Raw genomic sequence first — 65000 nt, forward strand, 5'->3', positions numbered from 1 at the left:
GGGGTTTTTTTGCTTTTTTACTTGGGTTCCACACAGCCCTTGAAGGCCCCACCTCCACAGTCCACACTGGTAATATGAGCCCTGAGCTACTATGGGGTTTCATGTTCCAGAGTGCAGGGGCCGTCTGTTTTCCCTCTCCAGTACCTCTCTCCTCTCCCTTCCATCTTGTCTCACGCACTTCTCTCTCTCTCTCACTCTCTACCTCTACTCTCTGCCTGGCAAGTTCTGTTGCAAGGCAACATAAACTAAGCACGCAGCAACTAATAAATAAGCGGCAAATGAAACACTCGCCTTCTGCAGTCGAGGAAAAATTAGTTTATTTGTGGCCATTGTTGTACTGGATGGTAGATAGTACACGACTGCTCCGTATCATCTTGTCTCTTCGGCCGTTTCCCCTCGGTAGGTTCACCTCTGACCTCCCTCATTCCATTCCCGCCCTGAATTACTACGCTGCGTTTCCAGCGACACAGAGAAATGCAGCGCATACTCCCCCCTGTAAGTGCACATACCGGGGGCCAAAACACGGCCCACGCCCGGGAAAGGATTCCGCGAGGAGTCGAGATCTTAAAGGTTAGATTCTTCTCCCGCGGATGTACGCGTTCCCATTCGGCCCATTTTGTTTCTTTAAGTGCGCATGCCTCCCATAACTCCCGGCCTGCCGAGCGGCCTCAGTCGGCTCGCTCTCTGCGTTATCGCTGCCTTTGCTGGAATTCCGCAGTTCTGGTTTGGTTTTCGCATGTTACCAGAAAACTTCCGAGTGATGATCGCCTTCCCCCGTACACTCCTCTCTAACCTAAATGTGTGTTAACGACCGAAACGAAAAGGGAAATAGAAAGGGTCCCGGACGAGTGCCCCGTGGAGTCTCTCGGCATCGTCTCCACTGATAGGGCCGTGCAGAGTGCTCGGGGTGTGGGTGGGTGTGTGTGTGTGTGGTTTTTTTTTTGTGTGTGTGTGTGGTGTCGGTGGTGAATGTGGCGTGGGTTGTCTGAGGGTGTAGAGATCCCTCCAAGCCGCTCTCTTTCTGAGACAGTTATGCTGGCCATTAAATCCTGGCCTTCCAGCAAAGCCGTAAAATACGGCAGAACACGGGGAAAATTCCGCCCCCCGAAGGGCCGGACGGCCATGGCGACATAAAAAAATACTAATCGGCAAAAATTTTGCAACCATAACCGACACATTCCAATGGTGGAAAGCAGCGTAGTGAAGGTGCTTTGTTATTGTACTTCAGTTCAGGTTGCGAGATTTGGCTTTTACTGCACTTCAAAGCAAATACATCAAGTTTTTACCCTCTGACATTACTAGCACAGTCACGTTACTTCCGTTTCTTTTCAAATCCAAACTGCCGATTCAGGATTGCTCAAGGATGCATTCGGTCTGGATCCTTGATAAATTACTATGAAACCGCGTCGGCAACTTATTTTCTGTGAACTGAAATCAGGATCTGCGTGAGCACTCGTTCGCTGATCGTAGGCTCCGTTATGTCAGGAGTACTTTTTACCTTTGATACTTCGACCGCATTTAAGGGCAAGGACTTAAATACTTTTTACTTCAGTGTATTACTTTCACTGTCGTTGGCGTCATTTTGGGTCAGCGCTATATCTGTAGTGCACATCGCAGAACAAAACAAAAGAAAGAGAAATTCCACGACAGGAACCTGCATTCTGTTTATTTCTGTTCAGCACCCACTTGGCGTTGGTGCAGCTGGTAAGCCCCCCCCCGCCTCGCTTCTCCACCTCCCCCCGGACCGAGACCCCCCTCCCCTCGCACCCTCCCACCCTCCTCCGCCTCACTCTTTTCCAGATGTGTGGCTCCTTCGCTCCAGATGTTCGGCGCATGCGCACTGCGCCCCGAGCTTCCTACGGGGGCTCGGCCTCCACACCGGGACCTTGTGTGGCGGAACAATGTCCCCCTCCCTCTCCCTCTCGCTCTCTCTCTCTCGCTCTCCTTCCCTCTCTCGCTCTCTTTCTGCAACTGCTTGTACAAGGGAAAAGGAAGAAAGAAAAAAAAAAAGGAAAACACTGCCCATGAACAAATACAATGTCCACAGAGCGAGAGGGAGAGAGAGGGAGGGAGAGAGAGAGAGAGAGAGAGAGGGAGGGAGGGAGGGAGAGAGAGAGCGAGGGAGGGAGGGCAAGGGAGGAAGGAAAAAGTACGAGCGAGTGTGAGGACAAGGAAGAAATAAAAGGCAGAGGTGGAAGGGCTTTCTGGGCTGGAACACAGTGTTGCTGTTGGCACGGACCTGTCGCATTGTTCTCGTGGGTGGCTGCAGTTCGGGGTTTTTAACTCTGACGTGACAAGACCCGGCCGGGGAATTTAAAGTACGAGAGTCCCAAACTGGTGGAAAAGACCCCGTGACTCCATGTGTTGTTCTTCCCGTCCTGCGTGCACGTTATTTTTCACATAACTGTGTTCCAGCGCGCGGGGCCGCGTCCGGACGCCAGTCTGTCAGCAGTGGAGGGGTCAGCCTTCAGCACTGTTGTAACTCCTGTGATGATGATGATGATGATGATGATGATGATGATGGTGATGGTGATGATGGTGATGTGGTTGAAGTTACTCGTTGCTCAAGTTACAGTCCTCTTCCAGCCCCGCTCCACAGGATGGGTGAGTCATGTGTTCAAGGACTCGGGCGATTCGCCGTTGTGGGAACATTTCCATTTTCTGATTTCCATGAGAGCACAGAACAAACTAAAATGGCCGTCGCCGTGATTCAACATTTTGGTAACGGCGCTCGCTCGCTCGCTCGCTCACGGGATCATGTGAAGGCTGGAGCCACTGGAAATAATGACACATCTGGCACGCGCTTCATTCTTAGTCCACGTCTCCTCCACGTGTGGTTATGTGCGTATCTAAAACAGGAAGGAAAATGCCAGAATGTTCGATTCGGGAGGAAAAACAGAATCAAAAGTGAAATGGATGCACCAAGAAATTATAGTTAAAATCAATGCACAAAAAACCCTCTTAAGTTAAAGTGATACATTAAAAGTTAAATCATTGTACATTAAAAGAAAAAAAAACAGTCCCATTCAGTGCACAAAAACATTCATATTCAGTGCTTATTCTATGGTTTGTTTTAGATCAAGTACTACGCAACGTGCACTATTTACACAGTATCAGTCACCAGACAAAGGAATTGGGCGGGGCAGCGGCAGCGGCTGCGCCTGTCTGCCAGGTGTGTGAGAAAACTGCGATGACAAACAAAATCTGACACAATAAAAGTCTGAGTTTCTCGCACAAACGGGCATGAACGGTCTGGTCCCGGAGCCACCTCACAGCCCGGCGTCAGCAATGGATGAGGGCCTTGAGCACTTCCGGTTCGGCCTATTTCCCCTCCAATCCTCGAAATAAAAGGAATGAATGACAAAAAAAAAAAAAAAGGGACTTTTCAGGCCCCGGCGAAGCGTCGCTTCCTCTTACGAAGAAGCGCTGGACGCGCAAACGGCCTCCGATGAGCGCCCCTCATGCTTCAACATTCAAATCCAGAACTACTGGGCGTCCGTGCAGGTTAGCGAGCTTCAACACGGGTGTGGTCACACCACAGGTTGGGTTGGGTCTTGAAGCGGATTCTTTGACTCATTTTTTTTGTCTCTGCCACATGCGCGTATGAGTCAGCTCATGGAGTTTGCAGCGTAAGGAGGACTCCCAGCATCCCACCCAACGGGGTTATGTCAGCTTCTTTAATCATGTGTCTGTTGAACACTTCTTTCATCCAAATATGACTTTTTACTTTCTACATTAAACACATCGGCGTGTGAGCCTGTGTATGAAATGCACTATCAAGTTAGTATTGCATTTCAATATCCAAATAACTTTCAATTGTCACAATAAAATGTTTTACGCTCACTGGTTAAGCGCTTTTAATTTCTTACAAAAAAAAAAAAAAGTGGAGTACAACATACTTGAACGGGAACTCCGAGCTCACAGCAGTGGAGCCGCCCCTGGAAAGCACCGGGCCCTGTTTATCCTCTTAAAAATACTGCGCCATCAAGTCAAAACTTGGCTCCGAGGCGCTCCCCAGCCAGTGTTGGGGTTCCCTCTGCTGGTGCAGTAGCGGCATGAGCGTCGACAACAGAACGCAGCCTTATTTGGTCTTCACTCAAGCGCAGCTGCCATTTTAGTTGGTGAAGCTTCCTGACGTTACGCAACGCCGCTCTGGGAATTTGCCAAGGATTTGTCCAGAGGGTAGGTGGGATGAAAACAAACACTTGGCAAATAAGGTGGAGTTGCATGTCGCCGATATTTATTGATACAGTTCAACGCATGAGGCCAGTCGACTCGAAAGGTTAGAGGATGGGTTTTGTGTTCAAATTCATGACTGTACGAGACGGGACACCTTTATGACGAGGACAGGTAAACGCAAGGCACATGAAAGAAAAAAAAAAAAGAAAAAGAAAAATAGCAACCCTTTAAAGTCACATTTAGAACTGCAAACAGACAAATTAAACCCCATAATGGAATTGGGAAAAAAAGAGCTTTATTTCTCAGCTGAAATCAACCATTTTTGGGCTCCATTGCAAAACAATCCACTCATGACTGGAACCACAGCAGCTCCAAGTCAGTATTTTCTTTTTTCCTCTCAGTTGAATAAGTACACGGTGTATAATGTCCATCTTTCCTGTGCAGCCGGCAGAAGCCCACGGTGCCGCTCTCACTTGAAGACCTTGCCCTGGTTGACGGCTTTGCCCACGTGCTTGAACTCCCCCTCCCAGGCGAAGTACTCCTTCACCATGGTCTTACACTCCTCGCTGTCCACGTCCAGCTTGCGCCAGTTGTACGACTCGTAGTCGATCTGCCAGTCGCTGGAAAGCTGCGGAGGCAGGAGAACAGCGTCGCTTCAGGTCAGGCTCCGGGCTCGATGCGCTCAACAGGCAACTCATTCAACTGCTGCTCGAAACAGAACGACTTCAACAGCAATATGTGAGACTTATCACCGAAGCTGATCTTTATTACTTCACCCAAAAGCATCACTGATTTTAAACTAGGGATGGACGATTTATCATACTATGATATTTCACCTTTATTGCATATAGGTGTTATTCACATACTATAGTATATAGTAGTAGTATATACTTATTCTATTGAATTACTGTACGTATGTACGAACGATTATACATTTTTATTTGCTTCATATTGTATGTCTAAACCCTTCCCGCATTTATATTCAATTTTTTTGGGGGGGGGGGGGGGGGGGGAACAGTAACTAGAGTTTGGTGGACGATATTCGACCCCCCCAAACAGCTCAAATACTCACAGTGAAAGCCAGATCCTGGCCTCTGAAGACCCAGATCCCAGAGATGGTGCTGTCGTTGTTGCCGCCAAACAGGAGGACACTGGCGAAGGCGTTTTTTCTGAGCTTGTCCAGGCGCTGGAACATACCTGCGAGAAAATGCAAAAAAAAGGAGGGGAGTGAGACAGCTGGAATCTACATACCATCAGCCAGTTTGGCAAGTATTTTCAAATGTAATAAAATGGAACTTAAGAAACATTTCCCGGATCACAAGGAAAGTTCCGATTCACTGTGAATCTACTGGCCGCTTCAAGTGGAAATCCATAACATGCAATTCAATTTACGGAATGAGCCTCCACTTCACTCCAAAATGGTCCCTTTCTTGCATCTAAAGTAAGCTATTTCTGATCAGTTTGGTGGTGGATATTTGACAGCCTCAGAAAATTCACCGCGGCTGCCTTTCACTTCCTGCACATGCCAATCTTTGCATTCATTCCGCCTTAAGCATTGTGTAACTGAACAACAACCTGAGGAACATGTGCCCATAGCATGAAACAGCCTGTTCTCACCAGATACGAGCTGGCTGGGATGAATATGGACGAGTCACTCTTCCCCTGCCAGATATAAGACTAGGTGCCATAAATGGACACCGCCTTGCCCAATGACAGGGGGTATTACACTCTTTCAATGTCAATAAATATTAAAAGAAAAAATGTCAAGTTGTAGTGAATACTTCATAAAGCTTTTTAGTGAGATGTGAAAATGGGAAATGCACTCAAGCTGCCTAGGCAGCCGTTACAGCCGTCTGCAGTCATTCAGTTTGAGTGACATGGTTTATGCCCGATCTTTGTATTCCTGCTGGGAAAGGCGGACCCTGCCACAGCAATGTAAACAGCATATATAGAGTAGAGGTGTTGATGGGACTACCTGAACCAGACCAAAGGATTGGGGACAGAATTTTGGGACAAATCAATGCCTCTGATATAGAGGTAAACCGGCACAACACAAATGCATTGAATGGCTCTTTATTATTTTTTTAAATAAACAAAATAATGTTGAAGGTTAATCTTCAGAGTTTCTGAATGACATCTCCGTCTAGATTGCGTGACAATGCTAAAGGCAGTCAGTGATCTGTACCGCTTCCGCCTGGTACTAATGTGATAAATCAAAACTCCCACAATGCTTTGAGAGGCCACTGCCAGGTCCTTACCGGTGATAAGGTTGCAGCTCATGAAGGTCATGGTCAGCTCCTTGGGGTAGTTGTACTCGCTGTACCAGATGGAGTATCCCTGGCGGTCAAAGTTCTCCCAGAAGTGGGGGACGGCTACGGTCAGAGTGTCCTCGTTGGAGTACTTCCTCTTGAAGTCATCCAACACAAACGAGCTGCAGCAAAAAAAAAACAAAAAAAAACAAAACAGAAGGGAATCACTCATTTTACTGAACCTTTCAGGAAGTTCATTGTCTGGTTAGCTGGGTTCCGTCCAAGTCTGCTCACCAAAAACTCTCAGACATTGGAGTTAAGGGAGGACTGTGTGTTCTACTTATTTCCTTCGGGTCAGTATTCAACCATAAATTGATACCTTTCTCAATGTTTTTCTTTAACAAGCACTGAATTGCAAGCGCTCCATATGCAGAGGTAAAATTATAACTGGTGAAACATATGACAATTCAAATCGAGGGAAATCAATGAAGGATGAATAAACTCAATATTTGCCCCTGCAGTGTCCTATATTTCTCCCAAGCCAGAGACTGTCTCAAAGTAAATCTCAGTGGTGAACTGTAAATCCGTTCCGACTGGTTTACAGACGCCAACACCTGAGAATCTTCGACAGTGCTCCTCCAATAAAGTATTAACAGTTGGCTGCCACCAGGATTTTACAGGTGGCTGGGGTGAGGCATTACACTGGTTTGAGCTCACAGAAATGTGGGAGGTTTTTAAAGTACTGTCATCAAGTATATTTAATTATGTATACGTGTACTACTCCTGTAATTTGTCCTGACCAGTGATACTGTAAGATGTTATTGACTCAGTGGTATGAAAGACAATGTTTCGGCCATGTTGCTTAGGCCTCGCTGATATTAAATAAGTACCAAGTCACCGAGCCTGAAGAATCTGTGCCCATAGCATGAAACAGCCTATTCTCACCAGATACGAGCTGGCTGGGATGAATATGGACAAATCACTCTTCCCCTGCCAGATATAAGACTAGGTGCCACAAACGGACACCGCCTTGCCCAATGACAGGGGGTGGGGGTAGAGCTCAAGGGTAATAGAGAACAGTCAATTATATTCAGATTATTGTGATGACTTTCAATATAATAAAAAGGCGTAAAATTTGAAACCCCATTACAACCGTTCAACCTCTGGAAGGTGCGTGAGATTTGCAAAAACAAAATAGTATTGGTTAATCTTTGAACACTAAGGTTATTCGTAAAGTAAGTACCAAAATCCGCACCTACTGGACAATGCCAATATAGGTGGTGCCATCATTGTAGAAACAAAATATAATAACATAAAAACATAATGACTACACAAGCAGAGACTAAATTCAAAGCAGATGTTCATTCTTGGAAAAACACTTTTTTTTAAACTTTCTTGCCAATTTGTATAACAAAAGCCAGAGGAACACAGGGATAGGAATGCGCTGCGTCGTACCTTTTGGGCAGGTGGGCAAAAGGGTCCTTGGTTTTGGGCTCAGCAGCAAGAGCGGCTTCACACTCGTCCAGCTCCTCAGCGGGAGGGGCGGCGGGTTTCTTCTCTTCCTTCTTCTTCTCCTTGGGTTTGGCTGCCTCCTTCACTCCCTTCTCCTTCTTCTGAGGAGTCTCTTTTTTGGGCTGCATCTCAGCAAACTTCTTGGCTACAGACACAATAAAACATGAGTTTTCTGTTAAAATAAGGCAGAACATTTAGCAAGAGCCCTAGGGAAACATGATGTCGCAAAACCAACAAGCTGTGGGAGAGATTTATATAAAACAAGTTTAAAAACACAACCGTGAACACAATTAGTTAACATGCCAACATGACAATGTGTTTTAGATAATAGAGTCCAAGGCTAAGCCCATAAGCCAAGAGATTGCATGCAAAGTTTTCCGAGAACCAAGAGCTGCTGAATGATTAGCATTCTGTATGGGGGGGGGGGGGGGGTTAAATATTAAAACTTGTAAATGAAAGCAACATGGGAAGCTTCGAATTAGGAGTTAGGGATCCAGTTATTTTTTAAATAAATGTTCTGGCAGCTGACAGGTCCCTCATTGGGTGTGGGCCTCCGTCCAGCAATGTAGCTGCCAGACACTCACCATCAAACTGAGCCATCTTGTCACACAGCTTGACCACCCCGAGGACGGCTTTGAACTGTGGCTGGTTGACGCAGGTGACGAACCAACGGGTCACATTGGCGTATGGCTGACGGAATGAAGGCTCAAGCACCTAGCAGGTTCAACCAAAATTATAAATAAATGGTAAGTTTAAATCCCTTCGCCACATTGACAAACAACCATTTTATTCCCCCACTAAATAGTAAGTGCTAGACTAGCTGTAGATGGTGAAAATGTAAATGACAAATTTCTGTACATGGTACATCTTTTTCAGCAGGTTTCTGACCTGTTTGTAGAGCCAGAGCATGGAGCAGACCACGCTGACATCAGCCAGGCTGACCCTCTCTCCCACCAGGAAGGTGCGAGTGTTCAGATGTTGGTTGAGCACAGCCAGGATCTTCTTCACCTCCTCCTTGGCCTGTTCTGTAGCCTGGAGTCACATGGGCAGAAAGCAATGAGCATGGAGTTTTTATAGGATATAAAATAGTGTCATGCCAAATTCAGCCTTCTTGTGGCGCCACCCCTTACGGCCGTCTTCTCTCGATTACGCACATTTTAGTATTTTTAGAGCTTATTGTGTGCGATCATCGTGTCATGACATTTAACAGCATATACATACGGTCATAAATATATGTATGTGACAAAATAATCTTTTGAACTCGAACTTAGGCGTTCCGTAACTACATGAGATCCTGAGGAATTTGTGCCCATAGCATGAAACAGCCTATTCTCATCAGATACGAGCTGGCTGGGATGAATATGGACAAATCACTCTTCCCCTGCCAGATATAAGACCAGGTGCCATAAATGGACACCGCCTTGCCCAATGACAGGGGGTATTTTACACTTTCAATGTTAATGTTAAAAAATAAATTAAAATGTCAAGTTGTAATGCAGCTCTGCCCTACTAGCCCCTTCATTTAAAACTCGAGCAGAAACCCCGAAGGGCACCACACCTGTTTGTTGAACTGCATGATTCCCAGGGTGGGAAAGACCCAGGCGCTGGCGGGGGGGATGATCTCTGCATCAGCGAAGCTCACCCACTGCAGCACTTGGGCTGCATCCTGTGGAGAGGCGCCACGCAGGGCATCATTGCTCACTGTGGAGGGGAAAAAACGGTGGTAGGATGGACAAAGAGCTTAGTTCAAGAGAAAAATCACTCAAGAACTTTTCTGGCAATAAACACAGTTTTGAATCATCAATCAAAATCTGGGTTCAGATAGTGAAATTCCACTGTGAGATTTTGTCAATCAAGTGTATTCACCAATTGGCAAAGAAGTGAAATAAGCTGGATCAGTGCATGGGTGGAGCAAAAATATGGCACAAGTTTTAATTTGAGCCTGGAATATGTACCTCCGGCAAAAGAACTAAACAATACACAATCCAGCTACCATACAATGATATGATTTTCATGAAGTCAACATGGACAAAAAGTATAGTTTTTTTTTAATATTGCTTCATTTAAAGGTGCAAGGTGTTGAATTTAGTGGCATCTAGCGGTGAGATTGCAGATTGCAACCAACTGAATACCCCTCCCCATGGCAGTGCAACATGGCAAGCCTCTGTGGAAGAGACTAGAAACTCACAGAAGTCACTCTCTAGAGCCAGTGTTTGGTTTGTCCGCTCTGGGCTACTGTATTCAACATGGCGGTCTCCACGGAAGCGTACCTGCTCCCTATGTAGATAAAACAGCTCACTCTAAGATAACAAAAACAAGGATTCCTATTTTCATGGGATTATACACTAATAAAAAACATGAATATTATATTCCTTTTATGCCAAAACTGGTCGGTAAATTCTACACACTGCACCTTTAACATCATTTATCAAAAGTTGTGGTATCAATTCTAGTCCATATCGCCCAGCACTATTAAAAAATAACAGTCTAGAACAAAGAACAATTTGCCAATTAATCATCTACACTTACAGTAGTGAGCAATGGCGTTACTCTCAAACAGACAGAAGCCGTCATCTCCCTGGTAGGCGGGTACCTGTAAAATGAACAAACAGAGCAAATGTCATCAACAATCAGGCAACATTGCGATTTTTGACAACTGGAGTAGCCCTCCCGGCCCCCTCCATCAGATGGGATGTCAGTCACACTGACCTTGCCCAGAGGAAAGTTGTTGAGGAAGGCAGGAGTACGGTTCGTCTGTCCGAAGGTGAAGGCAGGGGCGGCGCTGGACACCTTGAGGCGAGCACCGCTGTACTGGGCCGCAATCTGAGCCTTGAAGGCCCTCCAGTTCTCTGGGTACGTGTACAGAGTCTGTGGGAGACAAAACTTGTTATCGTAAAACTGTAAAACATCTCATCTCACGGAATTTGCCATCTCTTTAAACATCAAACAGCTGGTCACTAAAGCCGTTGTGACTTGTACCAACAAAATGTTAAGTTGTCGTAAATGGTAAAACAGGGGGATGCTGTAACGCTCATCTTTCTGCAATAGTGCATTTTTTTTTTTATGCCCTTTTTGTTATCCAGCCTGGTAGAACACAATAGATGCACACATTTAAATGTTAAATGTGTATGCAGACTTGCACAACTGACTATTGTTGACAGTGCGGATTGTTGATAAGACAAGTTTATTGTTAATCATTCGCGTTATTGACAACTATACCGATGTTTATTCTTATGACTGATAATGCTGCATATTGATTTGTGAGCTGCTTTGACACCGACATTTCGCTTCGGGGATGAGATAAGTAACTATATCTAGTATCCGCCCTCAATCTAAAAACGCCGAGCTCAGTGTTGGCCATTCATGTGTTTATTAGCCTGCTTGATGAGCCAGCTGGCTGTTAGCACCAGAACAATATGCCGTCCGCTCATTTGCACACCTGAGACAATAACCACAAAACATTACAAGTTAGATGGAAACAATGAGCGTAAAGAAAAGGCCCAACACCCAACAGTGTAAAGACTGCTTCGACATGGTAACTTAGTTTAAACGTGGCACAAGCCCCTGCTGCCAGCGCGTCACTCCAGTCCGCAAGCTACGCCGGGGATGGACCGGCTAATACGGACGCAGGGTTGAAATATCCCGCAAATATCCCCGTCAGTGACTCTGTGACACAGGCGCGAAAGTGTCCGTCGGCAAATCTGTGGAATTCGACGACCGATTGGTCTGATTGCCAGCGGATTGGCGTGCAAACGGCGGCGTAAAGGGAGGTCCGGCGCTCACTCCATCTTACTCACCCCTGCCGCCATCTTCAGGACGAGAGAAAGGAAGAGCGACGGCGCAGCCTGATGACGTATTTACGCGCTGATGACGTATTTAAAGCCTCGGAGCAGGAGGTCCGCGTGCGCTCTTCAAAGGTTTTAATTCCCTGAATATATCTTTTTGAACCTTAAAGTTATTTTAAATGTTGCCCGATTTAAAATATACACATTAATTTAGCTTTTTTTTTTTTCAATTTATTTTTAATCCCACTTAAAACATGGAAATTAAAATAGATCAAAATATCTAGCTGTTCATTCATGACCAGCTCAAGTGTCACAATGACTGAGTAGGTCATCATCATCATCATCATCAGCATAATAATCAGTTCTATGTGTGATGTTTTATGACCTTTTAAATTTGTTTCCGAGATAGTGGAGTGCTCTGGGAATATCTCATTCTAAAAGGCGTGCCATGGCGGGGAAAAAAGGGTTGGGGAAACACTGCCCTCATTTCTAAACTTTAAATTAAGGAAACAAAAGCATGTTTTACTATTTGTATTTTTCTAAAGTCGATCCTATCACCACCTTTTTTTTTTCCGGTGCGTGCGCCTGAGGGAGTGTTCTGAACGCATTGTGACATCGGTATTTATGACATCGGACAGTTTTAAACGTCCACATTTATTTTTACTTTTTTTTTGTTTTGCACACGTTACAAAAAAACTGTATGAACATAAAGTATTATGACATCAGTAGCTAGAGGGCTCCAGTATTTGAAACCCTGACAATCAAATAAACATAGAAAAATATTTATTTTCACATAGACATGAACAGTTCTTCCCACACCAACTGCCCCACAGGAAATGTTCTCTCCTCAAAGAAGAATTAGCTGACAAGACCTAGAGAGACAGACAAAGAAGCATGTTTAGGCTGCAGGCTGGTTGAAGAAAATACAACTGCAACAGAAATCAATTAAACTAGAAATACATGAGCAATTATACTATAATAAACTGCATATTCTCTTTTATAACATAACATGGAAAGGAATTAAATAAAAACATTCAACCCATGTTTGTGGTAAGTTGCACTGAAAATGGAAATAATAAAAATTTATATATATATATAAACAAAAATGCGACCCATGTTTTATACTTACCAAGATAATCATCCATCAGAGATCCAATAGCAAACTATATTTAAAAAAAAAAAAGGGAAAAAAGTTAAATTGTGCTTTTTTTGCTCAGGTTATATACACAACAGATGAATACAATGACATTATCCGTACTGCAGTAATGAAATTTTTTGAGCTAGAGGTATGGCTGGCTGGTAAAAACTGACAAGTACACTTACAATGTCATTCTTATCCACTCTCGTCCCGACAATTTTAAGACGGATCTCATCTTCTTGCTGGATTACAATGTCCTAAGTGGGAAAAACAGATGTTATTAAACGTGAGAATCGGCAGCAATCAACAACGTTTTATAGCAAAAATAGATTTTACTATTTGGGGTGGAACAGTGGTTTCAATACTATACTATACAAAACATCTCATGACCTTGAAATATGTATGTTGTAAAATAAAATCTGACACAAAATAATAAATGTTTGGTAAAATAGGAGGCAAAAAATTTCTTACCTCATCGACCGTCTTGTAACAAGGAGGATTTGAGTTGGGGTCAAACTCCATCTCTGAGGGAATGGACTACAAAACAGGAAATGTATAGTTAGTCTTGAGAGAAAAAAAAAACAATATTATGGACGTGAGAATTACAGATGCATTAATGTTTTGATGACTCACATGACGAGAGATGAAACAAGACATTGGCCCGATTTCCGTGAACAGTCCAACCTGCAGCCGAAAAATGGGGGAAGGCATTGAGATAAAACTACCATACAGACAAACCCAATTTAAACACCAACCAACCCAACACGAATGGTTTTCAGTTTGTATCCATGTTTGATCTGAACAGCAGCCACGTAGAGTCTTCTGATGGGCTTTATGAACTTGCTTTATAAAACATAATACAGTAAGGTGTACCCCAAACGCCCAACTCCTTGAAACTGATCGACAGGAATGACAATCATTCCGAACATGAGACAATCCAAACACAGGAAAGTTCAGACATTTGGTGTAGGTGCTTGGCGTGGAAGTCAATGAGGTGAAGGTATTATCTGTGGGCTTATGACTGAATACCTTGTTGCATTTGAGATAAGATAGTCCTTTATTGATTGACACTTTATCCAAGTCAGAATCCCAAGAATGCAATAAAACCACAGCATCTGGACTAAGGTTGAGCCTCTCACCGTGACTTCTAAAGCCTCCAGTTAGCCTCGCTAATCACAGCCACCCTAAAGTCCATATAGGTCCATAAGGGTACAAATATATTGAAACAAAAATTTTTATATGTTAAAGATACAGGTAAACTAATTTAACTGTTTGAAGCTGTTTATACCATTTCAGGAGCGGATGGCAAGGATGCCAACACAACTAACACTGGTAGAATTGTAAATTGAGTAAAATAAAATACATCTATAATAAAAGCACAATGTGTTTATTTGCTCTATTATGACCATCGCTCCCTCCCCAATGTCTGAGGACACACAGAGGACCCAAAACATACTTGCGTTTTTGATCAACAATATCAAATTATTTTTGAGGGCTTGAATGCTTGATCGGAATGACAGATGGATGGATCCAGGGCCATTTTTTTTATTATTCAAATGTATGTTTAAAATAATAATAATTTGATCGGGGCTATCAAAGAGATTTTTTTTTACGAACTAAACTAATTTGTGTCCTTCATTACTTTTCACATGACACATGTTAAGATTCTTAAAAAAACAAAATAAAAAAATAAACTGTTTCTATGAACCAGACGTTGTGTAGTGAAAGCGTTTACGAGCGGCCTCTCTTATCTGATTGCCTAAGCGACCACAATGTGACAATGACGAGCGCCGCTGCTATTTGGCTCTCAACCAAAAGTTAGAAGGCGAGTCGCACTGGAGAGAAAAGCGGCGGTGCATCACACAGAGGATTTATAGCGCTAACGCTCCAAACAGTAATGTTTAGTGAAGGCGCGCGTGTTGGTTTCGATGCAGAAACAACAAATAACACTACTCAAATGCTGAAATTGCCATTTGCCATTGCGTATTTTTTTTAATAAATAAATATTGGCCGTTTCTCAATACAAAGTACGCGAAGTCCGGACTTGGTAGTTCAGACTTGGCAAGTTCGACTCGGGAGTACAGACTCCTGGGGACCAATACCATTACCACCGCTTGGTGCCAAATGCATTCTGGGATATTTGGCTGTCCCAAGTCCGCTCAAGTCACCACCGATGCATCCTCGATAAAATGGGCGGAGCAAGTCCACATCCGGGCATTTGGACTGGACTTGGCTTGACGCATACTTTGAATTGGAACAGTACTTGGGCCGCGACTGATGACGTTCACAAGTCCACATAACACAAGTACAGACAAGAACGCAGATTGAGAAAGGGCCAATGATTATGAATGCTTTGGCTAATGTGAGCGAATCAATTCACACGTGATGAACAATAAGGTTCAAAACAAGATTGTTCAGTCCGTTACACAGTGAACATACATTAGAGAAATACTCCCGGTAACGGTGTGCGAAGTCTGCCTCGGTGGAGACGCACAAGCACGCGACGCACCGGCACGTTTCCCTCTCCGCCGGCATTTCATTGTGTACAAGGGAGAGTGCTTCGACCAGAACGTCCGGCAATTCCCGAGATATGGCGATGAAAGTCGAAAATAAACCCGACCATCACCGACGGAATGTCCTCTCGCACAGAGGTTCACAACCACCAGCTCGCGGACCATGCCACGCCATGGGGCATTTGCCACAGGGCTGTGATAACGCGGGCAGGAATTTTCTCAAGAGCGATCTACAATTTGCGTTTTTGACTTTTAATTTGCTTTGTTCTGAGGAAAGGGCACTCTGATCGGAGCTGCGTAACCCCCCCGCCCAGTACTAAATTTAAGCATTAAAAAAGTGAATATAATCGAATATCAAAAATAATAAAGCATGCAAATTCAAATAGGATTATAGAGTAATATCTGCAGCCCTAATGGGCACCTGAATTGTTTTAAGACAGGGTCTTAAAACCCCCGCCAGGTGGGTCAACTTACACTCGGGGAAAACCTGCAATGTTGAGTTGCCTGAGTTGTCTTTCAGACATAGAGCCCTTTAAAAGGCACTGCAACTGAACTCCCCTCCCCTCTGACTGCACCGCCCCCCTCACCTTGTTGACCTGTGTAACCACAGCGTCCACCACCTCCCCCTTGAACGGCCGGAACACGATGGCCTTGTACTTGACGGGGTACAGGACGAAGCCGCGGCCCGGCTGGATCACACCTGCCCCGATGTTGTCGATGGTGGTGACCGCAATGACAAAGCCATACCTAGAAAACAGAATCGAAGAGGTTTTGACACCAATCCCAACTTTGGCGGTTATTGTCCGGAACTTTTTTGTCTACTGTGTTCTGTCTAGGACATAGTGTGTAATCACCGGGTGCGTTGCATTACATTTCACTGCATATATGTATGAAAGTATGTATATGTATGTGACGAATAAACCTCTTGAATCTTGTCACAACTTTACTGTCTTGTATAACCACGTCCCTTTGTTTATGTCATCTCCAACCTTCAATATCAGGATTTGTGTTTGTCACAGCAAGGACAGTGCAGTGAAATGTTAAAGGGCAAACCACGTAGACTGTTAAACTGAGTAGGAGGTGAAAGAAAATAAAAATAAATAAATACAAAAGCATATATATGCTGAACATAGGCATACAATACAAGTGTCGCATAGTGCACATGAATACATACGTATACAGACGTGGATACATTTGTTAGTACCCTTCCACGAAAAAAGAACCCACAATTTTCTGTGAAATAACTTTAAACTCACAAAAGGGCAATTGGCATCCATCATTGTTTATTCCATATTTAATATAAATCAGACTTTGATTTTGATTTTTGATTCAACAGAATATTTGACATAAAACAAATGAAAATCGCATGGACAAAGATGATGGGACCCATAACCTAATATTTTGTTGCACAATCTTTAGAGGCAATCACTGCAATCAAGCGATTTCTGTAGCTCTCAATGAGACTTGTGCACCTGTCAACGGGAAGTTTGGCCCACTCCTGCTGAGCAAACTGCTCCAGCTGTCTCAGGTTTGAAGGGTGCCTTCTCCAGACTGCATGTTTCAGCTCTTTCCATAGCTGTTCGATAGGAATCAGATGAGGTCTCATAGAAGTCCCCTTCCGAATAGTCCAATGTTTTGTTCTTATCCATTCTTGGGTGCTCTTAGCTGTGTGTTTTGGGTCATTATCCTGTTGGAGGACCCATGACCTGCGACTGAGACAGAGTTTTCTGACACTGGGCAGTACCTTTTGCTCCAGAATGGCTTGATAGTCTTGACATTTCATTGTGCCCTGCACAGATTCAAGGCACCCCAAGCCAGACGCAGCAAAGCAGCCCCAAAACATAACCGCGCCTCCTCCATGTTTCACAGTAGGTATGGTGTTCTTTTCTTTGAAAGCTTCATTTTTTTCCACCTGTGAACATAAAGCTCGTGTGACTTGCCAAAAAGCTCCAGTTTTGACTCATCTGTCCAAAAGACATTCTCCCAGAAGCATTGTGGCTTGTCAATATACATTTTAACAAATTCCAGTCTGCCTTTTTGATGTTTTTCTTTCAAAAGTGGAGTCCTCCTGGGTCTTCTACCATGGAGCCCAATGTCACTCAAAAAGCGAAGGATGGAGCAATCAGACAATGATGTACCTTGACCTTGGGGTTCAGCTTGTACCTCTTCGGAAGTTGTCCTTGGCTCTTTTTCTACCATTCCCACTATCATTCGGTTCAATCTGGGGTCGATTTTCCTCTTGCGGCCGTGTCCAGGGAGGTTGGCTACAGTCCCATGGACTTTAAACTTCTGAATAATATTTGCAACTCTAGTCACAGTAACATCAACCTGCTTGGAGATGGGCTTATAGCATTTACCTTTAACATGCTTGTCCATAATTTTCTTTCTGATCTCCTCAGACAACTCTCTCCGCTTTCGATTTCTCTGGTCCATGATCAGTGTGGTGCACACGATGGTACCAAACAGCAGAGGGACTACTTTTCTCCATTTAAGTCGGCTGAATGACTGATTATAAGATTGAAGACATGTTTGATACCAATTAAAGAAAACAGTTTGAAATGTCACTATAATCCAGTCATTTCAAACTTTTTCTAAGGGCTACCAACCAATCTGTCCAGGCCATTTTAGAATATAATTGATCTCTTTAGCAATAATTCATCTCTTTTCACAGTTTCTTTGCTTTACTCTGACATACCAAAGACATGCAGGTATACGTGAGAAAATTGCTTTTAATTGCATCACTTTTCAGGAGAAATCAAGCACTGTTTCAATGAGCTGTAAGAGCACCAACAAATTTGTCCACGTCCGCATTTTTTATTTAACGCGCTACGAAAACGTGTAATAATACAGAGTAATTGAAATATACAGATTGACTGATGCATTGCACATGAATACAATCCAGCAAATCGTAAAAAAAAAAAAAACATTGCAAACTCACTTGCCGGTGCAGGTTCCCTCCACCTCGGTGAACAGCTTCTGTTTGACGGTGTTGAGGAGGTTCGGGCCAAAATATCGAGGGTGCAGCAGGATTTCATGCTCCAGAGAAATCTACCAACACAGAGACAGGAGGTAAACGGCGACAAACAATGCACGGCAGAGCACGTTCCCATGTACAACACAATACCAATACGCACATCTACGCGTCCACTTACATGGTAAAACATGTTTTTGTTTTTTTTTTAGTTTATATCTTATTCTACTCTATTTTGATCGCGGTATCTCCTCTGATGGCTGGAGCGGCCCAGCCGGCGCAACAGCTGCGTGGACCGTCGGCGCGTCGATCCGAACGGGAGCTACCTCCGGGTTACGCGAGCCGCGGAAGGCGCCGACGCCGTGAGGCCGCCCCCCGACGGCGGGGAGGCGGCGTGCAACGCGGGCGGCGCGGCCCACGAACGGCTGCGCGGAGATGTCCGTGTTTCCTCTGTCTGTGAAGGACAGAGACGTCGTTTATTCGGGATAAATAATGAATATACTGTTAATAACCCACACTAAAATATGTTTATCTTATAAGATACTATCATACTCGACGTGATCTTACTGTGGTAATACAACTAGAAAACGAATACGATAATGAATTATGTGACGATATGATGTGTAATATAATTGGAAATAGGAAGAACAAAATGGCAACACACGGATAAACCTCAACAAAAGGTTCGCTCGGTTGGCGGCAGCACCCGGATGTACATGCCTGCTTCAGCGCACACCACCGGCCGGGGGCGCTGCCGGGCACACCGCGCTCCTCTGCGAATGGCGTGGAACGTCCTCCTCAAGTCGCTCCGCGCGTCTGCCTCCCCGCTGCCTGTGAGTCCCGCTCCTCGCCTCCCCCGGGGGGCACGTTCACCTTATTCCCCCTCCCCTCCGGAGCAATGGATGTCCGCTTTAGCTGTGTGTTGACCTGCTTCCCCACCAGGCGGCTCTCCGCTCCCGGCAGCGGCCCGGGGCTCCGGGCACCAGGCCGCTCTGCAGCGCCGCGCCCCCGGACAGGGTCAGCCGCTACCCGGTGCCCTGCAAGAAGGAGCTGCCGTACGACGTGGCGGAGCTGATGGAGGAGGTGGAGACCAAGGTACTCGCGTCGGCGATATTTTCATCGGCGATATTTGAACTTATTTGATTAGTTATTGTTCTGTACAGACTGTTTTAAATATTTGTCCCAAGTCGTATCACATGTCTGTTTTGACTGAGTGTTATTATGACTGGAGCACCACGGGGCTGCGCTGCAGCACTTGACTGCTTTGAGCTTCAGTGTTGAGTAAAAGAAAAAAGCTTTGACGTGACACATTGCATTGCATAGTGTCCCATTGTGTGCTGCACAAAATGTTCTATTGCTTCAGTAAATCAGTGGCTGTGTCCCAAGGCGCGTCTGAGCGTGTCCAATGGCTTCTTCCACACGTACTGTAGTTACTGCACATGCCATTGCAAGCCTCGGTTTAGGATTTTAGTGAATTTTAACGGCTGATGAAGACCCAGCCAGGGAATGCAACATGTGAACCCCCCCCCCCCGGCCCCCGGGGATTAATTATACGTGTTATTATCTTTTCTGATCTTTTCTTGTGAGCAAGGTTAAATGCACTGGAAATGTAATTATTTAGAAACTAATGTCGGTTATGTATTTTGCACATTTAGAATATAGCTACCATACCGGCTAACATTGCTTTACTCTACTTTCATTGTCTTTTAAAAATGATCATTTTATTATTTGTGTTGTTTTTTGCATTATTTATTATTGTAATTTTATTATCTTTTCGAGCCAAAGGCAACTTATGCACGTGATTCATAATGTGAATATTCTCATAATCAAACCATCATATTGGTGTGTAATTGTGACTGTGTTGTGCAGGGGGGCTTCCTTCCCAACGTCTTCAAAGCGCTCTCCCACAGACCGGCCGAGTTCCGGGCGTTCTTCACTTACTACAACGAGCTGATGAACAAGGAGACAGGTGACGCATGTAGGATCCTTCAGGGAATTCCAAGACTTTGTGAAATGATTGGAATGTTGTTGTTTTTTTCCAGTTTTTTTTTTTTTTTTTTTTTTTCACTTCTTAGTTCTACTTATTTTCAATAGTTTTCCCTGTTATTTTTCAGGTTATGTATTTTGTTGTTTATCATTATGTTTAGTGTTGTGGCATTTCTGTCTCCCACCCCATTTTCAGGGCCCTCCGGCACAGAGACAATGTTGTAGACACACCAGCTTATTGTAGAGAGTGGGCTAGTTGGAATTAGCGGATAGAACGTGTCATGACAGGGCTCCTATCCAGTGTGTGTGGGGATGGGGGTTTTACCTGCTGCTCATTAGACCAACCAATGAGCAACAGGTATGCAGCCACTCTGACCCAATCACCTAGATCCAGGTCACCTGTCCACACCACAAGTGTATATTATCACATTTTATTGTGTACAGTCAAGCGGTTTTTTTTGTACATTTCCCCATTTTCCACGTGTTGACATTCTCTTTTTTTATTTATTTATTTATTTATTTTTTTTTGTTTTCCCCATTGCTTTATTATTTTTGCCTATCTGTCTATCTAAGTTAATAGTTGTAGATCAGTCTCTCTGTTTATTTAATTTTATTTTTATTTTCTATCCCTCAGGAAGGCTGTCCAAGGCAGACCGAGAACTGATCGTGGTCGCCACCAGCATCCACAACCAGTGTCTGTACTGTGTCGTATCCCACAGTGCTTTGCATCGTATCTACTCCAAGAAGCCCACTGTTGCTGACCAGGTACTTCATTTCCGTGATTTTCGTCTCAGTTGATTCATATCTCTTAACATTGCTCTTTCAAGGTCAGAGTGGGAGAAGAAAGATTTCTATGCCGAGTTGGAGACCACATGGGAATAAAAAAACCCCCAAACAAAACAAGTAATGCAGGACATGGCTTATGAAATGCATTAAATTTTACTGAAAAAAAGGGACAATAAATTCAAGTGGATTGTTTTCCAACTGTTGCAGTTGTCCGAAAAAAAATATTGTGGGATTTTCTGACCGACCCAAAAAATAATTCATGACATGATTGTTCCTTAAGATCTCTTAAAATTCATGCATCTGGAAGCTCCATCCCTACAAAATGTCTAGAGGAAGAATGTGCATACTTGTTTAGATTTATGACCTTTCTATAGGTGCTTGAGTGCACATAAAAGCTATTGATTTGATTCGATATTTTTATCGTTAATCATTTAACATTTGAAATGTTCTGACTTTTTCTTTAATTAAAAATTTTTTGTTTACGATTTCTTCTGTAAATCGAAAAAATATAAATTTCAAATGGGAGCGTGCCGAAATCCTTGGTTCTAAATATTTTCACCCATTCTACACATATATACATTTCCTGTATTCCATGTGGTTCTAACCCCTTCACTGTCCATCTAGGTCGTGGTGAACTACCAGAACGCCGAGCTGTCTCCGCGGGAGCTCGCAATGCTCGACTTTGCGCTGGCCGTGTGTCGCAGCGATAGCATCACCGAGCAGCACTTCCTGTCCCTGGAGGAAGTGGGCTTCGACCGCGAGGACGCGTGGGACATCGGCGCCATCGCCGCGTTCTTCGCCATGTCCAACCGGATGGCGCACCTCACGGACATGAGGCCCAACGCCGAGTTCTACAACATGGGCCGCGTGCCGAGAGACAAGGGGAAGTGAAGGAGGAAATGACCCGGGGCCATGGGGGCCACAGGGGCCACAGGGCCCTGTCAATCAATGAGCATAAGCAGAGACACACAGCATGTCTTTGAACTGATTTTTGACCCTTTTTTGGTTTATTTTGTAGGTTATAATGATGTGGTATACAAAGATTTTAAGGTATACCTCAAGATTTTTATTTCTGGTGGAATAATTAATTTAGTTTCCAAACACTAAACTTACAGCAGTTCTACACTCATCAGATTTATACAAAAGTAATTTGTGAAAAGGATAAAAAATAAATAAAAATCTCCTGGAAGCTATTTTTAATTTTCTTTTTAATGTCACCTTTTTGCATATTGAATACCTGTTGCTTTATCCTTTCACAATGTGTTATTCACTATTTTAAAGTCCGATTTTTTCCATATACTAGGTAATACATATTTTAGGTAATGACTGACAAATCTTTCCTCCCTGCATTAAATAAAATAAATAAAAAATAAATAAAAATCATGCGCTAATCCTTTACACCCTTTACCTGCCGTCCAGTGACTGGTTCCCTTTTTAACCGGAAGGTGGCACTCCGTTGTTTTTTTTTTTTTTTGTTTTTTTTTAAGCATCGCGTTAAATGCAAAGTCAAGGGAAATGGATAATTTAATCATTTTGCTTTTAATGTGTTTTCATGCACACAAGAGACATGAAAAAATGGGAAAATACTAAATAATTTACCGATTTGTATCCCTGTGGTAATACTAAAAAAATAAATGTCCTTTTAGACTTCATTATGAAGAAGTATCCAAAAGATTTTCCTTAATTCCACCACGAGATCCCAGCACCTTCCATGCTCCCTGTTATCTCCAGTGTTGCGAGTCCAATGCAATTCCATGCAGCTTTTAAAGCGTATTCCTTATCACAATGCAACGCTTACAGCACTTTCCCAAAGTGCTGTAACAATGCTGGTTTAACCCGGCATTGGTTTAACTGTTTAACCCTATAAACCCAGTAGAGAGACTCATCCATTTCTCTTCACGTTGTGTGGATATATCGGTGAATTGATCAATAGACCTTTTCCCCCGGACTGTTGAAATTGCAGCCCTCCGGGGAGCCATGAATGTAAAATGTATCCCTCTGGGAAGGATAAAACACTATAATACACACATGAGAGTGTGTGTGGATGGGGAGGTGGTGATAACTCCTGGACTGCCTTCATCACTTGGTTCCAGCTGGTAATAAAGATGTCATGGGTAAAGATGAAGGATTATGATGCACGTCAACACTGTTTTGGCTCGTCTTAATTAAAAGTCGTGAACCAGGTTGTACTTTGTAGACCTGATTTGCACCAGTGCGTCAGGAACAAAGAGCTCCTTGGGGATTAGACAGCTTCTCCAAATAAAGCCAGAACCATTTCCAAAAAATGCGAGCCATATGAAATACAAGTTCTTATCGTCGTCAAACTGCTTGTGTTTGGAAGATGACCCGAGACACAGAGATTTGCCGTCACTTACAGGCCTGCCAGCAGAGGGAGCTTTTGCAGCTCCCCATCATCAGTCCGCACTTGCAGCTCCACCGACAGGTCATTTATTACTTCATGCATTTATAACATTAAAAGCAGAAATGAAAGAAGCTTGATTTGTTGTGTGTGTGTGGGGGGGGGGGGGTTGCGTGACGGGACGTTTGACTTTGATCAGAGGAACGCAGGAAAGCATCGGTTCCTTGATTCACTTTTTTTTTTTTTGTTGTTTTTCACAACCTGCGTACGCTCTGAGAACCCGCCGGAGGCTGTATAACAGTCTGCTGACGTCGCCTCATGCTCATTCAACACGGAAATGCTCAAGCGGCGGCGAATGGGTTCAGCGAATCCTAGAAAGGACAATATATTTTCCTTGGCTGCGTGTCTGCAAACGCGATGAGGGACATTTTGTTGAGTGGGTTTGTGGGGTGATGCTGTTGAGCTGCGTGCATTTCATCCTCCTGTTGGTTTGGTTTGGAACCACGCCGATCTGCAGCGGCGGTGGTGGGAGCCTCGTTGCGTTAAGCCGCCTGTGTGGCTGTCTGCACGAGAGGCGACGGCCGGGCCGGTTTGGCTTGGGTTGCTTGCGCCGCCTCTCCGGTCGACCGACCCTTTGGCAGCCGCCAATGAGACATTGTCAGTCCGGCAAAAATGTGGTTATTGCGGAGACAAGGAGTTTCGAACAAAGGCTCGGTATCTAAGAGGGAGCCATGGGGCGGCGTGGATCGACGTGGTTCAGAACGGGGGAAATATCATCAAACCGACTGACGGGGGTGGGCTCACATTCGTTGGAAGCAGGGTCTCATGGCCCCTTTGCACAAAACAGTAATAAGAAACGGAACAATTTGACTTCCCTATATTCTGCAGTCTGCACGGCGTGGTTTTTGAAGTGAATCTGCTCCCACTTTGTGGCTGAACACAGCCTCCCGAGAGAGCAGAGTCTGACCGAGCCCACATAGCTGGTGGAGAGATGAGAGGAGCTCATGAGAGGAGGCGACGCCTCTCATCTCATGCTCATTCAGGATGTTGGGGCAAATTACTCCCGTTCAGTTTGGCAGGCTTTAGTGTTCTGGGGGAACTCTACCGAGCGCGAGGAGAAGAAAAGCAGAGTTGTACGGCAGCTTTATTGGACGGGCAGGTATAATCATCACTCTTATGGGTTTTTTTGGGGGTTTTTTTCATGCCGGTCGACCCCTCCAACCCCTTCTCGCGCTGTGGCTGTTTCTTGACCGTACGCCGAGTCAGACTCTACACCAAGACAAAACTAACCCTAACCTCAAGTGTAATCTCACATCTAACAAACCGCGACATCCTCCACGGCGTGAGGCCCATGTCTGTCCGACCAGCTGGAGACTGATGTTGTTGCACAGGATGAGAACTGGCAACCAGATGAAATCTGCCTCCGTCCGCCAGTGGATAACTGCTGCAGTAACAGCGAGACAATGAGGAAACCGAATATAATAAAAATGTTGCTTGAATTGAATTGATGGGGTTTTTTTTAGGTCTTAAACATCGGCTTAAACTCCCCACCTTTCTTCTTCCCAGCTGCTTTTATGCAATAATGATCTCCCAAGAAGGAGTGAATGAAAACAATTGGAGGGGGGTCGTGTGGTCATAACAGTAGATTCTCCTGAGAAAATAAGTAAAACAACAGAAGGTTTTAATATGCAATGAGGCTCCATCTACACAACGAGTGAAGCTGACTTCCTGTTCGCTAAAGTGTGGAGGGGGTGGGTGGTTGTGGGGGGGTTGGGGGGGGGGGGGGGGGGGGGGGGTTGATAAATGGGCCAAAGACGCTTTTTAAATTCTAAGCAGACATTAGCACATGGGACATTAGCACAAGGATGAAAATGTAATTGGAAAGTTCTCTGTTCGCTGTGATTGAATGTGTGAGCGTGTTGGGTGTGTTTCTACATGCTTTTGTTTGCGTGTGTGTGTGGGGGGGTGCGTGTGTGTGTGTGTATGTGTGTGGGTGTGTGTTAATGTGTGCATTTAGGTGCATTTGTGTGTGTAGCCATGCGCATGTTTTGTGTGTGTGCGTGTGTGCGTGTGTGCGTGTGTGCGTGTGTGTGTGTGTGTGTGTGTGTGGGAGTGCTTGTGTCTGCATGGATTTCCGAGGGGGTGCATTAACATTCCCCCACATTAGTTTGTCTGCATGTGGACGCTCTGTGAGCAATTACTGTACATGGGAGTTCTCTCACACCAGTGGCTTAATGGAGGCAGAGCGTTCCACAGTATAGAGGCCCGTCCCTGTGGGGTGACATCACAGTCACAAGACATAGTCGCCAGCTCACACAACTGGACAGTGGCTTTTTTCGCACCCATGAAGAAAGAAGGCTAGAGGCAGAATGCAGCATCTGGTGCATTTTGGGGCAAAGAGTGTGCCAGACTGAACATGTGCAAGCATGTAACATATTGTGTGGAGTATTGAAATTCAGATGATGATATATGCTATCAAATTACCACAAACAGATATCAAAATACTGGATATCGAGAATCGGAAAGTTGATCAAGTGTGGGGTAGTGTGAGAAAATAAATATATAAATATATACATATACTATAACTATAACATTTCAGATTGAAATAATCCTCAAAAGGACCTCACCAGGGGTCCTAACTGAGCCATGCACTAGGCTCCACTACCTACTGTACTGTATGTAGCATACTGTACCGCATACTGTGTCACTGTTCAGGGTTGTTCGTGATGCCGTATTGCTGCGCCGGCACTGTTGTATACTGTGCCGTATTATCCCAAACACTACCTCACTTTATTCACATTCACATGCCACTTTAATTCACATGCCACTTTAATTGCACATATCTGTACATACATAGGCATATTCCCTCCATCTATTCCATTTTATTTCATTTTATTTTTATTGTATTTTATTCTATATATTTTTATCTTATTCTATAAGTAAGTTCAACTTACTGTATTACATTTTAGGAGTCAGTTAGTCGGTCTATTAGAAAGGAATTCTTTACTTTTATTTCTTTTTTTCCTAGGACATATTGTGTGCTATCACCGGGTGCGTTGCATTACATTTCACTGCATATATGTATGAAAGTATGTATATGTATGTGACAAATAAAAAATCTTGAATCTTGAATCTTGAATCTTGAATCAATAGCAAAACTATATGTGTGTATACTACAGTATACATTACATTAATTTATTTATGTACGTTACTATCATTCATATTTTGGGTTATTATGAAATACAATTTCATTGATCAGTTAGAGCCAAAATTAAAACATGTATAAAGACACTGGGTGTAACTACGCAACCAGTTAGAAACCGGCACTGAAACGGTTAATCTGGCGGCGCACACAGCGGGGAGTCTGAAACTAGATACTCGGGGGAGGGGAAATAGCAAAGGAGGGACCGCCCACCAAAGGGGGGTGTGTCTCTTGTAACAAAGTAACGAGGAAACAAAGTTATACACATACATATACATTTTTTATTTCTTTGGTAGATTCTCAAACCGTCCATTAAACTCTCCGTAGCTCAAAATTCCAGTTTCATCGCATCATTCCGGATTTGGAAATTTTGAACACGACAGTAGGAAGTCCTTCCCCAGGATAAATGGAGATAGAAATTAATATGATAATGGCAGTAGTTTGTGGAACTAAATACAGCTCTTAGCGTAAATTCAGGTGGGACAACGCACGCTCTCACGTTATAGTGACGCGTTGATCATTAGAATGACGTGCACAGGACGTTAAATCCTAGACTGTTTAAAGCCTGCCCCAGAAACATCGCTAAGAGCCACTCTGACCGATTTCCCAAAGTATCCCACCCCGACTCCCCCTCCTGGCCTCCTCCTGCAGTGAGTCAGTGTTGATGCTGTGAGCCATGGGATGTTACTACTTCCTGCATAGCCTGGGCAGGTTTGTCAAATCAGGAAGGGAGCAGCTGCTCGAGTGGAACCTTTATGACAAACATAAGAGTATGCTTATCAATATTATTATGTGAGTTGATCGAGTAAGGAGTTCAATTTAAGACAAAGTGTTCAAAGCCGCATCCAGAGCATTCCTATTTTTCGGGGGGGGGGGGGGGGGTTACGACAGACAAAGTGACAAGTCAAAGTTTTAGTTTCTCCGATTTTTTTTGTTTTGTTATGTGGAACGAAAGAGATGAGGATCCTTGGCGGGTGAGGGGGTTACGTTACAAAGTTTCATACAAAACTACATACAAAGTTACATCACAAAGTAACGTAAAAAATTACTTACAAAGTTACATACGAAATTACATACAAAATTGTATTACAAAGTTACATACAAAGTTACATTTTGAAGTTACCTACAAAATTTCATACAACGTTACATTACCAAGTTACATACAAAGTTACATTTCGAAGTTACATACAAATTTACATACAAAGTTACATACAAAATTACATTACAATGTTACATATAAAATTACAAATAAAGTTACATTACAAAGTTACATAAAAATGAACATACAAAGTTACATTATAAAGTTACAAAGTTACATACAAATGAACATACAAAGTTACATTATAAAGTTACAAAGTTACACATACAGAAAACGTGTCATGGGTTGACTTTTGTCAACAGGCAGAAAATACATGATTCACCAAACCGCCATGTCGATCGTATTTGGGAAAACAATATTTCACTTTTCTTTTTCTAACAGAATGCTTCTATGCTGTTTTACCTGAAAAGGAACAACATATTTCAATTGCAACTGGCTTGATACAGCAAGCAACAAAATAAATAAGAAACCCAAGCTACAAGTTGCAGAAAGCTGCGTCTCTGCAAGTGCTCCGGTGGTGTAATTCCCTCTCAGTCGGCTGGAGAGAGAGAGGCGTTTCACATTTAGAACGTTCCAGACTGATAATCCAAATGCACATTAACACAGATTACTTCATTCAGGGAGATTATTGCGTTGAGCATTATTTCATATTTGCTGCAAGAGAGAGATCTGAGAGGCTGTCCTCACTGTGCGTGTACATGTGCATGTGTCTGTGTGTGTTTGTGTGTGTGTGTGTGTGTGTGTGTGTGTGCTGTGTGTGTGTGTGTGTGTGTGGATGCTTTCTCTCTTTGCTGGAAGGCAGTCGTCTTTTCTGAAGAGTTCATGTTTTTAAGGTGTTCACATGATCACATGATCACATCTTCCACATATGCATGACATCACCCAAAGTGTACCTCCCTGGCAGTGTTTCACTGAATCGATGGGGTACTGCCCTGAGCTCCTGGACTCACAAAGGCAGGAGGCTGTGATGTTAAAAGGAAGGTTTAATAAATCCAATCGTTGTGATGTGTCTGTGTTTGAGCATGGTTCTTATCTAAAAAAAAAATCTATGCCACCCATTCCCACTCTTTCACTTCTGTTTTTGCAGTGTTTGGGTTTGGGATTATGGCTGTGGTCGGGGTCCTAATCCTTTCAACAAATGTTTGGTATGACATTATGTGAACCATTGCCCTTGAGACCTTGCACGCTCGTGGCTTTTGTGTTTATGTGCGTTAGAGCTTAGGGTCAGTGTTAGGGTCAGTGTTAAGGTCAGTGTTAGGGTTAGTGTTTTGGTCAGTGTTAGGATTTGTGTTAGAGTCAGTGTTAGGGTTAGTGTTAGGGTCAGTGTTAGGGTCAGTGTTGGAGTCAGTGTTAGGGTCAGTGTTAAGGTTAGTGTTTGGGTTAGTGTCAGGGTCAGTGTTAGTGTTAGGGTCAGTGTTAGGGTTAGTGTTCGCTTTAGTGATAGGGTCAGTGTTAGGGGTAGTGTTAGGGTTAGTGTTCAGGTTAGTGTCAGGGTCAGTGTTAGTGTTAGGGTTAGTGTTAGGGTAAGTGTTAGGGTTAGTGTTAGTGTCAGGGTCAGTGTTAGTGTTAGGGTTAGTGTTAGGGTCAGTGTTAGGGTTAGTGTTAGGGTTAGTGTTAGGGTTAGTGTCAGGGTCAGTGTTAGTGTTAGGGTTAGTGTTAGGGTCAGTGTTAGGGTTAGTGTTAGGGTTAGTGTTAGGGTCAGTGTTAGAGTTAGTGTTAGGGTTAGTGTTCAGGTTAGTTTCAGGGTCAGTGTTAGTGTTAGGGTCACTGTTAGGGTTAGGGTTAGGGTTAGTGTTAGGGTCAGTGTTAGGGTTAGGACATGAAGCATAAATGCACAACTCTCTGTTTACTCTTTCAATTGATTGGACCCCTATAGGCATGTTTTGGATCAATCTCATCCGCAGTGCTTCTGCTTCTAAATTTACATTTACATGTACTCATTTGACAGACCCTTTTGTCCAAAGCGACTTACATGAGATGCGAGGAAACAATCAGAGCAGACATCGAGCATTGGAGCAACCTCGAACTTAAGTGATGAGCTCCTTTTTCTAAATTCCACCAGATATAAGCACAAGATAGCTGTAAGGATCAAAATGAAATAGCTGCGTTAGTAAATATATATATATATATATATATATATATATATATATATATATATATATATATATATTTATTCTGTATATATATATACTGTGTATATATTGTACTCATGTTAGTGCATTATGTTAAAATAATAATTTAAAACTAGTCTAGGGGTCGGATGGACAATATACGGGAGGCCCCGCCCGGACAGACACAGCCCAGATCCAGAGGGATGCCCAGAGCAGGATGAAATGAGATGGTCATGATGGATTTCTGTCCCGCTCCCACCCTGGTGGTAGCCTCTCTCATTTGCTGGTGACTTTCATTAACATACGCCTGTCCTTTATTCTTTCCCACTGAAATGAATTGTGGCTTATTATACTAATGAATGTGTCACCACCAAACACACACACACACACGCTATTAATGGAGGCTGTGAAATGTGTTCTCCGATTTTTTTTTTCCCATCAAGGCTTGTCCTTCCTCTGGGGGGCAGGCCAGGTGCAGTGGGCGGCTGACAACGCCTTCAGGGACCAACTTCAGCGTCCATCGCTGGTCAGACGATGTTTCTTGTGCGTGTTTTTCATAGGGGTCCTTACGATGTTCTCTGGAGGAAATCCCATTTGAGCACGGGGAGAACATGCAAACTCCACCCAGCAAGGCCCCTAATCAGGAGACCCACCGAAGCACAGTGCCAACAGCCCCCAGGCGGGTATCGTGGTGGTGTTGATGGTTTGGGGTGTGAGTGTGAGATATTGTTTGGTCGTGGGGACTGGACAGGTGGTGGAGCCGCCGGGGGGGGGTTGGAAGGGAATGGTTATTTAGCGAGACGGCAGAGCACAGTGGGGCGCTCACATCTCCAAACCCCCAGGGAAGCGAGGCAGTGTGAGATTGATCAAGAATAGGATTAGAGAAGAGAGAGAGAGACACACACACACACACACACACACACACACACACACACACACACACACACACACACACACACACACACACACACACACACACACACACACACACACACACACACACACACACACACACACACACACACACACACACACACAGTATCCTTTTTCTCATAACAAATGGTGCTGTGCCAGCAGTAGAGCAGGTAGAGGTCTTGGCCATATTGGACCATAATAAAATTGAGGTTTATGCCATGACTTTTTTATGGATTTCATTTCTTTCATAGCCTGCCCTACCCCGTCTCTCTATATACTGTATATCACCTTCCTAATCTGTCGGTGGTGGTGGCGGTGCGTGCCTATCGATACGATGTAAGTTCGTCTGGTGGCTGACGCTATGCGACATAGTACCCAGAGTGAATTCATTCTACGTCTCAAAAGAGAGGTGTCTGTTTTCGGTGCATTACTTACGGCGGCGTCACGCCGAGCGTGACAGACCTGCCTGTTTGACACTCTCTGCGCAGGCAATCTGCTCCCGCTCAGCCCCCTGTCGAACGCAGCGTGCCTCGCCGCGCGGGTGTGTCTTCCTCGCACTTCTCCCTTGCGTTCATGACGGCCCCCAACAGAGAGACCTCGGCAACAACAACAATGAGAACAACAACAATAACAACAGCAGCGGCGCTCCAGTTCCCCTGTTTTCCGACACAGAAGTTACATTTATCTTTCGTTTTCTCTTGACGGAATGTAACGTTTATTCCACGGGGCCTTGCACAAAGCACAGGTGACTGAATCTATTTCTAATGTATTATAACTATTCTTAGGACGTCCCCTTACAAGACGGGTTACTCTTGGTTACCTCAATGCTTTCAAAAAGAAAAGATGATAGTAATAATAGCATTCTTACGGTCTTAATCTACTCTAAGGATTAAGGATTCTGCAGTGGTATATATTCATTCATTTTATTCCACTTTTATTTCACTTGCTGTGACTCAAAGCAGAAATGTTAAAGTCGATTTTAAACTTACATGAGATGTAACTTGCGAAGCTAGTTCTGTCAGACAACTTGACAGTGTTACGCGCTTCGACGGCCATATATGGGCCGGCCTGTTTAACAGCCAATCCCTCTTGCCCTACCTCCTTTGCTGCCTGCCTGAGTGTAGATGTAAAATACCTGCTCACTGAACTTTATTTGACGAGACTTTTTGTATTCTAAATGTGTAACTGAATCCACATATTTTTTTTTTATCCTGTAAGTATAACTTTTTATTTTTCTACAGTCAATGCCTACATACATGTATCTGCATTTTTGTGTTTGTTTGGTTGTATGTGTGTGTGTGTGTGTGTCTATGTCCAGATGTGTCCTGTGTGTTAAATGTGTCCTATATACACCCATCAGCCACTGCATTAAGGCCACCGGTCTAATATTGTATAGCTCCCCCTTGTGCCCCCAAAACAGCTGTGACCCGTGAAGGCATGGACTCCACAAGACGTCTTAAGATGTCCTGTGGTATCTGGCACCAAGACGTTCGCGGCAGATCCTGTAAGTTGCGAGGAGGGGCCCCCATCGATCGTGCTTGTTGTTCCAGCACATACCACAGATGCTTGAATATTTAGTCAACACCTTGAACTCTTTGCCATGTTCCTCTGACCATTCCTGACAATTTCTGCAGTGTGGCAGGGAGCATTATCACGCTGAAAAGACCACTACCATCAGGGAATACCGCTGCCATGGAGAGGTGTATTTGGTCTGCAGCAATATTTAGGAAGGTTGTACGTGTCAAAGTAACATCCACATGAATGCCAAGACCCAAGGTTTCCCAGCAGAACACTGCCTAGAGCCTCACACTGCCTCCACCGGCTTGCCTTCTTCCCATAATGCATCCTGGTGCCATCGCTTCCCCAGGTAATCAACACACACACACACACACCCGGCCATCTCCATAATGTGGAAGAATATGTGATTCATCAGACCAGGTCACCTTCTTCCATTGCTCCATGGTCCAGTTCTGACCCTCATGTGTCCATTGTAGGTGCTTTCAGTGGTGGACAGGGGTCAACATGGGCACTGGGACCGGTCTGCAGCTACACAGCCCCATACACATCAAGCTGTGATGCACTGTGTGTTCTGACACCTTTCTATCAAAGCAGCATTAACTTTTTCACCAAGTTGTGCTTCAGTAGCTCTTCTGTGGGATTGGACCAGATAGGCTAGACTTTACTCCCTGCGCGCATCAATGAGCCTGACCTGCCGTTTTCAAGATTCAAGATTGAAAGAGGTTTATTCGTCACATACATATACATACATTCATACATACTGTATATGCAGTGAAATGTCTTAAATGTATTTTTGGAGATGATCTGACCCAGTCGTTAAATGATCACAATTTTTCCTTTGTCAAAGTCGCTCAGATCCTTACGCTTGCCCATTTTTCCTGCTCCCAACACATCAACTTCAAGAACTGACTGTTCACTTGCCGCCTAATACATCCCACCCCCTGACAGGTGCCACTGGAACGAGATGATCAATGTTGTTCACTTCACCTGTCAGTGGTTTTAATGTTGTTGCTGATCAGTGTAGCTTCCTGTCTCATCCTGGGTGTGAGAGCTCCTGCATTATATTTCCGTCTATGTGCCGCCAGCTTTAATGATCCTCGCTCACAGCCACATGTAGCACCTCCGATGACTGATGGTCTGACTCTCGACTCTAGACGCTTTAATTCTCTTCGTTGACTGTTATTCAGTGTCTTTACAGACGCACCATTATAGCATGTGCCCTTAAATAAATCAAATAACAATAAAACTCGAATTTCGCTTGGAGAATTCATTTTCCTGACTGGTTAAATTGCCAACTTCTGTCTGCCCTCTGGATGCCAGTGTAACATATTTCAAACTAAAAGCCTCTGTATTATTACAAAATAGGCCTTGGAAATGAAATGATCTAATCATAAAACAAATAAAGGTGATGACAATTAAGTAAAATAGGCCCTATAAACGATCATACGATCATGTTCTGAAGGTTAATTGCACAACAGTTATTTATACATAAACACTGTATGATGTTTAATCAGTAAAAGGGATGTCTTTGTGGTGTAGTTTAGTAAATTCTGACAATAAACCCAGTTTTATTGCACAGGTGCAACCATTGAATAAACACCAGCCCCAACCCTTTTCTGGGAACGAAAACCAAACCAATGTAATGAATAATAAATCAAATAATAACATTTCCCAATAACACAACATCATTTACAACATCGACCAGTCGCACCACAAAACAAAATCACTTCACCATGAACAAATTATAATAAGATAAACTACCTTTAACAGAAATACACATGAAACACACGTTCATTGTTCTGAACAAACATTGCTTGTATCATTAGTTTCTAATTTGGATGTTGAAAAGTCAATTATATTCGATGGATGAAAACACACTCGAACCCCTCACACAGGCATCCCGGATTGAAGTTTGGCTTTCATGCTCCGCTCTCATACATAATTCATGCATAACTGCATCTAATACGTAAGCATGTTGTATCATGTCATGAATATGCATTTACCAAAATTTCTGCAACACCTGGACAAGACATCAGAGAAAGATTAGAGATTAAATCCCTTCCCCTCGTCCTCCTGAACCTGTGTAGCATTTGCCAAATCAACTTGATACCAAAGATGTGCCGCGGTATAAATTAGAGCTGGTGTGCACTATGAAACCATTTAGGTTTGGAGTTAATATTTGTGTGTTTTCGGCTTTTCATCTGAATCCATTTGAGGGATGAACAAAAATAAATAAATTGTGACTCTCTGAACGCTGCATTCTAGCTGCTGAAAGATCCTTACTTTAGAGTGATCGGATCAACTTAGAATAAATTGCTTCTGTTTGTTTAACCTATATATTTTTAGAGTATAGTTTTCTATATTAACTAACATAAATACATAACCACAAAAATGTACACTTCATTTTTGCAAATTTGAAGTTGACAAGCCCCAAAAATAGTTTTACACATTTCCATGTTGATTCAGTGCTGTATTTCAATGATTTATTTCAATGATTTATTTCAGTGAGGGGTGTGGGAGGAGGGTTCTCTGATATAACTTAGGCCTTCCAACAACACAAAACTGGTGTCTCAACCTTCCCCTAAAGAAATAATTTGACTCACAAATAACCAAATGTTCCCTTCAATGTTAAACTGGGGGAATCCATTTATTACAATAGTTAGTCACTAACCCTCGATTTCCAGTGACAATTTAAGACTTTTTAAACCATCTCTCACCCTATAGTTGTGGCACATTTCTTACTTTTTATTCTTTTTTTTTTTTTTTATCACTGTTGGCTTCCTTTGACCCAACTTCTTTCACCCTCTCTTTCCCTCCCCTGTACGAGCTGTAACTCGTAAGTGCTGTCGGCTCTGTGTGGAGCAGTAATGATGCATCCTGTCTGTCTTTTTCTCTCCGACTGTTGGAACACACACACACACACACACACACACACACACACACACACACACACACACACACACACACACAACCACACACACATCCGGGGGCCCAGCGATGAACACGCGCTGCTACGAGGATGGGCGCTCGGTGCTCGCGGCCGGGTGGGGCGTCTGGTCGGCTGCCGCGGGGCAGGCCTCGCCCTTGCAAGGATGAGAATGGGTGTCCAACCGGCTCGCCTGTGGGGCGAGCGGTTCGGGCAGTTCTATGTTGATTTGTCTCCCCCGTGGTGATTCTCCCCCTCTTGGAGTAGTGATCAGTTGTTTATAAACCCAAACATGGTAAAATTGTTCACCAAAGAGGGGGGTTGGTGGCGGCTCCGTACAACAAAAAACTGTGCTTTTGTCATCCCACAGGTCGTCCACAGGACAGAGTTATTGAGGCAGTTCTTGATGGTTTAAGAATGAATAAAGAGTTGCATTGCAGGTTGAGAACTTGAACTCCACTTGCAGACTAACTCTGTCCTAGATGCAATAGAATACAAATACTCTGTGCTGTATGCCCAGCATGCTGAAATTGAAGACTTTCTTCTTTTTTTTAAACCATCTCTCACCCTATAGTTTTGGCACCTTTCTTACTTTTTATTCCTTTTTTCATCATCACTGTTGGCTTCCTTTGACCCAAGTTCTTTGACCCTGTCTTTCCCTCGCCTCTACGGGCTGTGACTCGTATGTGCTGTCGGCTCTGTGTGGAGCAGTAATGATGCATCCTGTCTGTCTTTTTCTCTCCGACTGTTGGAACACACACACACACACACACACACACACACACACACACACACACACACACACACACACACACACACACACACACACACACACACACACACAACACACGCAAGCACGCACACACACACAACCACACACACTGTTCTCACTGTCCCAGGGTGTAGTGGAGGTCTATTGCCTTTTAGGCAGATGTCTTCACAGCTTCTGACCATAGTGGCAATGAAAGCCCCCGGGGGGAAAAGGTACAGTAGTACACACACACACACACACACACACACACACACACACACACACACACACACACACACACACACACAAACAAAAGCATGCACAAACACATTTTTACAGTCGAAAAAAAAAGTAATGTAATCTTTATGACTATTCTCTGTCTTTCTCCCCTGTGAGTGTGATCTGGCATTCTCATTCTCTTTACTATCACTGAAAGTCTTTCTGCTGTCAGAGTGCACTGAAGATGCCTGGGTGTGTCTGCATATTATGGCATGCTGAAGTTGTTGCTGTTTGACTCTGGATTTGGCAACGAAATAGAGACGGAGGCGCATCATCAACCTCCAATCACAACACATATGGACACTCTAATAAACACATCACAAGTTCTCTCTCTATCCTTGACTCATCCTGAGCCTTAGCTCCGTCCTCAGATCCGGGATTCCCTGTTCACCCTCCATTACATAATACACTTTATTTGCCCATGGTACTGACCTACTAACTGGTTAATCCTCCTCTCTCTCTATTTCTCTCTCTCTCTCTCTCCCTCTCTCACCATCATGCTCTCTATTTTAACACCTTTTAACATCCACAATCCTTTGACAGGCAAGACACTCACTCGTGAGGCGTCTCAAGTTTCAGATATTTTCTGACTATCTGAGTCAAACATCAGTTTTTTCACACAGTGTTTCCAAAGCAAATGTTGTCATTACTCAATTCCTATCGGCCGCTATATGACGAGCAGCAAACTGTGTGCCTTAACTGTACAGACCTTTTCATGTAGTAGTCTCCCATACCAACTGCAGCCACAGTATTGTCTTGTTGTCAGCCAAAACAATTCAAACTTATTTTACTTATAGGCTTGAGTATAATGATGGTCTTTGAGGGTGGAGCTTTTGTTATTTGTTCGATGTTGTGTATATTTGTCCAGTTAGGATGAAAAGGCAAATGTTGACAGTAACCCAGCCATTAAAGCTGATTTTATAACTGTTAAACGCATTTGAGTAAAAAATAAAATTACAGCATAAAACGTATGTTTATTACCCGTCAATATAACTGCTATAAGAATGATTATTGATGGTAAATATGACAATTTCTGTGCATCAATTATGACGTATTTACGCAGGTTTGCGTATTTACAAAGATTTACGATAGTAGTCGAACGTACATCATTTTAGTGGTGATTTTTTCGTGAATTATATTTGAATTACATTTTCAATAAGTTTTGTTTCCATGAAATACAAAAAAACAATTTCTGTGAGTAATTACCATTGCACCAACCAACGCATTTTTCTGACAGCTCGCTGGATCTTGAACGCATCACCGATTTGAAACTTTGAGTGTACTCAAGTTTTTGTGAACTACTTTTTGTTCGTATTTTTCATTAATCAACAGCTATGGGGACCACGGAGATAAAATATCAATCGAACAGATCCACAGACATCTACCAGGCAAGAAAGTACATAAATATACACGTAAACATATAGTTGTATAGTTGTATAGTTGTATCTCCAACCACTAAAGAGCAATGGAGTCTACGCCGCACACTGGACACTGTGTGAATGTACATAATGAATCGGAACCTTCACATTTATGGTAAATAAGCATAATGATGTCATAAAGCGTCTTACTTTAAATCTCATCTCATTCATTTTGTTTATGAACAGAGGCATGTCGGTCAAGCAGACCAGCTGAATCCTTGGGGTAAAATTTGGCTGTTTTTAACTAATGTCTGCTCAGAATATGGATCGATTTGGATAAAGCTTATGACACAAGTTGTGACATACCGGTTTAAACGACACCTCAACCATTGTTCATAGTTTATGTCATTGTTGTGATCCAGATACTTTTCGCCGCGGTGGACATATTTTGGCGTTGAATGCATTGGACCGTGCCTGTGATTTCGGTCAAATCTGGGCGGTTATAACTCATTTCTGCTCCGTATGTGGATGGATTTGGATGAAACTTCAACCACGAGATGTTTGTGACATACCGGTTCAAAAGAGACACAAACCCTGTTCGTAGCTTATGCCGTTATTCTGTTTCAAACAGTTAGATTCGATTTCACTAAAATTTCAAATTCAGATAATTTTTCCCAAACAATATCAATAGGGGATCCATCCAGCCACAGAGAGAGAGAGAGAGAGAGAGCGAGAGAGAGAGAGAGAGAGAGAGAGAGGGAGAGGGACAATGGCGTGCCGTTGTTCTCCCGTGGGCAGACGAACCGCTGAAGTAGTCCGCCCGTTCATTAGTACAAACCATTGTATGTCACTCGATTACTTTAAACAACGGGCTTTACGGAAGTCACTACGTAAGTGCGGGCTTTTGTAAGTGTACCTGTACATTAGAAAGATCTTTATTTATTTTGTTTGACTTTGCCGTCTAGTTTTCTACTGCTCATCACTCCCGGCGAGGTGTACAGCTGAGTGAGCCGGAGAAATAGGAGTGATGAGCTCGAATCCCTCCATTGGATTGAAGAACAGGGCCAGCAAAGCGAGCAGCAAAGCAGGTGGGATTGGCTGCTTAAATAGACTGGCCCAAATAAAAGCGTGGAAGCGTGTGGCACCATCGAGTTGTCTGACAGACAGTGACGGATTGGCCATCTGGCCTTTGGGCAAATACCAGGAGCCGGCCCCGGCCCAGACTGTGCGGTACCTTGGCCGACAGACTGCGTGGTCCCTTGGCACATCAGCGGGGCCCATAACATGTATTGGTATTAACATTATAATTATTTTGAGCCCTTATACAATGTCACCTTCAAAGTATTAACATAACTTCAACCATGGCACTCAATTATAAATATACCACCTAAGTCACATAGGAATTACGGCCAAGATTGGTCGTAAATTGACAACAATTTGAGTCACGACTCAAATTAAACCATTCAATTAACTAAATTATTTGGAAATGTTGTGTTGCATGAGTAGTTGATTTATTTGCATGCTCACAGTAAACGTTACAACATGCAGATGTACACAACACGCAGTGAGTGGATCGCCTCCAAATGTACGCTGGGTAATACACGCTGCATCGACAACTGGCAAAAAAATCCATACGTCATCACCAATCACTTCCGTCAACAGACTCTTCCCGACACCGTCGCGACTTCCGAGCGCTCATTCTGCAAACTAAAGCGAATTCAACACTGCCTGAGAGCACAGTGTGACATGATAGACTGAGTGGATTGGCCATGTAATCAATTGAAAATAACCGGGGCGAAGGAGTTGGACATACCGCATGGTGCATTGTGGACGACTTCACGGCGCGCGAGGCTCGCTTGGTTCCCTTCACATTGCGGTGACTACCTGATGAAGTGATGGCCGCCGTGCCAATTTTTTCTAAACATTCTAGCTGTTGATAATTTACAGTAGGTGGCCTACCTGCCCCTGGCGCTCATTGGTCGAAGCGGGTTCCAAAATGACAAAATGTCTTCCGCTCGTGTATCATCCTCAGATGTCCAACTCAGTGTCTTGCAGCCACGCCCTCATCTCTGGTCCCACTTGGAAGAGGCCGATCTCTGCTGGTGGTTTGTACAGAGGACAGGTGGTAGTTATGTGTTCGGCAGTCTGCTCTGGCTCTCCACATTCACATGCTGCGCACATGTCAGTGGCGCTGAACTCTTAGGCTGTGTCCGCGCGCTGCCGTAGAGGATGTGGGCTGTGCAGGCAGGCACGCACCGTAGTGACATTTTGAAAGAAGCTTTTCTTGACATAAATAAAGACATCTCCACCATGAATGGATGCAGAAAAGGCACAAATTGGTTGCGTAAAAAGTCACCAGGATGCAGGAAATGAAGCATCTGACACTCAAAACTTCCCGGAGGACGATCCCTAGACACCCCGCTAAAATGTGTCCCCCTCAATCTTTAAACGAAACCTACGCCACTGCTGACGTGAAAGTCCGTGGTGCGACCTGGGCATGGGGGCGTAAGACTAATGGAACCATCTCGTGGCTGGCTCCCTCCAAAGTTTCCCTCAGGATAGCTGGCAGGCAACACTCACAGTTTTATCTGGTCAATCTCTATCTCTTGGGTTTGAAAATAGGGCCTCTCTGTCGCAAATGCCAGGGCCGTTTTTTCACCCCAGTCCGTCACTGCCAACAGAACAAGCTGCGTCTCATTTTTGGCCACTTAGTCACTGAAAATCCTAAACGAGGAATAGCGCCTTTACAGGAATGCACCGGATTTCCTTCCAGATTTCCGTCCTGAAATCTGATTCTAGTGTCCCATCTTGGAGCTTTTCACGTGAATACCGTGGATGCGACGCGCCAAAAAACACAGATTTCAGAATAGTTGGAACTGTAGGAGGCGGAGGCGGCACTGACACCAAATAAATACCATAATCACCCCTCTATTCGTAATTTCATTCAAAGCACAGTCACAGAAGTGGGACTGATCGCACGTCTAAAGAGAGGATAACAGCAGCTTTGGGTACCACAGAGTCTTTGTTCCAACTCTTCTGTAAATACAAAGCGGTATTTTGGTGGACTTGGATGAGGAATGCGTCGCACGCCTAATAATGCCGCCGATACTCATCCGAAGCACCGCGACCATGACTAATGCCGCGGAGATCTCAGATCCATATGATATCGGCCAGAGACGTTCAGTGCTTTCCGCCGACGCCGGCCCGAGCAGTCCTCCCCTCGTAAGAGAACATCCTTTGATCCACCCGCCGTTTCTCTTTCATGCAGCCTGTTTTTTCAGCTCTCCCGCTCCATTAATAAATGATTAGAAGCCTGACACGTGCTTAAGGCGTAACTCGGCACTGGAGCACCTCTGCGTTTGGGGGTCCTCGTGTGCACTGAACGGAGGCCCGCCTGCAGATGTGCACGCGCGCAGATCGCCCTCGTAAGTCGTAGGTGTGTTTTGCTATGAGTGTGCACTCTCCTTCCTAATGATGGACCCTACCTCATTCGTTATTCCTCACTACGCCGCATCAGGCGGCTCATTAACTGAAACCGGGACGCCGCCAATCTTCCTCATGCTCCGCACTTGAGGAAAACGGAGCCTTTCGTTAACCTTGCCTTACGTTTAAAGGGGAAACCAACGTAAAGCAGAGTAAAGTTTGGATGGAGCTATTTAATGGCTCATTGAGGGTTACTTTCTTCACTTTCTTCACTCAGGGCCGCCTCGCTTGCTCCCGGTCTGTCGGAGTTTCAGTGATAAAAAATGACCCAGAAAATAATTGAATGGAACTTTGCAGCCAAGCTTCCTGTTTTAAATTGAACAGTCCTGGTCGATTGTGGATGTAAGACTAGTCAAACGAACCCAAAGTAACACCTTTCTACAATTATTATGAAAGCATACCTGATAGTAAACACTTATATCTTTATTTCTATTACCTTTTTTTTAATTTCCCATTTTATTCCTACATTCTTCTGTTAAGAGAGCCAGGAATGCAAGAATTTGCATTGAATTTGCACAAATTGTCTATTTGTTTTAAAATGGATATAAATCATATATATAATATAACATATACAAAATACATTATAAACAAAATTAAATTGCTGTATGTTAGTGTTAAAGAGAAATTATTTTACCCATGAAAAAATATTAACTTATACTGGTATATACTGTATGTATTGCTTGTATAAGTTAGATATTCTAAAGCGGTGATTCTCAACCAGGGGTTCCAGACCCCCTTGGGGGTCTCCAGAGATCGCAGGGGGTCGCTGGGCCTGGGACGATGCGAGACATATGTTTCCTAATAGTCAAATATTGGTTAAAAAAAAGTGTTAGTGTTAGTTCAAATATAAATTGTAACAAAACTCATGACTACGTACGTATGTTCTAATGAATTGTAAACCCTCAAATCCTTGCTCTCTCTATCATGAAAGTACTTTGTAGAACCAATTTGGACAAAAATGACGACATGTAAGAAAATATTGTGTCTTTAAATAGGGGGGATTGAATCAGGTTTGTTTTAGTGGGTTCTCTAGGGAAAACAGGTTGAAGCCCAATGGGTGTCTATTGAATTAAACGATTAATTGAGCCACGTAACATAACCATCATAATTGGTGTGTAAGTACATTGGACTTTATCACGTCCAAAGGGCTGGAGCTTCTGCTTCAAACATGGATAAGGCCAGTTTCCTGACTTCCTCATTAGCTCTGATTCATGTCACATGAATCATGTTATGCACTTGAATTATGTTTGTAAGCCACGCTGCCTGCACTAAATACCTCACTGCAAAGAGCTGAAAAACACATTAAGCTGGTTAGCTTAATGTGTTCAAAACACCAAAGGCCTCGGGGGAATGGGTCCTTAATGGTTATCGACCAAGACAATGGCGCTGGCATTTCATTTCCCTAAAGAGAGAAAGTCCAAGCATAAAAAAGTAAATTTCCTCGTTGTTTTTTTTTTTTCCTGTCTTGAAACATTTTCATTTGTCATCTCCAGAGCCCCAGGAAACTCAACTCCTTATTACCCCGTCTTGTGTTTTTCTGAGCGAGCCGACTAACCGACCTTGGGTACCTCACCTTTCTTTCCCCCTTACTGCGGTGGAATTGACTTCGGGCCAGAATTTCATTTGCACATTTGGGAAAATACATTGTTTTGTATAAAAACAGAAACAGCTATGAAGAAAGAGGAAGTCTGGAGACAGTTCATCTCTACTTTGTGCCCCGAAAAAGCCCAACATGCAATCTGCCACAAACACCAAAGTCACTTTTGGAGAAGTGGGTTCACTTTGGCAGTAAATTTGAAGAAAGTCTCCTTTGAAGTAGTTTATGTCTCACGTCTCTATCTAGAGTTCAGTGATGCATCAACCTTTTACGCTTCCTATTTAGATGCATCAATGATTTATGAACAACCCATACGTTTTTATGTTGTTCCAATAACACTGTTGTCGGAGAAAATGTTTTCAATAGTTTCAGCAGTTTTTCATGAAAATAATTGCTTCTGACAAGTGTGAACCTGAAAGCATGATTGATGGATTTTCTGCACGACATCTTTTGCCAATCGGAGCCACCATCTTCAGCGAGGCGGATTTTCCCGCTAAAAACGTACAGTTTTCTAACTCTTCTATAATGACACAGCCTACGCATTTCAAAAAGGAGATTCAACTTTTTAATTTTTAATTTTTATGCCTAAAGGTGTGCCCCACTGGACTACATGCAAGCACAGTGAGAAGCTGCAGCAGAGTCGTAAGTTTCTCAGCACAGCTCTCAGCGAGGCTGTGTTGGGAACACTTATTAATGATGTTAACCAACATTTAAATAAGGCCTGGGCTGAAAAATACCAAAGCCATCCTTTAAGTACCAAGTCAGTGTTCCAAGCGGTACGGACCGAACCCATCCCCAGTGATATAACAGTGTTGGTAGAGAACAAACAAATAGGCCTTTATTGACATAGAAAGCGAGGAAATCACACTGGTGACAGAAAGAGAGAAATAGACTTTGAATTACAACCAGAAAGACATGGCGGCTGGGAATGTTGATCAGTTTATCGCTATCCTCCACTACAGACAAATGCCTCATTGACACAAGGGCATTTACACTGCAGGAGTCCACAGTAAGTTATCAATAAAAAATATAGATGATAAATACTGTATATGTTGTTAAGGATTGAAGCTCTAGTACTGGTTTTCAACTGAAGTCTACACCTTATATATATATATATTTTTTTTTTTTTAGTGTATGTATTTTTAATTTCCCAGTAATATCCACAGGCCACAGTCCTTTTTTTGCTTCAGTGACCACTAATGCACCACAGCTTACAAATACAACGCTCGGCTCCCTCCGCTTGGATCGAGCTGGAATGCACAGAACCGTACAGAATCGTGATGCTGCAAGGAACCCATCTCTGAAACCGCTTCCCGAGGTGGTTATAAGAGGGGCAAAGGAGAAGAATACCCGAGGAAGCTACGTCAGTGGGTTTCTGCCTCCGCCAGGAAAAAATGCAAATCTGATTTTCTTGTATATACATATTTCGGATATGCAGACGGTTATTGTCCTAAACAGATAAATCATTTCTATTTCCAGTCCTGAGACATTAGTATCCTTATATTAAAGGGGGATGTCGGGTGACGGACGTCTGTGCAGATACCTGTCAACACGACGTTCGCCGGCGAATTGAACCGGTGATCGAAGAGCCTCATAAATCACCCGGAGCCACGTTTATTCATTTAAAATCTGCGACGCCCAGAGGAGAGAACCTGAACAATCCTCCTAAAAGACACCGCACTCGTTTGGACCCGATGAAAATGACTCCGCACCTTTGACCAAGCAGCGCTACGTCCGTAAAGGAGGACGTGTTTGGCGTCACCGAAAGGGCCGAAAAAAAACCGCCCCCGAAAACAGATGGAATTCACAGTGTACAGTAACTAGTCACTACCACAACGTCACAAGGTCGTCACGTTCGCCACAACGGTGGCGACTACTCCTCCAGTTCAGAGTTCAAAAAGGGTGGAAAGGAGCCGGGAGTTAACTGTCCACACGGTTTAAGTGGGACCTACACATGATGCATCAGAGTATTCACATCCAGGAGCGGCTGTACAACAGACGGTGTGAGATGGGACGTTTTCCATTGTGTTTGCGCAATGTTTACATCAGTCTAGACGGAGATAACTGTTACTGAGTAGGTGGTAGGGATAAAACAACATATTTACACTATTTAAATCAAGGAATCCCTCCATCTTTCTACCTGCCCCCGTCCTGTTCTCTCGCTCAGTGATTCCCAACCTGCGAGTTAAGGCCATCTCTACCCTGATCTGGATACATTGGAAAAACACCAATTTCGTGTCGAAATGTCTCCCGTCCACGCTAGCGTTTTTGACGTTTTTGAAAAGGTGTCCGTCCCGAAAACCAGAGCAGGTTTTTACGAAATTTCCGCAAAAATGGGTTTCACGGTTTGGAGGAGGTTCCCGAGTGTTTGTGTCTGGACGAGACAATGAAGTGGAATGAATGCTTTGGCTTCAGCCCGGGTCACGTGACAAACCTACGTCCACCCTTTTCGGAAACCCCCGGCGTCCCTGTCTACCCCGTCTACAATTTATAATTCATCGACTTGGGAGAGAGTCTTCGTAAAAGCTCCGTTTTTGGTGGAGAAAACAGATGCATTTTAGAATTCATCTGGATTAGCGTAGACATGGCCCAAGATTATACATTGATTTTGCGCAATCTATCATGAACAACTCTTTTTCAAATTTTATACGGATGAGCGAAGTTCTCAAAAATATTGTTTTACTCTCATGTTCATTCTCTTTTTGACTAATTTTATCTTTATCCTCTGATTCTCTGAGACCTTAGGCTGTCGGCTGCAGGTTGGGAGCACCTTCCTCTGCCTCGTTTATTCCCTCCAACCCCCTCCTTTTCTTCAACCCTCCTCTTGTCTGTCTTCGTTCCCTTTCCTCCGGCGCAGTCGCCAGTTATGTGAAGTCCTTCGAAACTGCTTCTATGAAGTTGGGCGCTGACATGAGGATGGTGAAGGTGCAGATGATGGAGAAGAGGGAGAAGGCCACCAGACACAGCCGGTCCACCACTGCCGCCGCAAACTTCCACTCGCTGCAGATGGCCTCGGCCACATCCTGGTCCCTGAAGCGCTGGGCGATGTAGCTCACCTCCTCTAGGATCCGCTGGATCTCCGGAGGGGGGATTCCCATGCCCATCCCCAGAACCCCAACCCCACCCGGCCCGCCGACGGCGCCTCCGGCGCCACCGGACGGCTCGGCCTCCTCGTTGGGGGAGCCGTGGGCGCGAGAACCAGGCCCCAGAGCCACCCCGGAGTCGCTGGACGGCGGGCAGCGAGGGCTCTCTATGGGGTGGTAGCTGCCAAAGTAGAAGCTCATGGAACCGTTGGAGCTGCCGGCGGGACAGGGCGGACAGGGGGCCTGAGAGAGGGGGACTGTGATGCTGGGCATGGTCGACATCTCGATGGAGCTGGCGCTGGAGTGGTGGTGGGTCGCGTGGCGGTAGTGGTGGGTGGCTCGCTTTCGCTCATCGCCTGGCTGCTTCATACGGAGGAACCAGGCACACCAGTTCAACAGGACCACACGCACCTGAGGGCCACACACAAGCACACACATATTTATCATATCACTAAAACATAAACAAATGCTAATTTGCATATAACAGCCTTCTCCTCTTAGAGCTGTCATACTCAGCGGCATCGTGGCTCTGCCTGGATTTCGCAGCACAGAACCTTACAGCAGCCCCCACGATTCCATCTGAGCTTCACATCGAATATGCAGACCAACGCATCAACCAGACAGAAAAACACTGCTGTCAAGTTTGTCAAATCAAGTTTATTTGCATTTCCTTTAGAGTTACCGTCTGAAGGTGGAGCGCTCTGACAACACAATAAGTCCATAAACACTATTGTGGGGTGGGGATGTGTCACGCCCCTCTCCTGCTTTGATTCCCTGTCTGTCTCTAGGTCCCTCTGTCCCTCTCTGGCTCCCTCTGTCTGTGTCTGGTGTCACGTCACATCCCTGTCACTGCACACCTGTCCCCAGTCAGTAATCTCACCAGCTGTCTCCACCTTCCTCGTCAATCCTTTTGTATTTAACCTGGTCCCATTCTCTGTAGGTGTCGGCTTGTTGCATGTGTTCCTGCATGTGTCCTCGCATGTCTTTAACGTCGCTGTTCCTGCAAGTCTCCCTGGGTGTGTGCCCCGAACTCTCCATCCCTGATCCCTGATCCTCCACCGGCTCCTCTGCTCCTGGTCCCTGGTTCCTGAGTCCCTGCCTGTGCATGAGTCCCTGCCTTCCCGGTCACGAGTGCCTGCCAGTCCTGATCCCCCTTCTGTTGCCTGTTCCTGATTCCCTGCCTGTCTACCCATTAAACCCCTGTATAAACTCCTAAAACAGTGTGTCCTGCGTTTGGGTTCATCTTGACCATTAACGTTAACAGGATCGTGTGGTTTGAGCAGCCACACCTCCCCTGAGTCTAGGTAATTAGGGCCCAGAATCAGAGTGGCTATACACCTGTTGCTCGTTGGTTGGTCTAAAGGGCAACAGGTAAAACACCCATCCCCACACACACTCAGGAAAGGAGCCCTTGTCATGACACATCTCTATCTGCTCCTGGGCTTATTCCAACTAGCCCACTCTCTACAATAAACTGGTGTCTACAACCCTGTTGCCTGTGTCTCTGTGCCGGAGGTCCCTGAAAACAGAACTTGGGTGGCGGGTGGTAGGGGACACTGCCACAACTATGTTGGGCAAATAAAATCCCCTATGAAAGAAAGTATCAAGCTTTTCTTTTTCTTCTTAACTTTGTATAAGCAAAAGAAAAGCATGACAAGGGAAACTCATTTCCAACCGGCCAGTTCACCCGAGACAGCAGCAGTGACGTACCCATTTCGGCATCTTTCCTCCCTGAGGGTCGTGGTGGTGGAACTGCAGGACGATGACGGTCACCACCACGGACATGCCCACGATCATCATGGTGCTGGCAAAATACTGAGCTGCAGAGCAACCAGAGAATCACAGATCACTAATTCAATGAGCAGTGAGTTATCGGTTCATAACTACATAATTATATTCCTGTAGTGCTGCAATTAATGCAGATGCTAATGGATTAAATACAAACTCTTTTCAAGCCCCCTATTTGGATATTCTGTAAAATGTATTCTGACAGATTAGAAAAAAACACTGAGATATAAAAAATTACCAAAAGATTATCCCTGACTCACTTAAAAATGAAAGCTTGTCTGATCATTTTTTCCTAAAAGTGACATTGCTAATGGCTGGAGACGCTCACAGCACACATGTCCAATTTTTTTTTTAAATACGAAACAGTACACGACTATGACAAAACAGATAATCTGGGTAAACAAGCCGAAATAGCACAGAGAGATTAACAGAGGGGTGGGTCGCCAGGGAGGATGCTTGCACCCGGGGGAGGGAACTGTGAGGGAATTAAGGCGAGTATGAACCGAAAACTGTTCACTCCTCCAGCAAGCTCACGCACACACACACACACACACACACACACACACACACAAACACACACACACACACACACACACATACACACACACACACACAAACACACACACACACACACACGCACACACACACACGATGCAACCCTGATTGTCATGTTGGCAAAAGAAAAGGCTGTGTGTGTGTGTGTGTGAATTTGTGTGTGTTACAGGGTTATTGGAGGACATTTGAGGGAGATTAAGAGAAGAACAACTTAAAAGAAATAAAGAAGGATTAATCTAAGAAATAATAATAAAAAAGTCACCAGACTTCAACTGGCAGGTGTAAAACGAAGACACTGAATCTGGGCACACTACACCAGAGGCTTTGAGAGAGATTTGCCTGAGAAGGCAAAAAAAAAAAAAACGTCTACCAGGAGTGCAAGCTCAGCTTTGTATGAAAAAAATGTGAAGATGAAGCATATTTGTAATGTGCAGAATTATCAGATCAGATCGAAAATACTACATCTGAGCAAAGCATGACTCGTTTTTTCCTCCAACTGCCGCCTCCGCTCCAGTTCCAAACGATCCACAACCGAGACTGAGAGGTGACCTTGAAGGTGCTGTTAAACATGGATCTGAAAGCAACGTCTCAGTGGGAGAAGGGCAGGTTAAAGAGGGTTGGACACACACGCACACACACACACACGTGCGCACACACACACACACACACACACACACACACACACACACACACACACACACACACACACACACACACACACACACACACACACACACACACACACACACACACACACACACACACACACACACACACACACACAGCATGCATATCTGCTGTCCTAAAAATACCTAAATGCTTTCTATTACCAGGCCAGTTCTATGCACTTGGCACTGGCTTCAACCCGAGGTGAAGAGAGGAAATTCAAATTGAAGTGAGAGTCTGTTACAGCAGAAACAAGTGGAGCGATAAGCAGAGAAACTGTGAAAATGTGATGTGGAAAATGAATGTAGGGAATTTAAAATGCTACAAGCAATCACTCATCGAGTTACTTATTTCACCCCTTTGGGGGAAAGCAATCTTTTTGAGTGGACTTTGGCTATGATCCATTTGAAAATAACCTAGACAAACTGAATAGCTAATCAGCCATTTTTTTATTTTTACTTTGCGCACCCAATAGTGGCGAGTGCACTGTTAAGCATAGACAGAGAAATGCTTTGTGTGGATTGGCTTTTGCCAATCCACACAATTCACACCTCTTAAAATTTTTCTGCGATATCTTCAGCTCTGTTGAGAGCCCGTACAGAGTCATTTACAGATTAATTAACTTTTCTAAATATTATCAAGATTGAAAATAGCAGACTAACCCAAGCAAAAGTATAAAGCACTGAATTTTAGTTCAATAAAGTATCTTTCCAGGTGAAAACAAACCCAAGTATTGTAACAAGAGTAGCTCTAACAATAATGATCAAATTTATTACACAGTCACGCTGCGTGGAGAGAAACCTCAAGTGCATGCAGGAATGAGGTGATGGATGCGGCTGTAACGAACTGAACACACACACACACACACACACACACACACACACACACACACACACACACACACACACACACACACACACACACACACACACACACACACACACACACACACACACACACACACACACACACACACACAAACACACAAACACACACACACACACACTCTCTCAGATGGCAGCTGAATTAGGAAGCTTTAACCCCTGCTTGAGCCTCCAGGAGGCCTTTGAAGTCTCTCTCAGAACTTCAACCCGAAGTTGAGGTTGAGTTCCACCACCCATCCTCCCTTTCTCTCTCGCTCCCTCTCTCTCCCTCTCTCTCTCTCTTTCTTCCGTCCCCTCCAACTTTGTCTCCCTCTCCTTCTTACATCCTCACTCTTCTCTCCATTTCTTTCCGTCTTTCTTTCTTTATGTCTTCCTTCCTTCCTTCCTTCCGCTGGTGGGGAGTTCGGCTTTTCATGACCTATTAATGGTGTTGACAGCTTTCCACTTCTGGCCGTTCCTTCTCTAATGTGCTCCCTGCAGCACACTGCCTGGGAAGGGGAGGAGGGCAACCCGGTTTCACACTTTTTCGTGCTCACACTCACAAGTATTTATCTATTAAATTGTGTCCCGGAGTAACATTTCTGGACCTTTTTGTGATACACATAACAAAATGTAAACTCATTCATTTGAAAAGGGAGATTTTATTCTACTTTGGAAGGGGGGGGGGCATGGGGAAGGAGGGAGGGGGGTGCAGATACGTGCAGTAAAACTAAAACTAGCCTGATGAAAGTACGCCACCGCGGGGAGGTGGTGGGGCATGGATGGATTAAAATTTTCAATACATGGGTTTAAATTTCGTTCTTACTAGCACAAATTAAACTAGATACTGGTTTCGCTTTTTCTCTGAATGGTCTATTCAATTCAAGGTTGGGCGAGAATATGGATAGAGGGTCATACCCTCAGTATGAATTTCATTCATGGATACAATTGAACTGGATATAAATATCAACGTTTGCACGCCTGTGTACCCATCAGCCAGTGCGGCAAACGTTTCCATGGTAAAAGTGAGCCCCACCTATCAGAGACGTCGCTGTTACACTTACAGACCCGCCAACGTTGGGAAAATACTTTGATTACAACAATAGTTTTACAGCGAGTCTAAGCGGCGTTTGAGTTCCTGCAGCTATTCACTCCGGAGCCATCTCATCATGAGGGTACTCACATCGTATGCAAGCTACTAAGGCTAACTATATATACTAATTAATCTCATAAGGATACACCCCCTGAAATGCATCATCTCCTAAAGTTACCAAACATGTTAACCAACTACAGATGTACCAATTGCAATTTTCTTGGCCGATTCTGATTTTTATTCAATTGTGTGTTCATAATAAAACATTGACCTTTAAATATCATCATCCAATCATTTTGAGATTATATCCATGATCGGAGAAGTCAAATGTTCTCATCATTTGGTCTCATTGGGTATAGCTGCTGCTCGTCAATGATAAATACATCATGTGATCTCACGTGACAGGACAGCCGCACATACCGACTACCGCCGCAATTTTCAGTCACCACAATAGTGAGATTTATGGTTTTGACACTGTGTGTTTACTATTGTTCATTATTCACTTTGAAACAATCATAGAACATGAAATTGTTCGACAGGAGTTCCAGTAAAATGGAATATGGTTCAGTCACCAAGTTTCAGTATAATTCAATCCGTAACTCTGACTGAGTTTTAGGAGGACACCAGTCCAGTTCAAACTTCTAATGAAAGTCTCTTTATATTATACCTTTATATTATATTTATATGGTACTTGCCATTCCACAATAAATCGCAATTATGGTGAAAGAAATCTATAATAATAAATGGCCGACTCTTCTCACTCTCCTTCACCGGAAGTCCTCCTTCGCTCACCGCGCATTAAACCAACTGAATCAAATGGAAACGACTCGTTTTACTGAGTAACTCGTCAAGAACCGAGTCCTAAAAAAAGGAGTCGAACCTTTCACCGTGAGTGGAGCGTGTGTAGTAGGAACAAGCAGAGCAGACGCTCCGCTGTAGTGACAGCCGTACGCAGCCTGCACAATTTTGGAATATTGTCAAGCGATAGGAAAATAATTGATCTAATCTTCTTCGTTTACCTTGAAGTACCTCCAAACAGCCGACATGTTCTTTCTTTTTCTCTCTTTTTGGGCAATCAGATATATCTGACACTGATCGGCCGGTCACCGGTCACCAGTCACAGCCAATTAAGTTGAAAACCGGCCGATTCCGGTCACCGACCGATCTATCCGTGCATCTCACGTTTTATATGGTAGCATTACGGTCACATTTTTGTGCTCGATTATTACGCGCCCTCTCTTCCCATTTTACCTCAGCAACGCGCGGCTACGCATAATAAAGCACTGCTGCGCTGCGTTTCAGTGGACGTGGCGACTGGGAGGAGAGGGAGGGGAGGGGAGGGCTTACAGAACCACAAGCACAAGGTCGTAGCATCTGGTCCAATCCGAGGGATGACGTTTAAATACTGAATAAACCTACCCTACTGATGAAAGGTCAATATCTCGGTTTAGGGTCCAGTGAAAGCTCTCAAACTTTCAAAGGTTAAAGTACAAGAAAAGGCCTTTCCAAAAAAATTTTGTTTGGTTTTGATCTACAACAAAGTAAAAAAAATAAATCCGATTTTATTCCACTTAGATTGTGACTGGTCTTGGAATCCGCACTTGGCACCCCACTGCCATGGCAGGATTGTATTTGTTTTGTTTTTTTTTAACTTGCAAGCTTTTGATATATATAAATATAAATTATGGTTAAATCTAAAAAACAAACAAAAGTAACACGACTAGAAATGTAGTGGTAGTGTAGTGGTAAGTATAGATATTTGCCTTAAAGTCTCCAAATTCTCTGAAACCTAATATACTTAAGTAAGATAGATAGATAGATAGATAGATAGATAGATGGACAGACAGACAGACAGACAGACAGACAGACGGACAGATAGATAGATAGAGGAAATAATAAGATAATGTCATCAGACATCACAATATAAAAACAATGGCATACATAATAAACCTGAGGACTACCTGAAAAACTGGCAATAAACATTAAAGCTAAGGATTAATTAACTCGTAGACAGAAAAATAGGTAATGTACAATAAACAATGAAATAAACCTAAACATAAACTAAACAATAAAAAAAAAAAGGGCTAAATCGTCTATTACACTAACCTCCTCCTATAGACAATGCATGTAAAGCTAGAATTAAGAAAAACAATGAAATAAGCCTAATAAGCAAGAAGAAATGGCGACATACACTGAGTATGGCTTGGTATTTTGAGTAAGGCAGCCTGCGTCTCCATCCAAAACACATGGAGCGTCCCGCAGACATACTGCCATCGTTACTCTCCTTAACGCCGCGCAGTGTGCACAGCGTGTCACACTCACTGGCATGAACGCACCGAACCTACCGATTAATGGCACCGAGTCGGACGTGGCGGGCATGATCTCGGCGACCAGGAGCATGAAGACAGTCAGCGAGAGGAGGACCGTGATGCCTGGCGGAGGAGAGGGAGAGAGGGGGGGGGGGGGGGAGAAGATGGATTGGGCGAGAGAGGGGGAGAGAAGAGAGTTGATCAGAGTCACCGTTCTATGAAATGATTTCCTTTAATGACTCGTGTACGTGATCCGTTAGACGGCGGCGGCCGTGACAGCTCCAAGGTCCCTCTCTCCCTCTCTCCCTCTCTCTTCCTCTCTCCCCACCAGGACACTTCTATCCATCCGCCGAGAGCTTTAAACCTGACATGTTGGAAGCGTGCATGTAACAATTATGAAATTCGGTCATTTCAAAGAGATTACTGTAGGACCTCGGAGATTAAGGGGGGTCGGCGGGATTCACCAAAGCGGGGGCGCTTCTTAATAAAACCCGACGCACGGGTCAGTAAAGCGTGCAGGATTTGAATTCGCTCGTTTGTCACCTCTGCGTGCGGCTGCAGATTCCAGGATCCCCGTGTAACTGTGTTTGCATATGTACAGTATATAAGTAGTAAGTAAGTAGTCAGGCACGTGCAGAGGGGGCGGCGGAGGGTGCCCGAGTACCGGCTCCTTTGCCCCTGATGTCCATTGCGCCCTTTTTAATCAGGCACGTTTTTTTTTGCCGGGAGTTACCTGCTAGTCCAGAGGACTAGCAGGTGGCGGTTTTATTTGTGCAATATATGAATATTCATGAGGTACGCGTTCTGAATGAGTCCTCATTGGTCGAGTCCAAATGAGTCTTTATTGGTGGAATTGGTGTAGGAAGCTCACATCACCAGTCAAATTATATAAATATATAAACTGTATGTAGGTTATGCTGGATAATGTTTTAATCTTGTTCCCTGTGCCCTTTTTTTTTATTTGAGCACCTGCCCCTCTTCAGGTCTCTGCACGGGTCTGTACGTAGTCATATACACGGACTTTCAATAGTTTAGTTGCGATAGTTTAAGTAACATTTTTCATTTAAAATAATAGCAGCAATGCAGGCTCGGTGCCATTGAGGGCGTATCTTTCCTCCTATTGGCTGTCGCCCGGCGCCGCTCATTTGCATAAAGTTAAAACCTGCTCAACTTTCCTTGTCGCAGTGAAGCCGTCACCTCGTTGCTGTTCGGATGACGCCGAGCTCCGTTTGAAATGCAGTGCAGCCCATGGCGAGCCCCGTCCCCGGCGGTGTGACCGTGCCATAATGTGTTGATTTGTCTTGTAGCGGGGTTCGCATGGTGCAGGACGCTGGAAGCCCGAGGACCAGACCCAGCGGAGCAGAAACCGGACCCTGAATAATGCTCCGTTGTTTTATGTTCCCGTTTTGGCCAGCGAGCCTTTCTGTTCACAATTATTAAATTATTATCCCTTTCCTTATTTTCTATCATATATATATACAATTCCGATATGGGATGTTCATTTAAGGCGTGGCCAAAGTGTCAAATAATGAGGTAAACTAATGACAAAGTAATCGCTGTGAACAAAACAGAAACTCAGGCTTCCGACCGCTCTGAACGCTGCGTTTCAGCCGGTCACGGATTTCAGTGTATGGTCACCTGCTCCATCCCATCCGCTGTGCGTTTCTCCAAACAAAACCAAAAAAGATGCATGTATATTTATTTATTTATTTTCAGAAATGTACATGAAACAATAAATCCCTGCGTCCGAGAGTCCCGGTGCGTCGGTGTCCGTGTCTCCCTCAAGGCTGGAGCACGGCAACCAAAGTGGGAACAAACTTCTAAATGAGGCCTTGTAGATGTAATACGAGGGAAGATTCAGCAACTGGATTGAGGATTTCTCGCTTCAGATTTGCTCAGAAACAGACTTTAGGGTACGATTTTAGGGTTAAGGTGAAATCAGTGAAAGTTTACAGACGAAATAAAACGGAACCCGGAGTAAAGCTCAAACCCCGTCGGCTCAGAACTAGAGGCTTGGCTGCTCATTCACAATTAAAGCTACACACACTGAAACAGCCCATGTTGGAACACCCTGGTTTAGAGGCATGTCTTAATGGCTAGAATGCATAATCTGAGTGGTATTTTCAGCAAAAAAACTTCAAAAACATGTTTTGGGGACCTCAGTCATTGAACCGATTGAACATGACTCCTTCCTTCCCTTCCTAATTCCTTTCTTCCTTCCTTCATACCCCCCTACTTAATTCCTTCCTTCCTTCCTAATTACTTTCTACGTTCCTTCCTTCCGTTCTGCCTCCCTTGCTTAATTCCTTCCATCCTTCTCGAATTCCACCCTTTCTCCCTTGCTTGATTTCTTCCTTCCTTACCTCTCATGTTTTTATCTTCCTTCCTTCCCTAATTCCTTCCCTCCCTTTCTTTCCTCTTTGCCAAATCAGTGTACATTTGGATGTCGCCATCAGCCATCTGGCGCTACGTGCCCAGTGAGTGTTTCCTTACCCAGCGAGATCTTCTCCCCAGAGTCGGCGGGCAGCAGGAAGACCAGCAGGGCCAGGCCAGAGATGAGGACGCAGGGGATGAGCAGGTTGAGTCCGTAGTAGAGGGTCCGGCGTCGCATGGTGACGGTGAAGGTCACGTCGGGGTAGGGCTCCTTACAGCACTCGTAGTACAGCTCGTTGCGCTTGGCCGGCACACCTACCACGGAAGGATGGAAGATGCAAGCTGGTATTCCAGATGCTGCAGGAGATAATGGACACGACTCGTAGGGATTCGAAGGCCGAACACCCTGGGAGTCTGACTTTACAACGCTCGTCCACCAAGGGCAGGATCGGAAATTCATCAAGTGATGCAGTGACGACATTTTTAAGACTGAGCTGACTAATATTGTCAACAGCATACACCTATAGTTCATTTGGGTCGATTAGAACACAATGATGAGCATGTGCCACATCTATTTTTTTTTTCCATTGGTGATATTCTCTGATTTTAAAAAGAAATCCAGACTTTTATTCAAGGGCGGACCCCTCCGGTGAAAATAATTAGCAAAACCGCCCTTGGTCATGGGATCGCCGGGCCGTGTTTTTTCAGGTTTTCAAATTGTAAAGTCTGTTTGTTCATGATCTGAATCCATTTATGAAACGATTTTAAATCAAACATCTAACGACGAGGCAAGTGATCTGAGTTAAGCAGCGAAATCACCGTGATGCCCGGGGGTCCTCTCCATCGGCGCTGATACTCTCCCAGCTGTTGTGTGACTCTCGCCCTTGGAGCTGGCATGTTGTGAAAGCAGCACTAACAGCAACGGAGAGAACCATGAGGGGCTTTGGTGTCTCTCGCCCACACGGGGCCTGGCCTGGCTGCAACCCTGCCCTAGTGATCAACACTCCTGGGGCACGCCATCTGGCCATGTCTGACACCCATCTCCCGCCGGAAGAATCAACCCCCCAGGATCAGGCACCAGGGACAAAGCCACGCTGCCACTTCGTCTCAGCTGGCGATATCCTGCCTCAGGGTGAGTGTGTGTGCGCGCGTGTGTGTGTGTGTGTGTGTGTGTGTGTGTGTGTGTGTGGTTGGAGGGGTTCCAAATGTCTCCCACTTCTCACTGCCCAGCAACTGGCGCCCTCCTTTCCACTACATCTTCAATTAAAACAAATTTACTGACTTAAGATTATAGAGCTGACCGATGGGAAACATGGAAAACATTCACCCATCCATCCATTCCTCTATCGAGCCATCTGTCCCTCTATCAATCCATCCATCCATCCATCTATCCATCCATCTCTCCATACACCCACTGTCTGTCCATCAAGTCAGCAATCTTTTCATCCATCCATCCATCGATCCATCCGTCCCTCTATCAATCCATCCATCCATCCATCCGTCCATCCATCCATCCATCCATCCATCCATCCATCTGTCCATAACCCCACCATCTGTCCATCTATCCATCATCCATCCATCCCTCTATCAATCCATCCATCCACCCATCCGTCCATCCATCCATCCATCCATCCATCCATCCATCCATCTGTCCATACACCCACCATCTGTCCATCTATCCAGTCAGCCATCTGTCATCCATCATCCTTCCATCCCTCTATCAATCCATCCCTCCATCATCCATCCATCCATCCATCCATCATCCATCATCCATCTATCCATCCCTCTATCGATCAATCGGTCCCTCTATCAATCCATCCATCTATCCCTCTATCAATCCATCCATCCATCCATAGATCCATCCATCCATCCATACACCCACCTATCCATCCATCCATCCCTCTCTCGATCCATCTGTCCCTCTATCAATCATTCATCCCTCTATCAATCCATCCATCCATCCATCTATCCATCCATCCATCCATACAACTACCGTCTGTCCAACTATCCAGTCAGCCATCTGTCCATCCATCATCCATCCATTCATCCATGCATCCCTCTATCGATTCATCCATCCATCCATTTATCCATCCATCCATCCATTTATCCATCCATCCATCCATCCATCCCTCTATCAATCCATTCATCCATCCATCCATCCATCCATTTCCTTTCATCGTAGGGTCACTCACACAATATTCATGCCCATGGCTAATTTCCAATCAGCCTAGCACGTCTTTGGAGGTGGAAGGAAAGCGGAGCATTCCAGAGTTAACCCACGCAAGCACACCGAGAACAGTTCACTGAGAACTCCACGCACACACCATGAGATTCCAGCGCCGTTCACGGGAGCTGCACGTCAACATGTCTCTTTTCAAAATATTCCAAGTCAAGTTGCAGGTTAAAAAAAAAATCAGGTCGCAGCATAATGAGAGCGCAGGGTTGCATAATTTCTGTTTACCGTAGTATTCATGTGTGCATGGAAACTTTTTCATAACCTTACAGACCATTACAACATGTGATGTTCAGGTTTTAGACTTATCCTGCTACTTCTTCCATTGGGAAAATAACACTTTTAAAAGCAGATAATAATAGAAGTAACAGTGTAGTAATAGTAATAATATAATAGTAATAGTGACATTACACTGATTTGACTCATCGAGCCAATACGAGATGGAACGACAGGAAGGTTTCGCCTGAATGATGGATGATGGCGGTGAGTCTTACCAACTAGATCCCACTCCCCGTTGGGGATGTAGGTGGAGGTGTCCACGTCCAGCATCTGCAGGTCCAGCAGCCAGCCGTTGTGGGTCCAGGAGCCGAACTTGAGGTCGCATTTCTGCACGTCGAAGGGGAACCAGCGGACGTCGATGTAGCAGGTGCTCTTCAGGATGCCAGGCGGGATGTACTGGCAGTACCCTGACGCGTTCACCAGCACGTTGGTGTGAAAGGTCGCGTCGAAGCGCTCGTCAGCGCTGGGGACGGAGAGGCAGAGAGAGTGTTGAGTCGGTAACAAGCAGTGATTGCTCTGTTAGTGCGGACATTCTCAACCTTGGGGACGGGACTTGTTGTGCGTAAGACTGATGGATTGATAATTGATTTATATCTTTAATAAGAATATATACAGGTATATAACATAGGTTTGAAATACATCATAATCTCTATATGATCCTTAATTTGGAGCTCCTTCCATGCTGTATGACATAATAAAAATACGATAGAGATACAATGTTCAAATTCACATGAAACAGTTGCCTAATACTGTATGTATGCAGAATATTTGCACTTTGACCAGTAAAGCACTGTCAGCATCGTAAGAAAATTTCATATTGAGCCTCAATCTGTCAAAGGATTAACAGATTAATGTAAAAGGATGCCAAATATTTATTTCAAGGTCCCATTTTATACTCCTTTTCAACAAGTTAATATAGGTCTCTGAGGTCCCCAAAACATGTCTTTGAAGTTTTTTTTGCTGAAAATACCACTCAGATTATGCAGGAAATAAATACATCTACAATAAAAACACACTGCTTTTATTGGTTTTATTTATTATTATTTTTTAAAGGTTAAAAAAACAGGAGATCTACGGAAAGTATTCGAACTGGAGGACAGCGGGAGAGACATTTGGAGAGACTTATCTGCAGTTTTGTGACGGACAGTTGGTATGAATTCCTTAATTCTTTTAAAAATATTTGTGCTGGTCTGTGCAGCCAACGACAGAGCAGTTCCCACGCTTACCTCTTAGCTTTCAACATAATGTCAGCGTGTCCGGCGTATGCGCAAAATAAATGGTATTTTATCAAGCAAGGGAGGCAAATCTGAACGGCTTGTTGGATCACATTTTCTGAATTAGGGAGCCCACAAAAAAAACGGACTGGGTTGTCTTATTTCACAGTGTGTGTGTTAGTACGCCCATCAGACACCAAAAATGTATGTGCACAAGCACGGAAAAAGTGAGTTTTTCATAATACGTCCCCTTTAATACTTCTAGGGCTTGTTGATTTTGAAAATTAAGAAGAGTTTTGCTTTTGTGGTAGACAAGAGCGTTTTTGTTTTTGGTTTCCTAGTTAATTTAAATGACCCACTATCCATGTGTGAACCTGCACGTGTGTGTGTGTATGCACGTGTATAGTGTACATGTGCTTGCGTGCTCCCGCACCGTGCGTGCAACTGTTGAGTGGGGCACTGGGCTGCGAGGCCTCTTTGCTGCCTCATCCAAATAAAAAGAGTGAATTATATGGCTGGCTAACCATCTGTGGAAAGACCAATCTGCTCTCTCTCTTTCTCTAGCACACACACACACACACACACACACACACACACACACACACACACACACACACACACACACACACACACACACACACACACACACACACACACACACACACACACACCATATCCAGGTGAAAAACAGGGTGAAACCAAATCAAACATTTGGCGTCTGCGCGGTGCAAATTATGCAGCGGAAAGTTGTGAAGCAGTGACACGAGAGCAGCAGACAGATGCCTCCTTCAAGGCCACTCCATCCCAAGCTCGCTGGAGCCCCGCAGGACAACTTCCCCCAAAAAGTTTGACTCGGCTCGGGGTGCACGGGGACCGCTCTCTGATTGCGCTCGAGTACAGACCCCGGGACCCCGAGATGCCTCTGAATCCGGTTTTAAATATTCAGAGTATACTTGAGATACCTTTGATTGATGTAATAAGGTTGGGGGGAAAAGGGAGCAGCTGACAGGATGACTTCCAAGTACTGATACTTAAGAAGAACATCACACATATCTTGTTCCTGAACCCTTGTTTAAAGTCTGACATTTTAAAAAGGAGCATCCCCTCTGAGCCTGCTGGAGATGTGACGCGCTCAGGGAAAAGTCTGAACCGGGAGGAACTTCAGTCAGACAAGTGGCCTCTGTGAAGTCCAGGCGCCAATATATACATACAGGTCACTTACACACACACACACAGGCACACACACACACACACACAGGCACACACACACACACACACGCACACACACACACACTGAACACCTTTAGATGTAGCCTGATGAACATGTACATGGAAACCCTCCCAGCTATATCTTAACATCAAATTAACCACACACACGCACACACCCGCATGCACACACACACACACACACGCACACGCACACGCACACGCACACGCACACGCACACATACACACGCACGCATGCGCGCGCACACACACACACACACACACACACACACACACACACAAGGAGAAGGTGACGTCATTGCGTGCAAGTTTCCCCGTGTAACCAAAGTTTGGTGCGTTCTGTGGAAATGCGGCTGCTCATTGGAAGTACAGCAACAGCAGTTCCTCCTCCCCTACGGCTTCCCTCACACCTCCACCTCCTTCTCACCTCCGCCTTAGTGTGTCCGCCCCCCGGGGAAGTAAAGGGGAACATGAGGGTGGAAGGGAGGAGAGGGGAGGAGATGCGGCGAGGAAGAATGTCAAGAAAGAAGGGGGACAGGTTGGATCGGGGATGCGGCAAAAAAATAAAAATAAAATGAAACAAGACATGAAAGGTCATGACAGGGAAATAGGAAACGGAAAATTGGACAAGAGTTTGGTAAAAGAAAAAAAAGAAAAAAAAAAAGATTGATTCTTTAAAATCCGATTTTAACTGGTGCCTGAACCAGGACTTCTACCTGGTGGCATCTGTGGATGTTTCAACTTTCACCTTGTTCGTGGGTCATTCCTCTAGGCCAGGGGTGCGGTCGCTCTCTCTCCAGTCGATATCACGGCCCACTGGGTGTTCCCTAGATCTGATGTAGGAACTTTTATTTCTGTTTTTGTGAAAAAGTTAATTATGTTATTAATGAAACTGGTTCTTCAAGTGCCTTTAATTGAAATATTCAAAGGACCCAGTTGGCTACGGTACAACAGCGCACCAATTACGTGTGTGGTGCAAACAAATCACATACAAATGGAAGAGCACTACTTTTTCTGTGGGTTCTAGTAGTCTGTGGCCCACTACTGTGTATATAATTATTCATCTGGCCCCTAACACCAAAATGGTTCTGCACCCGTAATATCCTGCGCTAGAGGCTGGTACACTGTTGGTTGAGCTGCCAACTGAATGACTGTGCTGTCCTTCCCCGACAACACTCCGAGCCGTCTTCGCAACCGCACAGTGTATTTCTGCTATTAGGCCAAAAAAACCCTTCAGTTATTGGATTTGTTCTCGCACCCATAGATCAATCATTGCCAGTCCAGATTTGGAAACCTCCCGTCACTAAAGCTCACGGCGAAGCTGTCTGCCGGATTTGTCGCGCCGTCACCCGGGTCGGAACGAGCCTCCGCGTTACGGCGTCGGACGCCGTGGCCGTTCGAGGCGGCAGCTGCGTCGCTTGAACGCAGGGAAGCCGGCAGACAGCTCCGCGGAGATGAGGGGCGATCGTTTCTGACAAACTGCCAACATCCGTGGTCAAGTTCATTCTTTGGTTCCTTAGTTCTGTCAAAACTTAATGGACTTGGCAGTTTGTTTCCCGCTTGGCAGACATTCTTTATTCGGAGCGAATGCCCAGTGGGGCCAGAATCAGCACCCGACAGCTCCAGTGTTGAGGCGATGTGGGAGTGCGTTTTGCATTTTTAATTCCAGTTCGACGGCGTTGGGTAGATTTTCTAGCTCGGCATTTTGAGGTGAATTAAACATGCCTTGGAGGAATCTGGTTTTCCTCATAAAAACATGAAAAAGAAAATACACTTGGGCATACTGCACAATGGCATCCAGCAGTTATTTTCGGCTTTTTGAATTGAAATAATTAAAGTTAAAATATAAAAAACAAAAAAACAAAAAAAACGTTTGGCCCCCAGGGTGTGATTTCAACAATGGTGTAATTCGTCATTCTACAATAAAAGGTTTTGGACGAAATACCGCACAAACTGTATGCACTTGCACACACCATACACACACACACGCACACACCACTATCAGCTGTACTTCCTCTATCAGTGGGCCACATGCAGTAGTCGTAAAAGTGGATTGGGACAAGTGACGTCGTGATGCATACACACACACACACACACACACACACACACACACGTTTTCACGCATACAAAATTCATCCATAGAACAACCGGTGAGATAAGGTCCGTGTGTCAGAAAAGGGACATTTAGGAGGATCATTTGAACACAACAAAAGAAGCATTATCTGTATCTAAAGGGGATTTATCGGAAACATTTCCTTTTGTCTCCCTCCTTTGTGAAGTGCCCTTTTCAGAAGGTTTTTAGCGTCTGCAATTCATTTAGCTTCCGTACAACGGAATCAGATGAGGGTTTGAGGCGACTTACAGCTGCATACTCACTCCCACATTTGGCATCAGCAGGTATCACAGCAAGGCTTGTCCTGAGTTTTTCATTTATATGTGTGTGTGTGTGTGTGCATGTGCAGAAGTGTACATTAAATGATTTACATGTAATGCATTTGTTCACACCATAGATTGTAGAAAAAAAATTGACGCAGTGTGTATGACGTCACCATTGATTTATGGAGAGAGACAAATTTCAAGCCTCGAGTTTGGAGTTACACTCGCTGCCATTGGGGCAGGCTGGAGCCAGAATTTTCTGAATTTGGGCAGCGGGGACTCTTGGTGATTTGGTGTGCGGCGTGGCCGGTGAACCATCAGACAGTGGGAGGAAGGAAGAGAGAAGCCCAAACCATGCTCAAAAACAAACAAGAATCCTGTCAATCAAGGCAACCACACCCCAAATAGACCTATGTTCAAGCCTTAATATCCTCTTTATGGAAGGATGATTTTCAATTCACGACCAAGACACTCATTAGAAGAAGTTAACTTTGCTGTTGACACTCTCAGCTCTCGTGGAAAAAACGTGTTGACTTTGTATTTCTCGTGAGAGGCTTCTTTTTATCCACTGACTTCCATTCAGTGGGAGGTTTTCTGACGCCAGCATCGAGTGGCCATTCACGGAAAGAAAAGGAAATCTTTTTCACCAAGACCCTCTCCTAGTACATTCTCACACACACAATAAAAAGGGCACATACGAATTTCCATAAAGTCACAGATGACTGGACAGGTGATAGCCCTGGGAGTATGAGAACAAAACTAAGGAAGCGGATGCAGAACTCGCACGCACACACGCACACACCCACACCCACACCCACACACACACACACACACACACACACACACACACACACACACACACACACACACACACAGTCTGGAGGGGACAAGGGGTTGTGGAGGGAAGTCGGCTGATAGACAGAGAAAAGGTTCAGAATGGGGCCGGTGACAGGTTCCTGTACCGAGGGACCTGAGTCACGGTGCTGTACCCTCCTCTCACTCAACACACACACACACGCACGCACGCACACACACACACACACACACACACAATAAATAATTCATTGATCTGACTCAAAAACAGCGATAGTGTCAGTCGGTAAGGTGAGTAAACCGGCCAGACGGAAATGTATGTATATGTCAGTCGATATTAATGCTGTTGCTGAGGTTAGAGATAGAGGCTGGTATGTCTTTGTGTACTCCCCAATGTTTTACGTAATTTAATACAATATTTGACTACTTCATCCCGTGCAAAGGGCAAGCAAAGTGCTTTCCCATGTCCGAGGAAAGTGCAGGGAAATTGACAGAAAATGAAGGCGAGAGAGGGGAGAATTAAGTGAGCAGTTGAAAAATAAGGACAAATCCTGGTCAACAATCCTGATGTTAGGCTTCAGTTTTTCCCGCCCTGTGGTGTTTCTAGTTAATGTCTGGTAAGTGATGATATTCGGGAAATTACAGGGAATAACTTCAATAATGGTGGTTTGCAGGGAGGGTTACCTTCTCTCTTAACCTTTCAGGCGTACAGTATATGCATGCATATATATTGTATGTTCCAAACTCATCAAAGAAGGGGAGAAAAACTAAGAAAGAACATGTATGGAATTAACAACCGCAGAAGCAGAACATGTAATCCCCGGCCACATTCTCTGTATCCTCCAGCTGGGTCCTGCGCTGTGATCCACACGGGGTTAATTCCAGCTGTGCCTGTGTGAGGGGGGTCGGAATGTTTTCCAGGATTCCAGGCACACAGTTGGACAGCCTTAGGCGGGGTCATTACATCGGTATTACTGATACGCAGCACGGAGCAAGAAATATACTCAGTGTTTATACAACAGTGTGTATCCTGTATACACAATATACTGTATGTACTCATTGGAGCCTTAGAATTGAATTAATGGAGCTCAAAAGACAGGTGAGTTGTTCTGTTGTTACATACACAAAAATAGCTAAACAGAGAAAACAGAAATAAAGATGGCAAGATCTGCACCGTCTCTCAAAATAAAAAAGAAAGAAAATAAATGTTTAAGATGTTATATATTCAACATTGACCCCAATATTGGGCTTCAAATGCAGGCCATCGCTCTCCTTGGCACAGACTCACAAGCATGTGTGCTTATGTGGCACGCCACATAAAAAACCCCCAAAAGAACATGCATGCTCAAGCGTCCCCAAAGCCATGGCGAGAAATCGATGTAGTCCCCTGGTGGTGGAGTCAAAGAAGTTG

The 65000-nt window shown here is 44.4% G+C and overlaps 4 protein-coding genes across 4 annotated transcripts in view; 1 reads left to right on the forward strand and 3 right to left on the reverse strand.

Moving 5' to 3' along the window:
- Window positions 1–4218: 4218 nt before the first annotated feature.
- eef1g (eukaryotic translation elongation factor 1 gamma) lies at window positions 4219–11793 on the reverse strand. Its single transcript, XM_080007898.1, has 10 exons — window positions 11738–11793; window positions 10650–10808; window positions 10470–10533; window positions 9499–9641; window positions 8829–8972; window positions 8525–8654; window positions 7884–8085; window positions 6438–6610; window positions 5252–5376; window positions 4219–4807 (listed from the first exon to the last, which is right to left on the reverse strand). The coding sequence occupies exons 1-10, from the start codon at window positions 11747–11749 to the stop codon at window positions 4649–4651; spliced, it is 1311 nt and encodes a 436-aa protein (XP_079864024.1). The 5' UTR covers window positions 11750–11793; the 3' UTR covers window positions 4219–4648.
- A 570-nt stretch (window positions 11794–12363) lies between these two features.
- On the reverse strand, window positions 12364–18997 carry polr2g (RNA polymerase II subunit G). The gene is made up of 8 exons (XM_080008702.1): window positions 18529–18997; window positions 18315–18424; window positions 15964–16123; window positions 13497–13547; window positions 13335–13400; window positions 13049–13120; window positions 12855–12888; window positions 12364–12597 (listed from the first exon to the last, which is right to left on the reverse strand). The coding sequence occupies exons 1-8, from the start codon at window positions 18538–18540 to the stop codon at window positions 12584–12586; spliced, it is 519 nt and encodes a 172-aa protein (XP_079864828.1). The 5' UTR covers window positions 18541–18997; the 3' UTR covers window positions 12364–12583.
- A 26-nt stretch (window positions 18998–19023) lies between these two features.
- On the forward strand, window positions 19024–22526 carry LOC307236325 (uncharacterized protein). Its single transcript, XM_080008701.1, has 5 exons — window positions 19024–19180; window positions 19290–19442; window positions 20217–20316; window positions 20968–21098; window positions 21744–22526. Exons 1-5 carry the CDS (start codon window positions 19058–19060, stop codon window positions 22008–22010), a joined length of 774 nt encoding a protein of 257 aa, XP_079864827.1. The 5' UTR covers window positions 19024–19057; the 3' UTR covers window positions 22011–22526.
- Window positions 22527–45581: 23055 nt separating this feature from the next.
- Window positions 45582–65000, reverse strand: part of LOC307235771 (neuronal acetylcholine receptor subunit alpha-7-like) — a gene marked incomplete at both ends in the record, with an annotated part of 50465 nt that continues 31046 nt past the window's right edge. The window contains 5 exons of the mRNA XM_080007974.1: window positions 45582–46211; window positions 47511–47620; window positions 53111–53197; window positions 55568–55762; window positions 58175–58422. Coding sequence (XP_079864100.1) covers window positions 45582–46211; window positions 47511–47620; window positions 53111–53197; window positions 55568–55762; window positions 58175–58422 — 1270 coding nt within the window. The remainder of the gene's footprint in view (window positions 46212–47510; window positions 47621–53110; window positions 53198–55567; window positions 55763–58174; window positions 58423–65000) is intronic.

This window comes from Zeus faber, assembly GCF_960531495.2.
Source record: "Zeus faber genome assembly, chromosome: 10".
Classification (NCBI taxonomy): domain Eukaryota; kingdom Metazoa; phylum Chordata; class Actinopteri; order Zeiformes; family Zeidae; genus Zeus; species Zeus faber.

Bases quoted from the DNA above. Each gene is read 5' to 3' on its own strand.
- polr2g (XM_080008702.1), bottom strand. The intron at 13,401-13,496 runs GTGAGTCATCAA...CCTGTTTTGTAG, and splicing joins CTTGTTTCATCTCTCGTCAT to TCCATTCCCTCAGAGATGGA. The intron at 12,889-13,048 runs GTAAGTGTACTT...TTTTAAATATAG, and splicing joins GAGTGGATAAGAATGACATT to TTTGCTATTGGATCTCTGAT.
- eef1g (XM_080007898.1), bottom strand. The intron at 8,655-8,828 runs GTCAGAAACCTG...TGAACCTGCTAG, and splicing joins TGCTCTGGCTCTACAAACAG to GTGCTTGAGCCTTCATTCCG. The intron at 6,611-7,883 runs GTACGACGCAGC...TTTTTGCTGCAG, and splicing joins TTTGCCCACCTGCCCAAAAG to CTCGTTTGTGTTGGATGACT.
- LOC307236325 (XM_080008701.1), top strand. From the start codon at position 19,058: ATGTACATGCCTGCTTCAGCGCACACCACCGGCCGGGGGCGCTGCCGG. The intron at 20,317-20,967 runs GTGACGCATGTA...TCTATCCCTCAG, and splicing joins GCTGATGAACAAGGAGACAG to GAAGGCTGTCCAAGGCAGAC. The intron at 21,099-21,743 runs GTACTTCATTTC...CTGTCCATCTAG, and splicing joins AGCCCACTGTTGCTGACCAG to GTCGTGGTGAACTACCAGAA.